The 60,358-nt window shown below is 57.1% G+C and overlaps 1 protein-coding gene across 3 annotated transcripts; it reads right to left on the bottom strand.

The window, feature by feature from the left end:
- Positions 1-5,122: 5,122 nt before the first annotated feature.
- On the bottom strand, positions 5,123-31,739 carry UPB1 (beta-ureidopropionase 1). Of its 3 annotated transcripts, none has more exons than XM_080649814.1 (10): positions 31,525-31,739; positions 27,511-27,682; positions 23,600-23,687; positions 17,992-18,086; positions 15,459-15,620; positions 12,970-13,139; positions 10,017-10,098; positions 9,237-9,279; positions 7,970-8,124; positions 5,123-6,413 (listed from the first exon to the last, which is right to left on the bottom strand). In XM_080649814.1, the coding sequence occupies exons 1-10, from the start codon at positions 31,626-31,628 to the stop codon at positions 6,330-6,332; spliced, it is 1,155 nt and encodes a 384-aa protein (XP_080505940.1). In that variant the 5' UTR covers positions 31,629-31,739; the 3' UTR covers positions 5,123-6,329. The 3 variants fall into 3 exon arrangements, with proteins under 3 accessions (XP_080505940.1, XP_080505939.1, XP_080505941.1); XM_080649813.1 differs by having other exon boundaries at positions 27,412-27,682; positions 31,525-31,664; XM_080649815.1 differs by lacking the exon at positions 15,459-15,620 and having other exon boundaries at positions 31,525-31,720.
- Positions 31,740-60,358: the final 28,619 nt, after the last annotated feature.

Below are 60,358 nucleotides of genomic sequence, written 5' to 3'. Positions count from 1 at the left end.
GGGACTCAGCCCTCGGATCCTCCACCTGACCGGCAGCTCCCTTACCTGCTAGCTGCTGGGTCCTTCTGGTCTCATTCGTAAGAATTCCACGGACAATGGCGGTGGCTGGGGCCCCGTGTCACCGGCTCCTTCAGGCTGCCCGGCGGGCAGGGCTGGAACAGGACGCGCTGCCACACTGGAGGCGGGTGGCCGTGTGCACTCACTCGGAGCCCTTCCCTTCCACGGCCGGACCCTCCCGCGCTCTACCCCCGCCTCGGCTGCTTTAGGAGAAGGGGTCAGGGATCAAGGGGGGCCCAATGCCACATGCACCTGAGTGTTCGGGGGGACGTTAGGGATGGGAGGGACTCAGACTGTCATGGCTCTGCTGGGTGAGTTCCCAAGTCACCATCCGCTCCATTCCGAAAGTGGGGGGGCACATTCCACCAACGGGGTATGGAGTTTCACGGCGGGGGGAACAAGCCAGGGACCTGCCCTTCGGCCCAGGTATTGTGTCTGCATCTGAGTGTGTCACAGACATGGGTGCTGTCCTCCCAGCCGGGGGCCAGAGGGGCTGCGCCCCGTCGGGAAGGCCCGCACCCGTTCCCAGGGCTCGTGGGTGTCCCCGCGTTTGCTCCCTGTGGGGAGGTCAGGGTTTAGCCCAGGGGTGGGCAAACTTTTTGACTCGAGGGCCACCATGGGTTCTTAAACTGGACCGGAGGGCCGGAACAAAAGCATGGATGGAGTGTTTGTGTGAACGAATATAAATTCAAAGTAAAGGAGCGGAGGGGAGAGCAAGAGAACCGGATAGAACAGCCGGATCCGGCCCGCGGGCCGTAGTTTGCCCACGGCTGGTTTAGCCCGTGTCCTTTCGCCCTGCGACGTCCCCAGCTTGCACTGCGTAGATGGCGTCGCCTTGGTGGCCGGTCCGAAGCCTCAGCCCCCCGATGCCGACAGCGGTGTGTGCACCCCTCCCGCAGTGGGGACGGACAGACCCGAGACACTCAGGGACTCGGGACTGGCCAGACCCACCGGGTGCAGCCTCCCCAGCAGCCACGGGGATCTGCTCCTCCCGGCCTCCCTCCGCCGCTCCCCAGGAGGCCTGGCACCCTCTTGGGGTCTCTGGGGGGCAGAGGCAGCATGGCCTCACCTGGGCATCCTGCCTGGTCCTCTCAGATCGGCTCACCCGCAGGCCGGCGCCCTCTGAGCGGGACCCACACCACAGGCGGCACCGGAGCCGCCCAGCCAGCTGGGGGCCACTCTTGCCCTTGGGGGCCCCACCATCCCTTGGCCCCGGGAAGCCATGCCCGTCTCCGTGGCTGATGCCTGAGCTACCGGGGCCTCTGGCAAAGGGCAGCGGACTGCACCGAGGTGCCCCCAGGGGTTCCGGATGTCCTGTTCCCTGACGGTCACCAGCTGTGCCCCTTGGGAGAGGCTTACCGCTGGGCTCTGGCTGCAGCTGAACACCTACCCGCGAAAGCCTGCCTCGTGCGAGGAAGATGGCGCATCGGGGCCCGGCCGGCGGGGTCGAGGGCCGACCTGGGAGCCAGGAGGTCAGGGTTCGATTCCCGGTCAGGGCACAGGCCTGGGTTGTGGGCTAGATCCCCATTGTGGGGCGTGCAGGAGGCAGCCGGTCCATGACTCTCTCTCATCACTGATGTTTCTCTCTCTCCCTATCCTCTCTGACATCAATAATTATATATATATATATAGAGAGAGAGAGAGAGAGAGAGAGAGAGAGAGAGAGAGAATGGTACACTGGAGATTGGAGAACAGCTGGCCGGGCTCAGGCAACACCTCACCCCCCCCCCCCCCCCGGAATACCTGGGCCTGGTTCACCGATGGGCCAACTAAATGGGAAGCTGTGGGTCCCCGGGTGGGGTGCTGTTCACCCTCAGCAGCTCCGCCCAGAACTGAAACCGGGTGTGAGTCTCTCGCTCAGCAGGTGGCGCTCGAGGGCAGCCTCGCAGCCCCGGCCAAGCCTCCCTCGGGAAACGGGGGCATGTCTTCACAGACTCCTGGGCTGCGGCCCATGGCCTCGTTTCGGGTTGCCGCTTAGAAAACCTCAGGCCAGCAGATGAAAGGCACCCCTCCTGGGGCCCGCGGGCGGCGGAAATCAACTGGTTGGCTCGTGTTCGATGCCCAGAGAGCCTGTTTTCTGCAGAGACCAAGTGGGACAGGCTGCTGACTGCACCCCTGCCCGCCCCCCCCCCCGCCCCCCGGATTGCCAGCTGGGTCCTTGTGCTGGGCCTGGGCGCCCCCACTGTGGGCCGAGCACACAGGAAAACACTGTTCCCGCAGGCGGCAGAGGCCAGCGCCTCGCACAGGGCGCGCCCCCCTCTGTGCCATCGCACCCTCACACCCTCACGGCGCCCCCCACTGCGGACACTCTTCCAGGTCACGTGCTTGCTGTTCCGGTCGTCAGCCAAGGCCCGGCCCGTCCCTGTGGCCCTGGAAGTGAATCCGCGTGCTGCCTTTGGCTTTCTGGCCATCGACGAGTGTGTAGCTCCCTGACAGTGGGCGGCAGTCGAGGTGTTGGGGTGCCCGCCCGCCCGCAGGCACCTGGGGTGGCTGGCGCTGCAATGCCTCCCCTGCAACCGGCTCCGGAAGGTTTCCGCTCCCTCCCTCGCTCCCGTCCGGCCCCCGCGCTTCTGTGCAGAGGGAGTCACTGCCGTCGCCGGGTCCGTGGGCTGGAATGCGGTACGGAGGTCACGGGGACCTGTTCTGGCACCTGGGGACGCCGACCTGACTGTTCCTGGGCGTTGGCTGCGTCCTCTTCCCGCAGAGCAGCTCCAGGCCGGCCTGGCTCGCAAGTCGTTCAAGTGACGGCGGCCCGGCCAAAAGAGGACCTGGAGATTCAGACGTGATTCCGGTCCAGCCACGTGTCCTCTTGTTGCACCGACAGGGAATCAGGCGTCCTCAAACTACGGCCCACGGGCCACATGCGGCCCGCCGAGGGCATTTATCCGGCCCGCCGGGGGCCGCTGCCTGTCCTGCTTAGCAGCCAACGCGTCCCGGGCCCGCAGTGCGCATAGGAATTTGTTCATAGTTTGTTTTTTTTTAAACTATAGTCCGGCCCTCCCACGGTCTGAGGGACAGTGAACTGGCCCCCTGTTTAAAAAGTTTGAGGACCCCTGTCTAAGCTCTTTATCCTTGTCTCTCCCTCTTAGCGCGCCCTGCTCGACCTTCCGCGCTTTGTCCTATGCGAATGGCGGCTTGGGGGTCGTGGAGGAAGTGCCGGCACCCTGGCTGCTGCGATTGCTGTGATGAACTATCCTCACCCCGGCCGTCCGTGACACCGAGGCTGGCTAACGTGGCAGCGTGCAAACAGAAGGGCGTCGCAGACTCTCCCCAGTCCTTAACGAGGTGTCCACGCTTTTTAACACAGCGAATCCCATTTTTTAAAAAATATATTTTATTGATTTTTTTACAGAGAGCAAGGGAGAAGGATAGAGAGTTAGAAACATCAATCAGCTGCCTCCCGCACACCTCCCGCTGGGGATGTGCCTGCAACCAAGGCACATGCCCTTGACCGGAATCGAACCCGGGACCCTTCCGTCCGCAGGCTGACGCTCTATCCACTGAGCCACACCGGTTAGGGCGCGAATCCCATGTCTTAAAACCCGTCCTAAAGAACACAACACACGTGACTACGTAGCCGTGAACATGTTATCGCAGCATCACCGTGATAGCATGGCTGGCGGAAGAAGGAAAGGAATGGACGACTCCATGTCCAATGAGGGGATAACTAGCAGCCCGTCGAACTAAGAGCTTACAGCTCTTTTTGAGTTTGTCTAGTAGGCCTTCCGTTTTTTACCAGAAGACCCTCCCTAAGAAAAAGGAACTCATCTCCATGTCAAACATCATGCAGCCGGGAAAAAGAGTTTAAAAACCATTAAAAAAAATAATAATAGCCATCCCAATGAGGGTGAGAGGGTATCTCACTGTAGTTTTGATTGGCATTTCTCTAATGACGAGAGGCCTAGTGCATGAAATTCGTGCACTGCGGGGAGGGGGTCCCTTAGCCCGGCCTGTTCCCCTCTCGCAGTCCAGGAGCCCTCGGGGGATGTCCGACTGATTGGCCTAAGCCATCAGTGGGACATCCTTAGCGCTTCCACAGAGCCTCTCCCGCCACCGCCACTGTGCTCGCCAGCCATGAGCCTGGTTCTGGCTGAGCATGTGCCCCCTGGTGGTCAATGCACGTCATAGCGACCGGTCGTTCCACTGTTCAATTTGCATATCAGCCTTTTATTATATAGGATTACTAATGTGTAGCTCTTCTGTGAAGGCCGTTGATCCATTCTGAGCTGACATTTGGGTGTGGAGGAAGGGAAGGGGCCAACGTCACTCTTTCGTGCATCGGGACCCAGTTTCCCCAGCACCCTGGCCAAGAGGACCACCCCTCCCCCACTGAACGGTCGTGGCGTCCTTGTCGAAAGTCACTTGACAGCATATGTGAGGGTTTGTCTCTGGGCTCTCGATTCCATCCCATGGGTACATGTGTCTGTCTTTATGCCAGGACCATGCGGTTTGTATTGCCATGGCTTTGTATTACGTTTTGAAATAAGGAAGTACGAGTCCCCCCAGCTTCCTTCTTTTTTTTTTTTTTTTAATTGAATTTTTACAGAGAGGAAGGGAGGGGGACAGAGAGTCAGAAACATCAATGAGAGAGAAACATCGATCCACTGCCTCCTGTGCACCCCCTACTGGGGATCCAGCCTGCAACCAAGGTACATGCCCTCGATCAGCATCGAACCCGGGACCTTTCAGTCCACGGCCCGACGCTCTATCCACCGAGCTAAACCGGTCAGGGCCCAACTTCATTCTTTTTTTTTTTTAATATATTTTATTGATTTTTTACAGAGAGGAAGGAAGAGGGATAGAGAGTTAGAAACATCGACGAGAGAGAAACATCGATCAGCTGCCTCTTGCACACCCCCTACTGGGGATGTGCCCGCAGCCAAGTTACGTGCCCTTGACCGGAATCGAATCTGGGACCTTTCAGTCCACAGGCTGACGCTCTATCCACCGAGCTAAACCGGTTTTGGCCCAACTTCATTCTTGTTCAAGATTGTTTTGGCTATTCAGGGTCCCTTGAGATGCCATGTGAATTTTAGGGTGTTTTTTTTTTTTTCTATTTCTGTAAAAAACGTCGTTGGTATTTGCTAGGGATTGCACTGAATCTACATTGCTTAGGGCAATACTGACATCTTAGCCACAGGGAGGCTTCCAATCCATGAACACGGGTGGTCTTTCCACTTATTTATAGCCTCCTCTGATTTCTCTCCGAAATATTTTATAGTTTTCATTGTCCACGTCTTTTACTTCCTTGGTTAATTCCTAAGTGTTTTATTCCTTTTGATGCTATTGTAAGTGAAAGTGTTTTCTTAATTTCCTTTTCAGATTGTTTCCTGTTAGTGTATAGAAATGCAAGTGGTTTTTGTGTGCTGACGTTGTATCCTGCTGTCTTGTAGAACTCATTTTATTAGTTCTGGTCCCACTTCCGACACTGGGATCTGTATCAACCGGGGTCCAACAAGAGAAGCAGAAACAGTAGACTATACATGGAGAGATTTATTGCAAGGCATTGACTTGGATCGTGATGGGGCTGGACAGAGAAGTCTGACATTGGGAGAGCCCGTTGCCTCAGGCAGAACTTTCTCGTCGGGGACTCTGCTCACAGGGCCTTTTGGTGACTGAACCGGGCTGCCAGGGTCATCCAGGGTAATCCCACTCGCTCAGTTCACTGGCTATGGTGACTGAACCGGGCTGCCAGGGTCATCTAGGGTAATCCCACTCGCTCAGTTCACTGGCTATGGTGACTGAACCGGGCCGCCAGGGCCATCCAGGGTAATCCCACTCGCTCAGTTCACTGGCTATGGTGACTGAACCGGGCCGCCAGGGCCATCCAGGGGCTCCGGGTCGGCCTCGCCCACTCCCGCTGGCACACACCTCCCTCGCTGACCCTGGAGTTGCTGATAGTCTAAACGGAGAAGTGGGGGACCTCGGGACGGGGCAGCCCATCTGTCTAGCTTCAAATCAACCTGCACAACCAGTGCCTGGGATATGTTTGCTCGGAGGTAAAAGTCACAGAACAGAAATCAACCGGATTAAAGCACACAGTTCCACGCATTTAGTCCCATCACCTCTATCCAGCCCCAGACACTGTCATCGCCTCAGAAGGAAAGCTCGTACCCAATAAGCAGGCACCCCTCATTCTACCCTCACCATCGGGACGTTTAAGGATCGATGTGGACAGCAACGTTATCAGGGCATCATCAAGAAGAACGGTCACACCTGCCGACCGGCTGCGGGCAGAGGTGCCCTCCAGGGCGGGCAGGGCTGAGGGCCAGCTACTCTTTCACGATGTGGGGGCGGTAGTTGGGTTTGACGGCTTCCGCCAGCTCCCGCGCGTACATGTCGTATCTGCCCGTCATCTGGAAGCAAAGCAGGTGCCTCAGAGGTGCCCGGTTTATGCGTGCCCTCGCACGCGCCACCACCTCCTGCCGCTAGAGGGCAGGCAGGGGACAGGCATGGCTCCCGAAGGCTGGTCTGCAGGACCGTCCGGGTCAGATTGTAAGACAGAGAGGCAACTCGCCTGACCTCCCGGCAGGGGGCACCGGACTCCGGGGCGATGCCAATGTGACTCACACCCCGGCCCCTCCTTCCTGTTCATCCAGAAGCTGTGACCTGCCCTGAGGCCAGAAGGGGGACGGCCCCGTGGCCCTGCAGACCCCAGGCGAGCAGCCCACAGCCCGGGGCACCAGCCAGTGGCGGAGGTGTCCGGGATGTGCACCGTGGTCTCCTGGCTCTGGATCTGGGGGTCCGTCCCTCCATATGGCACCTCATCGTGGACACAGATGGAGGCTGGGAGAGGGTGGGGTGGGCCTGGAAAGCCCACCCGGAGTGCTCACACCCCAGCATTCCCTCCCTTCCATGCCGCCCCCCGCCCCCAAAGCCTGGACCGGAAGGAGCTTGTGCCCATCACCCAGCCTGGGAAACCTGCTTTCAAAGAGTCACTAATGAGCAAACATTCTTCTGATGCTTGGTCCCAGCTTCTCATCGGCAGATGCCTCCCTTTGTCTGAACTTCCCAGGAGCAGAGGCAGGCCGGGCCGGGAGGCGGGCCGGGGGCAATGCCTTGTCTGTCTGCTGAGGATCTGAGACTCGGGGAAATGCCGGGGACCCAGGCCAGGCCAGCTGGACCCACAGCCCTGCTTCCTCCTGGACACGCTGGGCAGTCATTCAGGCATGACAATGGGACATTCACTTGCACGTATGATTTGCCTACAAGTGGGCGCTGAGTCGGCGAAAACACTGCCCGGCGCTGATTCAGCGATCTCTGTGTGCGCCCGTGGTGACGTGCCACCCTCCGCGGGGGCCCAGCCCATGGCTGCCACTACCCCCTGCCAGGCGGGGGGGCACCTACGCGCCTCTCCTGATTCCTGGGGTCCAGAGCTGCTCAGGGCATGCACGTGAAGCCCCTCATTTTACACACGGAAGCACGAGGCCCAGGAATAGGGGGGGCTGCTGCGGCGACTGAGCGAGGACGTGGCCACGCCCGGCCTGGACTCCCTTTCTCTCCGCGACCCGCTTCCCTCCCTGTCCAGGCCTGGACCGTGGGGCCTGGCCACGGCAGAGCCAGACGCACGCATTCATCTTGTGTTAGTGCCAGTGCCTGGGAGGGAAAGGGATCGGAGGAGCCCGTCCATTCTATTCCCCGGCAAAGCAGACGGAGATTCATTCGTTCGCGGGCGCCCAGGATCTACATCAGACGAGAGGGGGTTTGCCGAGGTCTGCTGCCTGGGCACCATTTCAGCCGGGGGTTGCTCCATGTGAACAGCCGGCTGGGCAGGCCAGGGCCTGCAGGAGGCGGGGACCAGCCCTGGGCTCCACGCAGAGCCCCCCGCGGGCTGTCCCCCAGGGCCACCCCGCAGCTGCGGTGCTCAGCCCGAGAGGAGGACGGGGGCTCAAGCGGGGGACTCGGGACCCACCTTGAAGTTCCAGACGTCGTTCACCTGCCGGCACAGGTTGAGGTTGAGCTCGGCCACCAGCAGCCCGTCCCGGGTGCGGGAGAGGCCGGGCGTGCGGCTGCTGTCTGGGGCGGCCACGTAGCTGGAGCCGTAGAAGTAGCCGAAGTCCTTGTGAGCTGGGAAGGGGCACGGAGCGCGTGAGCCCCGCGGGCAGGCAGCGGGCAGGCCTGTGGAGGGACGCCCGGCCCAGGGACGCACGCCCTCCCCAGCTCTGCCAACGGAGAGCCCCAGGCCCTGCCTCTCCCCCCACTCCCCGCCGTGGCCCTGAGGGTCCAGCCCGCGGCTGCAAAGCCACCCTCTCAGCCCTCCCCTCTGCCTCCGGGACCGTGTCCCCTCTGTGTCCCCTGGAAGAGTGTCGGCTCTTGGCTCCCACCCTCAGCCGCCCACAGCCCACGGAGCCGCCCACAGCCCACGGAGCCGCCCACAGCCCACGGAGCCGCCCACAGCCCACGGAGCCGCCCACAGCCCACGGAGCCGCCCACAGCCCACGGAGCAGAGGGCTCTCTGTGCGGCCGCTTCCCGTGGTGGCCCCGCCAGCTGCCACCTGTGCCCTCGCTCCCCGCCCTGGCCCCCAGGAAAGTGGGCTGACAGCGGCCCCACAGGCCTACCAGGAGGAGGGCAGGGCCCCGCAGGGACCAGGGCAGAGCAGGCGCCCAGGGGCCCTCATCCCCTGTCTCTCCCCCTCCCCACCCCCCGCCTCTCCCATTCCCCGGCTGCAGGGAGGCAGCGGGGCTGGGAGACTGAGTCGGGGCCTGGGGGATGCTCCGGGGGCCCTTCGGGAGGGCTTTCCTGGAAACTAACCCACTGGGCCACCTCGGGCTTCCCGGGCACAACCTGAGCCTCCCAGGGGACCCTCCTCAGTGAGCGGGGCCTCTCCCCCACATTCCTGGCCAGGCAGATGGGGCCGGGAGGAGGGGTTCCTAGCCGAGATACGGTGTGGATTCCAGGACCCCAAGGCCAACCTGGCCAGTGACTGGGTGCCTGCTCGGCTCAGGGCTGGGGTGGGCAGACTGGGACAGAGGAGAGGAAGTGGGGTCTGCGCACCCCAGTCCCAAGGGAGGGAAGGATGGAGTCCAATCCCACCCTCTGATCCCCACCCGGGGAAGGAGCGGTCACAAGCCCAGGACAGCCTGCCCATCCCCGGCACACACCGCCCCGCCGTGGGGAGGGAGAAGTGAGGCCCCCCCCACCTGCAGCCACGGGGAGGGGAGGCTGGGGCAGAGCGTACCTTTCTTCCCGTCTCCAGAGGTAAACTCGTGGGGGAAGTACTCCTGGGGGACAGAAGCGCAGTGAGCGGCCCGTAGGTGGCACCCCGGCTCTGCTCACCGCACAGGCGGCTGGCAGACTGGCCGGTGCTCAGGGGCCATCAGCAGGGCTGATCACACGTCCCGCTGAGGCCCGGGGCTGGGCGGGACGCAGACCAGGCCGCCCGCAGCAGGAACCCGGCAGCCAGGCCCCGGAGGTGCCACTCTGCTGGGGGACCCCGCGGAGGCCCCGGCGTGGGGCTGAGGTGGGCGTAATGAAGCCCCGTCCTGGGGCTGGGAGGCGGCGAGCGGCTGTCCGCCCTGTTTCCCGTCTTTTCCCCAAAGCCTAGGGGCACCCACTCGGCAGGGTATGGAATCACCCGGTTCCTTCATGTTGTCAGATCAGAGCCCTTTCCTGTGGGAACCTGGGTGCTCTCACACCGACGGGTGTTCTGGGGAGCGTGCGCCCCGATGGGGAGCACGAGGCGGGTGACTGTGACGGATGCGCTGTGCGTGGCAGCCCAGGTCACCCCGGGCGTGGGGCCCGCGGGGAATCCACGCCACCAGGTCCTCAGTGCACACAGGGCGAGCGCCCTGCAAAATGGTTTCCGCCAAAACCAAGCCGGCAGACCCAGAGGAGAGACGTGCTGATGTCTCTACGGGTAACAGGGCAGACAGCACCCCTTCCCCGCAGGGTGCCCGCCGCCTGTGGCTCCGTCCCCTCCTCGCACCCCTGCAGGCCCGGGTGTCACCCCGGCCCTTACCTTGCCCACGCGGTTGATGGCGCAGGTGAAGCAGTGGTTGGCGATGGCCGCGTTCCTGGCCTCGATGGGCCACATGGACTCACTGTGAGAGAAGAACGAGAGGAATGGGTGCCGCTTCCCCCCACATGGCTGCCCGGCCTTTGGGAGAGGGGGGGCACGGGGCGGGGGGACAGCCAGGGAGACTGGCCGTGCCTGTGGGTGGCCCCGTGCTCAGCCCCAGGCAGGAGCAGCCCTGGGTCAGACCCCGCCCTGAGCCTCAGCTTCCCTCCCTGAAAACCCTCGAAGGGAGACAGACAGTAGAGACCGAATGACCGTGCAGGCGAAGCTTCCAGAGGGGGCGGCGTGGCAGGATCCACACCTGCTACTTCTCCGCGCTCCCCGCCTCCCCGCGGAGAGGAGCCCCCCCCCAGGCTGGGCAGAGCCTCACCTGGAAACGGCCCCTGCGAAGGCCCTGCCCCCCACCCCCACCCCGCTGTGTCACTGGCAAAGCAGCCCCGCAGGGAGGGACCCCGAGGGAGGGAGCGTGGGCCAGGGGGAGGGGTGGGTCCTGCAGCAGGTGTCCCCGCCCCTTTCCGGGGTCCCCTTTCCCGGGGCCTTTCCGGTTTCCTCTTCCGAACCCCGAGTCTCTAAGAAGAGGCTCCCTGCTCTCTCAGTGGCCCAGGAAGGAGGCAGCCTCCGTGCAGCTGAGCTGGGGGCTGCCCTCAGTCCAGCACCTGCACGGGGCGGGGACGTGGCCCCAACCGGAGACCCGTCCTCCTCCGGCCACCAACTACAGTGTGCCACGGGGCTCAGGGGCCTGCTGGCCGCTGATTCTCTTTTTTTAAATATATTTTTATTGATTTCAGAGAAGAAGGGAGAGGGGGAGAGAGATAGAAACACCAGTGATGAGAGAGAATCATGGACCGGCTGCCTCCTGCACGCCCCACACTGGGGATGGAGCCCACAACCTGGGCCTGTGCCCTTGATGGGAATCGAACCGTGACCTCCTGGTTCCTGGGTCGACGCTCCACCCCTGAGCCCCGCCGGCCGCTGAGTATGTCCTGTCTGGGGAGCATCACCGAGGCTCAGGAGTGACAGGCAGAATGCCCGCCCGGAAAGACGGGGCGACTGGAGCGGAACGCCCGGAACCTTCTTTCCCGTCAGCTCGCACCTGGTTTAACCAGGGAGGAGGTGGAGGGGGCGGGCGCTGTCACCAGCCTCGAGCTCAGGAGGATTCACGCGTCTGGCGAACAACAATCACGGGCTTGATTGAGGGTCCTCATTTGGCTGCTCTCCCGCAGCTGCGAAGCGGAGCTGACAAAACTTTCAAGAAAGGATTTTTACAGAAACACGCCCGTAAGTGACATTTGCAGGGACGGAATAGACAGTCACAGGGCGAGCGGCATAAAACATCTCCCTTGCTATTCTCCAGGGAGGGTGCGCTGCGTGGGACTCAAACCCACAGCTGGCGGCAAACTTGGGCTCCCAGAACAAGCGAGGGAAAGGAAGCGGGGGGTGCGTGAGAGCCCAGCACGTGCGGGAGTCACACGGAGCCCAGCGGGCCGTGGGGACATCTGCCGCATTCCCAGCGCGGCCCCGCGAGCCCCTAAAAATACCCAGAGGGGGAGGAGGCGGAACGCGGGGGGGGGGGCGGCAGCTTCCTGAGGAACCCACGTACGTGGCCGGGCTTCGACCACGCGGGCCGCGTGTGACCGTCAGGGCGACTCAGTGCATCAGAAAAGCACGTCAAGCCCTGGCCGGCGTGGCTCAGTGGATAGAGCGTCGGCCTGCGGACTGAAGGGTCCCGGGTTCGATTCCGGTCAAGGGCACGTATTTTCGGTTGCAGGCTCCTCCCCGGCCTGGGCCCTGGTCGTGGCGCATGCAAGAGGCAACCCATCGATGTGTCTCTCACGTCGAAGTTTCTCTCTGTCCTTCCCTCTCCCTTCCTCGCTCTACAATCCATGGAAAATACCCTCAGGTGAGGATGAACACCAACAACAAAGAAAACGCTTTGCAGTTAGAAACAAGGTTCAGAGCCGGGGCGGGCGTTAAGGGCCCTCCGCTCCGACTCCCTCACTTGCTTGGTGCCCAGGTGCCGGCCCTTCGTGCAGTGGGTGCTGCAGGCAAGAGGCTAGGCTTCTGCGGGGCCCCCGCCCCCCGCACAGGGGCTGTGGCGGGGGAGCTGACGCTGGCCAGACACCCCCTGCTGTGGCACGCGGGAAGGTCTGTGACTCCTGACGGCTGGGGGGCGAGTGGGATCCCTCTCATCTCCTCTCCGGCTAGAATCACCCAAAGCACCTCACCAAGCAGCCCCGAGGGGGAGGGCAACGGGCAGGCGGCATTGGTGTGTTCTGTTTCACGGAAAAGCTGGTTGAACATAAACACGCAGCCCCAGGCTCAGATTTGTTAGGCGCCTGCCTGTTCCCCAAACCACCTCCAGGACCCTCCTGGATGCCCGCTGCCCGGGAACCTGAGCGCCCCAGAGCCTCCCAGATGCCCGCTGCCCGCTGCCCGGGAACCTGAGCGCCCCAGAGCCTCCCAGATGCCCGCTGCCCGGGAACCTGAGCGCCCCAGAGCCTCCCAGATGCCCGCTGCCCGGGAACCTGAGCGCCCCAGAGCCTCCCAGATGCCCACTGCCCGCTGCCCGGGAACCTGAGCGCCCCAGAGCCTCCCCGATGCCCGCTGCCCGCTGCCCGGGAACCTGAGAGCCCCAGAGCCTCCCCGCTGCCCGCTGCCCAGGAACCGGAGCGCCCCAGAGCCTCCCCGCTGCCCGCTGCCCGGGAACCTGAGCGCCCCAGAGCCTCCCCGCTGCCCGCTGCCCGCTGCCCGGGAACCTGAGCGCCCCAGAGCCTCCCCGATGCCCGCTGCCCGCTGCCCCGGAACCCGATCGCCCCAGAGCCTCCCCGCTGCCCGCTGCCCGGGAACCTGAGCGCCCCAGAGCCTCCCAGATGCCCGCTGCCCGCTGCCCGGGAACCTGAGCGCCCCGATGGTGGCCGAGGGGTTGAAGATGATGTCGGCCCCGTTGACGCTGTACAGGAGCCAGTTGAGGGGGTGGTGCCGCCCGTAGCAGATGTTCACCGCGATCCTCCCGAACGGCGTCTGGAACACGGGGTGGCCCAGGTTCCCCTCCATGTAGTAAGTGGACTGGAAGACAAAGGGCCGTGGGTTGATCTTTTTCCTCTTGGAGGGAGGGAGAGAGAGAGAGAGACATCCATCGCGGCCTCCTGCACGCACCCTGGCCGGGGATCGAGCCCACGGCCTGCGCGTGTGCCCTGACTGGGAATCCAACCGGCGACCTCCGGGTCCATGGGACGATGCTCCAACCAGCCGAGCCACACCAGCCAGGGCCAGGGCCGGATGCGGAAGCCTCTGAGCTGGAGGTTTCGCTGTCCTCAGACTTGGCAGAGAAGAAAATATGGCCCGTTCCCCAAAAGTGACCCTCGGGGTGTGGCTCTCCTTTAAGTTCGAAATTTCCATGTCCTCCAAAACAAAGAGAACCCCCAGACGTAAGAGCTACGAGCCAACCCCAGGGGACATCCCCGTGGCTCGCGCATTTACCCGCAGTTTCTTTTGTGACGTCAGAAAACCCCCCACAGCAACTTCCTCAGCGTCTCGAGGTTCAGATGGGTTGGGTTCCGGTCACGGTACAAGGAAAGGCTGAGGTCTGGTCAGGGTTAACCTGAGCCGGTCACTGTCCTCACCGGTCACATGTCCCTACAAAGGTTAGAGCCCGGCCGGCGTGGCCCAGGGGTTGAGCGACAACCTAGGAACCAGGAGGTCCCGGTTCGATTCCCGGTCAGGGCACATGCCCGGGTGGCGGGCTCCATCCCCAGTGGGGGGCGTGCAGGAGGCAGCCGATCAGTGATTCTCTCTCATCATGGATGTTTCTCTCTCTCCCTCTCCCTTCCTCTCTGACATCAATACAAATATATTTTAAAAAAATAAAGAAGGTTAGAGCTGAAGGGACCAGAGCTCATCAAGAGCACCCCTGCCCGCCCGGGGGGTGGAGGGGAAGGCGGGAGCCTCCGTGGGCACGTGACCTGCCAGCTCACGAAGGCCACTCTGAGCCTGGAACTCCCCCCCTGCGAGGGCTCGTCCCCGCCAAGTGCCTGGGCACCCTGCAGGCTGAGGGGTCCCTACAGGCAGACAGGCGGAGGCCGTCCTGCCGTCCCTCCCCCTCCCTTGGGTGCTGGCCCTGGGACACTGTCATGGACGGCGCTGAGGGGGGCAGGGGTGGGCGGGGGTCCTAAGCCGACCTGTCCCGGAGCATTTCGCTCCCTCCCATTCATTTCAACACGCAGCAGGGGCAGCGGCCGGGGTGTGCCCACGGGTGGACGCCGACGCAGATCCTGGTGCATGAGACAAGCCCTTCCTATCTTCCGAGCTAACGATTAATCCAGGGTAAACAGGCGAGGGCACATCTCCCGGCCCCGTCCAGCTGTCACTGAGCAACACCGAGCTTCCCTCTCCCCCGGGGACCTCGCTGGCTCTGCGGGTCCTTCCTCCTCTGCCTGACCAGCCGAGAGCGGCCGGACCCCCACAGTCAGGGAGGGTCACGGTGGACTGGGGCTGCCACAGCCCGAACAGCGGCTCAGACTTCAGATCTTGGGTTCTAGGTGGAGTTCATGCCCCTCCTTCGTAGGCCCACCCTCTCCATCCTACCAACCCACAGATTAGCATTAACCAATCGAAACAGCTCCCGCAACTGAGCCCGATGGCAGCTCCGCCTGACACGCGTGCAGAGATGCACACAGCCGCCCAGTGTCACCAGCACGTGGCAGTGGCTCACTCGGTTCCCACGTGAGCACAGACAAGACCCCGCCCTCCACACAAGGGCAGACCGAGAAAGGCAGGGAGCTCACGCCTGCGAGCGGCCGCAGGGATTGGCTCCCGTCTGTGCATGACCGCTTTTGGTTTAATTTACATACTACTGCCTTCGGAGGAGAATTTCAGGAACCAGATCAGGTGGTATTCAAAAAAAGAAAAAGCCCCCTGACTGGTTTGACTCAGTGGATAGAGCGTCGGCCTGTGGACTGACAGGTCCCAGGTTCGATTCCGGTCAAGGGCATGTACCTGGGTTGTGGGCACGTCCCCAGTGGGAGGTGTGCAGGAGGCAGCTGATCAGTGTTTCTCTCTCATCGATGTTTCTAACTCTCTATTTCTCTCCCTTCCTCTCTGTAAAATATCAATAAAATATATATTTTTAAAAAATAATAAAATAAAAAGCCTCTGTGCTAAAGGTGCTTTGGACTCTCCCAGGAGTCCCCCCGCCCCCGAGTCCTATGCACTCAGGTGATGCAGGGCTATATGCCCCACCCCCACCCCCCCGAGCCCTGCAGCCCCACTGTGCGCTGGCGTCACATGATGTGACACGACCTGGCACAGAACTTCCGGACAGAAAGACCCCCTGAGCTGGACGAGGGAAAAGCGAGCAGGCGGGGCTGGCCGTCGGGGGCGGCTCACCTCGTTGAAGTCGCCCACTCTGGGGATGTGGTTCTTCCTGGTCTTGCCCAGGACCGCGCCCGAGTTGGAGATGACGACAGCCGTGTTCCACAGCACGTCCCCGTGCTCTCCGTCCCGCTCCAGGATCGGGGAGACCACCACCATGTTGTGCTTCTTTGCCAGCTGGGAAAATGAGAGACGGGGCCGAGTCCGACTTTCCAGTCAACGGCCGTGGGTTCCCACTGAAGAATTCAGGGCTTCTTCCAGATAACTGGCCTCCGCTCGGAGCCAGCGCTTGGCGTGGGGAGGACGGAATGCCAGGGCGGCCCTGAGGCCCGAGCTCAGGGACACGGGCGCGATCGCTGTCCTTGTGCGCGGCTGGGGGGAATGTGAAATGGTGCGCCCTCGTGCAAACAGGATGGCGGTGCCTCAGACGTTAAAAGTATGGCATTACCACACGGTCCAGCAATTGCACTTCTGGGTGGAGACCCAAAAGCATGGAAAGTAGAGTCTCGAAGATCTGTTCGCACCCCACGGTTCACGGCAGCATGGTTCACCACAGCCAAAAGGTGGAGGCGACCCTGTGCCCACCTGTGGGTGAAGGCTATGGCCACACCATGGAGGACTATTCAGTCTTAAAAAGGAAGGGAATTCTGACACACGCTACAACATGGATGAACCCTGATGACATCAAGCTAAGTGAAATAAGCCCGCCGCAAAAGGGCGAACACGCACCGTGTGGGCCCACTCCTGTGCAGGATCTACAGTCGTCAGACTCAGACGTGGAAAGTGAAACCGCAGCTACCAGCCGCTGCGGGTGGAGGGGAGTGTTCATTGGGAACCGAGTTTCAGATTGACGAGATGGGGGAGTTCTGGAGATTTATGCACAGCACGATGAGTGTATATGTTGAGCTGGACACTTACACAGGATTCAGATGGTAAATTCCATGTTATGTGTTTTTAATACAATAAAAAATAAAAGAAGGATAATCACCTTACTTCATGTAGATCTTCATAGAAAGGCTCTCTGATACTGAATTCCTTTGTCTCAAATAAGAGCATCGTCAGGACCTGGTGACCGGTGGGATGAACAGCCCCAGCCAATCATTTATCTTCCAACTCTAACTAGCCAATCATTTATCTTCAACTCTAACTAGCCTATCATTTGTCTTCAACTCTAACTGGCCAATCATTTGTCTTCAACTCTAACTAGCCTGTCATTACCTCTGGCCTTAAAGACAGAAGAGAGGGAAAACACGGGGGGGGGGGGGGGGGGGGACGGGGAGCGATGCCATGAGCCATATACCAGTGGCTGTGAGTCCCCAGGCCCCTCTGGATGCAGACAGGTGTCCCCTGGTGCCATTTCTCATTCCCACTCTTCCTTTCCTCTTCCTCTAGCCCTGGCGCAGGCGTGCCATCTGCAGTCACCTCCTGACCAGCCTGGCACTCTTCCCTCCCCCAGCATAGAATCAGCCACATGGTGGGTGAGAGATCCCCCCCCCCACTAGAACACTGGTGTTTGGAATTACAACGAAGTACTGACAGAATCACCATGATTACAGTTCTGCTCAGAAAACCCTCAAAATACGTAGACACTCTGAAATGGGCTGTGGAGGAAGGAAAGGAGTCCCCTTCAGTTGAGAATGAAAGGCATTTGGCCCCTCCTCGTGGGGATGAGCTCCTGTCTGTAACTTCTTTGCATCGTAAGGGTGCTTTGGGGAGCAGTTTCACGAAGACCCCGTTGCCAGAGCATAAAATTCATTCTTTCGACAACAGGGGGGTGGGGGCATGCGTGGGGAGGGGTTTGGGATGGGAATGGGGGGATGAGGACAAATAGGTGATACCTTAATCAATAAAGAAATTAATTAAAATAATTCATTCTTTCACAGCGTGCCCCTCAGTGGTCTCGGTGCACGCGCAGAGTCGTGCGGCCGCCACCACAAGCTAAGGGCAGCACATTGTCATGACCTCGAGTGGAAACCCGAGACGCATTAGCGGTCGCTCCCCGCCCCCTCCCTGTCCAGCCCCTGGCAACCACTAATCTGCTTCCTGCCTCTGTGATTTGCTTCTTCTGGACATTTCACATAAATGAGACCCTACAACACGTCTTATGAGGTTTTAATCAAGAAAAATGAAAGCCAGCTTCTACGCGGAGGAAGACGGGCCACCCAGGCAGACAGCAGGCGGACGTGCCCAGTGCTGGGCAAGGGCCCACTTTGTCCCTGGCCCCCGAGTGCCAGCTCGGCCACCTGCTGCTACAGAGCCTGCCACGGGGTCCCCCGGGCCACCCGCCCTCCCCTGGCTGAGGCTCCCTTCCCTGAAAAAGCCATTAGGGGCTCTTCTGGCTCCGAAACCGTGATTTTAAGCGAAAGTACAACTTTTGAAAAAGGGCAGTAAACAGCCTTATCTAATCTGATCTGGCACCACAAGCAGCCGGCAGGTATGCTTCCTGTGGGGCCACGCCCAGCAGCGGGGGGGGGGGGGGGGGAAGGCCCTCGCTCTGCGCCTGGCACGTGTCTGGCAGCTGCTGCCAGGGGAGCAGGTGACGGCCTACCTTCTGGCAGAAGCTGGTGGTGGGCCCGTCCTCGGCTGACTCGGCAAACTCCGTCCACGGGAGCTTCTCTCGCGTGCAGAACGCAAAGGGCATGGCTGCAGGAGGAGAGGCTGGCATCAACCCGCGCTCAGGGCCCCTGCGGGGAGCGCCTTGGCCTGGCAGCGGGGTCCCCACAAGAGCACCCCACAAGAGCACTCGGCCCTGAGTGCCTCGGGCTGGCTTCCAAGTCCCCCCGCCTTCCCCCGCCACCCCTGCCCCCAGCTCTGGACAAAGGACAGACCCTAAGCTTTCAGGCTTCAGAGCAAAATGAGGAGGCCAGGGGCCTCACCTATAGTCTTAACAACTGCAGCACAGACTGAACAGACACCCACCCTCCCGGGCACAGCAGCACTGGTCACAAGAGCGGAGAGGGGGGGGCACCCAAAGGCCCACAGAGGGAGGAATACTGGGTGCACCGGTTAATGATGCGAATTTTTTCCAATCGATGAGGTTACACATATGCTGACATAGATGTGATTTGATATGCAGGCTATTTTGTTGTATTGACAACAAGCTTCAAAACTTCATGTCAAATTTTCTGAAGGTGTTAACATCATACATATTTTTACGTTTAAAAATGTTGAATTTCATGCCAAAAAAAGAGCATTTGCGGGAAGTTTTAGTTCATTACTTTATTTTGAAGAGAAGTGCCGCTGAAAGTGATCGTATACTTCGGGAAGCGTAGGGTGAACATGCTCCATCTCAAGACACTTGTGAACGCTGGTTTAAACGCTTTAAAAGGGATGATTTCGATGGGAAAGACAAAGAACGTCCAGGTCAACCGAAAAAGTTGGAAGACCAGCAAGGACAAGCATTATTGGATGAAGATGCGGGTCAAACTCAAAAACAACTTGCAGCAAAGATTACACGTTGCTCAGCAAACAATTTCCGACCGTTTACAAGCAATGGGAAAGATTTTAAAGGAAGGAAAATGGGTGCCACATCAACTGAACAAAAGACAAATGGAAAACCGAAAAGTCATCAGTAAAACGTTGCTTCAACGGCACGAAAGAAAGTCTTTTTGGCATCGAATTGTGACTGGCAATGAAAAGTGGATTTATTTTGAGAATCCCAAATGCACAAAATCACGGGTTGATCCAGGTCAACCTCATCGCTACTGACAACAAATAATCAATTTGAACCACGCTTTGATCGTAAAACAACCACAATGGGCCAGAAGACACAGCAAAGTAATTCTGCTTCATGATGACACACCATCACACACTTCAAAACCAGTTAAAGACACGTGAAAAGATCTTGCCTGGGAAGTATTAACCCGCCCGCCGTGTTCACCAGACCTTGCTCCTTCAGATAATCACTTGTTCCGATGGATGGCACACGCCCTTTCTGACCGGCACTTCAAAACGTACGAAGAAGTGGAAAATGGGGTCTCTGAATGGTCTGCCTCAAAACAAGAGAAGTTCTACTGGGACAGTATCCACAAATAACCTGAAAGATGGGGGAAATGTGTAGCTAGCAATGGACATTACTCTGAAACACTTGTGATGTTTCTCTTGAAATTATGGCGTTTTCTTTGATTACAAAATCCACATTTTTAACCAGTTAATAGCTAATCCGCCCTTTTAACCGGTATCTGCACTTTTAACTGGTTAAAGCTAACTCGCATACCGGTAAAAAATGCGGATACCGGTCCACGGAGAAGGAAGAGAATAGTTAGCACCCCCATTCCTTCCAGTCCCAGGAAGCCTGGGATGAAGATGGTGTCAAGTGCAAAGAGGCCACCGGTGGCGCCACCCCCTCTCAGCAGCCAGGGGTGGTGGCCAGGGAGGTGCCTAAGTGGGCACCAGGCTCTGCCAGCAGCAGCCCGGTGGGGGCCTTGGCAGCAGGCTCACGGCTCCCCAGGCTCCTCTTCGGCGAAGAGAGATGAACTGTCTGGAGGAAGCCAACAGAAGAGCTGTTGACAGCAAACCCCGTCCTTAATGAGCATTCCTTCTCAGCTTTCAGAGCATTAGGGGAGACTCGGCGCCCCAAGAGAATAGCACCTCCCGCCCCGATTTCATTTCAGACGGACGAGCGCTCCCAATTTCTCCGTCTCCACTCTTCCCATTTTAATGGCTTCGTTTCCTGTTTACACACCCACCGCCATGTCAACAAACTTTCCAAAGAAGGATGTGGGACGGAGGTGGGGCGGGGGGGGGGGGGGGCTGGCTGCCAAGTCCCAAGTACAGTTTCCAATTCGAGGGGAAGGGGGCTCCCCGTTCATTGAACCAACACTCCCAGAGTCAGGCGTTGAGCCTAGAGCTGGCCCTGCCCGCCGGAGCTGCCAGTCTCGATAGAGCAGCTGAAGTATAACCTGGGGGGGCTGCAGGACGCCACAGAATGCCCCGTTCGGTGCCGGGGAGTCCCCAGGGCCCCTCGAGGAGGAGGTGCCTGTGCGAGGCCGTGATGGATGAGTGGCAGTTTTCCAGATCCAAGAGAGGGGAAGAGAGTTGGTTAAATCATCCAATGACGATTGTTTAGTGTCTGTCATACACCGGGATTGTTCGAGCCACTGAAGAGAAAAACGGGGTGGGGGAATGAAGACACAAAACGTGGCCCATTGCCGAAACCGGTTTGGCTCAGTGGATAGAGCGTCGGCCTGCGGACTGAAAGGTCCCAGGTTCGATTCCGGTCAAGGGCATGTACCTTGGTTGCGGGCACATCCCCAGTGGGAGGTGTGCAAGAGGCAGCTGATTGATGTTTCTCTCTCATTGATGTTTCTAACTCTCTATCTCTCTCCCTTCCTCTCCGGAAAAAAAGCAATAAAATATATTAAAAAAAACCAAAAAAAACAAAAAACGTGGCCCGTCGTACAATGACAAAACCGAACGACACCCAGACTGGAGCTTGCAGCCTAAGGGAAGAGTCAGGAAAATCGGAAGTGACGTAACCAGAAACTTGAGAGAAACGCCTGGGTACAGACGGCAGACTGGACTCGCACCGTGATCCTTTCCTGAAACCCCACCCGCACGGCAGAACAGGGATTTTTACGTGAAGGTAGAAGCCACCAAGGATGGGGCACTGAGGGAGGGACAGGAGCCACAACATCTAGGAGGCTGGAGAGGATACCTCAGAGGACAGGAAACGGAGTCCCTCCGGCCTCGGAAGAGCCCAGGAGGCACCCCCCCCCTCCACCACAGGCCCTCGCAAGCTCAGGAGCCAGAGGCGCCGCGTAGCTCTGAAGGTCGGGAGGCAGGGAGGGGTGACAAACCCGAAGGATTGGTTGCAAGTCTGTTTAAGAAGCAGTTGGAGGCCCAGATCCACCCTCTACTTAGTAGAGGCTTAGTAGAGTCTACCAGAAGAGGCTGGGACGCGCCCCGCCTGCCCTGCAGAAGGCCACGGGCTCATTCTCCAGAGAGAGTTAGGCAGAGGGTCGCTGGCCCTGGGGAAACCAGGACAGAGAACGGCACAGTGTCCAAAACAGAGGGATTAAGTAAACATCAGTGTTCTGGACCCCTGTTCTCCCTCTCTTCTTGGCAGGAGATCAGAGGGATCTTCTCCGGAGCATCTGACCGGTCTGAAGGGAATGACCTGGAGACAATACCGTGGGGGATTGCATAACCAAGAGCGAAACTGGGTCATCCTACCATGAAGCTCGATGAAGAAACCCCCCCCCCCTGCAAACTCAGAGATTGCAATCGGCTTGTTCACCCCCAAGTCTTAAAATAGAACCCATCAGGGGGGAAAAGAGACCAAAAGGAGTAAGAAGGGACTATGTAGGAAGAAAAAAAAATAATTCTTAATATCTTCAGAGATAAGAGAAGATATTGCAATTACAAAATAAAAACAGGACGTGATAAAAAAGGAACTTTCAGATAAAAAAAAAACTCTGATAAGCTCAAAATATGAGAGCATAAACCAAAGACTGAATAGCAGGCTGAATGACAAATTAGATAAAATCTACCAGAGAATTGAGGGGGGAAAAAAGAGAGGTAAAATAAACAAACAAATAAATAAATAAATATTTAAAAAATAGGAATTGAGCCCAGAGTTCCAATATCCTAATAGCAGGATATCCGGAAGAAAGCAGAGAAAAAAAGAGGGGGGGCGGAAATCACTAATGAAACAATGTAAGAAAATTTCCTAGATCTGAAGGACCCAAATTTCTAGACTGGAAATAACCCATGGACTGCTTAGAACAGTGGATTAAAATAGATACAACAGCACATCATTATGCAATTTCAGAGAATTAGAGAGAAAGAGGAGCCCCTACAACCTTCTAGAGAAAACTATCTGATGCCGGAAGACAATGGAGCAAGGTGTTTAAACTTCTGAAGGAAAATGATTGCTGACCTAGAATTCTATACCCAACCAAACTATCAACCAAGTCACAAGAGAAAGGTCCCCAGAAGGTTACCTCCCATGTGCTCTTTCTCAGGGAACTACAGTTGACCCTGAAAACATAGGGGTTAGAGGCACCAACCCCCCCCCCAGCAGTTGAAAATCTGCGTATAACTTTCGATTCCCCCAAAACGTAATGACTGATAGTCTATTGTTGACCAGAAGCTTTACCAATAACATAAACAGCCGATTCGCACGTATTTTGTGTGCTATATATATTATATACTGTATTTTTACAATAACGTAAGCTAGAGAGAAAGAAAATGTTAAGAAAATACATATTTACAGGACTGTACTGTGCTGTATTTATTGATACTGTAAGTTTAGGTTGTCTGTTTGGATGAAAAAAAAAAAATCCATGTATAAGTGAACCTCACAGTTCAAATCTACGTTATTCAAGGATCGACTGTACTCCACCTAAATGAAGGAGCAAACCAAGAAAGAGGAAGGTGTGGGACGGGAGAATACAAGAGCAAGAATATAAGTCCCAAGAGCAAGGCAAAGGGACTCCCCAGGATGACAGTGATGGGGAACCCCAGGATGACCCTGGCCAGCAGAGGGGACACCCAGCTCAGACCCGAGAGAGTCAGAAGGCCGTGGGACACGTGCCTTCCAGGAGATGAGGCCAACAGACAGCTTTAGGAAACTGGCAGCGAGTTGGGGTAGAGTTTGTGGCAAGTCCCAGGGAAACAGAGAGCTGTCAGGGAAAGAGACCCAGGCGCCAAGGAGCGCAGCTGGAGGTGATTACAGACGTCACTGTGCCGGCTCCTGGGACCTGGGCAGTGCGAAGGCGGAGGGGCCCTGGCCAGTTCAGCTCAGTGGACAGAGCATCGACCTGCAGACCGAAGGGTTCCAGGTTCTCTGGTCAGGGGCACGTACCTCCGTTGCCGGCTCCTCCCTGGCCCTCTCTCTTAAAAAAAAAAAAAAAAAATCCGGTGGAAAAATACCCTCGGTGAGGCTTAACAAAAGGAGGAAGTGAAAACAGATTCAGAAGGATTTGGGAGGAAGAACTGATAGGACCAGGTGACAGACTGGGGCGTGTGAGAGGGAGGGAGAGAGGCTGGGCTTCCTGGGTTTCTGGTTTTGTTGACAAAGAAACTTTCTAGGGGTGAGAAAAGAAAGGAGACTTTAAAAACAGTGGAGCAGACGCTATCAACAGGGAGGTAATGCAGCATTGCCTGAGGGCGGCTGAGACCCCCCCCTCCCGCCCCCCACCAGAGAGACTTACTCCACGCCTCCTGGAAACAGATGATATTGACCCCGCACATTGCAGCTACCTCCACGATGGACTCTATGCGTCTGTGAAGGGCGGAGACCTGGCGATTTAAAAATGAGGGTTAGGGGAGCATGTGAGATCTCGCTTCCAAACAGTATTGTCAGTTTGGATCAAATAAACTCACAAATTCTCTACAAATGTGGACGTTTCTTACATTGGCATTTGCTGGCAGGATACATACATATATATATATATGTTTTTTAAATTTCAGAGAGGAAAGGAGAGGGAGAGAGAGAGAAACATCAATGCTGAGAATAACTGATAGGCTGCCTCCTACACACCTCCTCCTGGGGATCGAGCCCGCAACCCGGGCACATGCCCTAGACTGGAATCGAACCTGGGACCCTTCAGTCTGCAGGCCGACGCTCTATCCACGGAGCCACATCGGCTAGGGTTGCTGGCAGGATTTTAAAGAAGCCCACCCAGGACCACCCTGCAGGCCCAGACCCGGTGCCCGGTACCAGCACGGGCCCCTTGCACCCCACCCTGCATCAAACTGGGTGAACTTGGGAAGGACATCAAATAAAGACACTCTCCAACCTGGTTGGAAGGGACCTTATCAGGCACCTGCCCTGAATGGACCCCTAACCTTGCCTCTGCCTCCAGGGGCATCGAAGTCCCCTCCAGGACAGGAAGCTGTGGGCAGCAGAGGCAGACCGCTCCCCCAAGGCGCTGACGAGGCCTGTGCGCACACCTCTGGATTGAGGTTGAACTCAGAAACTATTTTGTTTGATTGTCTTTCTCTGCCAGCTACCGATCATTAGCCATCATACTTACATTTGTTCTTCGGGTTTTTCTATAGAATCCAACTGTTTAGGATTGCTGAACGTGTGTGTAAAAGATAACGGCTAACACTCCTGCTATGGCTTACGTAAATGTTATATTAGATGCAAAATACAGAAAGATGAGATAGACAGCAAAACTCGGATCGTGATGTACCTGCCCTTGCCCTGATGGGGAAAATTCGGCCTCAACTCACATTTCGTGGTGACAGGATCGCCCGCCCCGTCCCCAAATGTCAGCAAGAGGATGTTGATACTGAGACTTCCTAGGAATGAGACTTCCTAGGGCTGTGACGGCACTATCCCAGCCAGAGCTGGGTCGTCGGTGCCTTCTTCCGACTGACTTACGACCAAAAGGGGGAATTGGGGACAAAAAGGGGCTCTGTGGGAAGTGACTTCACAGGGTGATCTGATCACAAATTCCTAAGGAGGCGGGTCATGTCGGCAGCCGCTCCTCAGGCCTACACCTTCCTCGGCAGAAGGCTGTCTTTGTGGTAAGCAAGCCCTACACCCTGCCCTGGTCCCCGGGCGCCCATCTTTGAGAGGGCTCTCCCTCTGACCGCTCAGAAGTGGAACAGCCCTCCGTAGAGCGTGGAAACCTGGGGTCGACCCTGCCGTCCGGCTCCTGCCTTGCTTCCCCCCACCTTCTCACGTGACCCCCCTTACATTCCCTCCTTAGTTTCCAATGCCCCAAATAAACTGCAGACTGTTCTTCTCGGGGCAAGATTTGCGATTTTGCTTCCTGGCAATGTTGTCAGTTTGGGCTCAAGGAAATTTATAAAAATTCTCTAAAAATAAATGAAACCCGGGGATTAGAGCACATGAGTTCTATGGGTGGAGACCCTTTTAGAACGCACCCCAGCCCACAGGGAACCACAACCCCCACCCCCCACCTGGGTCAGCTGCTGGCGGGCGAGCAGGGCGGGGAGGTTCCGACAGCACATTCTGTCATCAGGTCCAAAATCTACATGAAAAGGGGGAGCTGCAGAGGCTCTGGGGTCCCTCACACCCTCGCTACGGCCTTTCTCAGCCTCAGTGTCCCTGACTGGAGAATGGGGAGCACGCTGCCTGCCTCGTGGGGTTGCCGGAAGGATGCACTGCTATGAGGATGGTGGTTACTGCAAGAATAGGGGGTGGGGGGAACGCCCAGTGGGCCTACCACACTCAGGACATCCCCTGGTTTAACTGTTCCCTCGCCCCAGGACACAGTCCACTCCCAACCCCCACCCCCCCGCCATACACATTCCAGGCTTCAGGAAAGCCTTATCCTGCCACTTCTAAACTTTATTTATTTGTTTGTTATCCTCACCCAAGGACATTTTCCATTGGCTTTTAGGGAGAGGGGAAGAGAGATGGAAACAGATATCCATGTGAGAGAAACACATCGATTGGTTGCCTCCTGCATGCGCCCTGACCAGGGCCCGGGCCGGGGAGGAGCCTGCACGCACCCTAACCAGGATCCCGACCAAGGTATGTGCCCTTGACTGGAATCGAACCTGGGAACTTTCGGGGTCCGCAGGCTGAAGCTCTATCCACTGAACCACACCGGCCAGGGCCTCGGCTTCTATTCTCCTGTGTGTCGCTCATCGTTGAATGGCTCGCCTTTCTCAGCTGTGTCCTTGGCCAGGGATGTGCTCTCCCCTCCCCTCCGCCCCCCTCCCTGGATGAGCTGTCCGTGTCTCCCGCCGCGGGGAGCGTCTCCTGGGAGTCCCGAGGTGCCCCTGCGTGCCCCGGCCTACGTGTGCCCCTGCGGTGGAGCTGTTCCCATGGCGCCGTCACATTCCTCCACCGGCTGTCACTCCCATGACCCCAGGAGGAGTGTCCCCCACCTTCCCTGTGTCCTCAGCACCATGGCTGGCTCCTGGGAGACGTGCAGCGGGGTTTGCTCGGAGAAAGGGACCCGGGAAGCCGCTGAACACCCCGAGAGCACGAACTCTTCACGGTGTTCTCTCCCCTGCCAGGCTCGCACCCCGGCCCCACGGATGTTTGCTGGGGCTCACAGCGTGCAGAGCGGGATGCTAGGCTGGCCCAGCACCCCTGCCCCGACCACCTGACACCCTGGGACCGTTAAGGAGAGATGTTGACAATCAGCTCATCTGAAAATCAGAAACCTTTCCATCCAACCAACGCAGAGGAAGGCCCGGCCGGCGTGGCTCAGTGGTTAAGCATCAACCTAGGAACCAGGAGGTCAGGGTTCTATTCCGGGTCAGGGCACAGGCCCGGGCTGCGGGCTCGATCCCCAGCGTGGGGCGTGCAGGAGGCAGCTGGTCCATGATTCTCTCTCCTCATTGGTGTTTCTGTCTCTCTCCCGCTCCCTTCCTCTCTGACATCAATAAAGATATATGAATAACAATAATAAAGAGCAGAAGAAGAACCGAAGTGAGGACAATGCAGAAACCCGACCTGGAGTCCAGTTGATGCCCGGTGTCTCGAGAACCCCTAGGGATTCCCGAGCACGCGGCAGCCGGAGGACGCCTCTGCAGAGAGGGCTGGGCGGAGTGAGCAGCTGGAGGAAAGCTGCGAAGACGTGTACACAGCGCGCCGCCCGCGTCCGGGACAGCAGGTTTCTTTAGGGAAACACAGGTGCTGTCCCGCTGGCAGTCCTTGTAAGCTCATAGCAAACACCTATCACATTCCCGCAACCCCGCGGGCACCATCAGCTGACAGACACCTGGGTACAGTGAGTCCTGGACAAGGCAGAGGAACTCGGGGACAGAAGGGCAGGTCCTGACTGGTGGGAGGCTGTGAGGCGGAGTTCCGTGGAGAGTGCGAACCAGCCACAAGGGCTCCATCCCCGGGGGAAAATGGAGCCAGAGATCCACGGCAGAAGAGGAAGCAGAGGTGGAGGTGGAAAGGTAGAGGTGAGAAGCGAGGGGAGGCAGAGAAAGGGGAGGAGGCAGAAGATAAAGAAGAGCAAGAGGGAGACACAGGCAGGCGGGGAGGGGGGCGGTCAGGACAGAGGAGTCTGGGCACTCGAGGTACCTGCTGGCCGAGACCAAGCGGCCGGCAGGGGGCTGTGGGTGTGTCCAAAGCCCAGAGCGGCCCGGCCCGTGTGTGTATTTCGGGGCGAAAGCACCGCACCTGCTTGGCCACGGGGGCATCGGCGGGCAGGGGGATTCTGTTCTGCACAAGCCCCACGCGCACGGTCCGCGGGCCCCGCAGCTGCTCCTCGGCCGCCTCAAAGGCGTATCCCTGCAGCTCGAAGTCCCCTTCGGCGGCGGATTCGAAAGCCCTGCCGGGCAGGTCGAGCTTCCTAAATGGGCAGAGAAGAGGGGAGGTGATTGGCATGCGCGCTGAATTAAAATGCCCCGACCCCAGTCATTCATCAGGCAGGGAAGAGGTCACGTGTCCTGGCGGGAAGGCGCACAGATCCCGGGCGGGCAGCGTGGCTCAGGGGTGGAGCATCGACCTGTGAACCAGGAGGTCAGGGTTCGATTCCCGGTCAGGGCCCAGGCCCGGGTTGCAGGCCTGATCTCCAGTGGGGGGGCGTGCAGGAGGCAGCCGGTCCATGATTCTCTCTCGTTGATGTTTCTATTCCTCTCTCCCTCTCCCTTCCTCTCTGACATCAATAAAAATATATATTTAAAGGAAAAAGAAGGCATACAGAGCAGTCCAATAGCAGGGCGCACATGCGGGGAGCTGGGGTGGGGCCTGGAGGAGGGGGAGGGCCTGGACCCGGCACTGCGTGTGGACTTAGGCTGATGGTCACTGGGGACATTCCAGCAGGTGGCAGAGGTCAGACCTGGCCAAGGGAGGGGTGTGGGGGCGGGGAGGGGAGCGGCAGGGAGACTGGTCAGGAGCTGGGGTTTTGGAGTGGCTGAAATCAGGGTGGAGATGAGTCTCAGCAATCAGCACAGGAGCGGGGAAATGGAGTCCCCAAAATGCGTGTGGACTAGAATCAGAGGCTCTGCTGAGCCTGGTGGGGGGGGGGGGGGTGCGCCGTGATAAGAGAGGGGGCTATTGAGAACCGGGCTCAGGGAATAGCTGGGTGGAGAGGCCGGGACTGAGAGCGGGACAGAGGGCCCTGTGGCCCTTCACACCGAGGACTGCAAGTCTCCCGAGATCCCCACCGTCTGTCTGCTGCTGCTCCCGCGGGGAGGGGGGGCGGTGCGGGGGGCTGGGGGCAGGGGGCGGGAGGCGGTCCCACGCTCAGTGCTGGATGGATGGGCCTGGCGCGGGCCCACGTGTCCAGGCTAAAGGCCCGAGCGCTCCCTGGTCTGTGGTTTATTAACAAAGGCCCGTGGGTGATTGCCAAAGCCTCCCCCGGGAGCGACCGTGGGCCCCGTGGCAAGCACCTGCGGCTCGCGGGTGGCCCCGGCTGGGGCGGCCTTGCCAGCTAGGGACGCGGTGGTTATGAAATACCCCGGGAACACATCAAAAAACAACCTGACAGCCGTTATCTAATAATAATACTCCCCTCCCACCTGAAGTCACTTTCTTCAAGAGGGTTCTTTCAAAATCACAGGCCTGTCAGCCAAGCCCCTGCCGCCCCTGCCAGGCAGTTCCCACATGACGGCCCTGACAGCTCCCGACACGGGCTCCGCCCCTGACAATCAGCTCCTCTCCTCCGGCAGCTGGGAGGGAACAGCGGAGCCCACACCTCGCCCCCTTCGCCGTGACTGCCTCGGAGACGGCCCTTCCCTCCGCAGGGCCTCCATCCCGAGGGCTCAGCCCCACGACCAGGCCCCGGGGTGGACGGAGAAGGAGAAGGCAGTGACCATCAGCCTAAGTCCACGCCAGGGAGCCGCACCCCGCCGTGGGGAGGCCCGGGCGGCCAGTCCTCGGCCTGCGGTCTCACGCCAGGAGGAGAGCAGGTGGAGGGGGTCTGGTCTCAGGTTTGCAGCCCGGCGATCACCATCACCTGGATGATGCCCCTCCGCCTCCGCCACCTTTCCCGACCCGCTGCCCACAGCTGCCCGCTCTCCCCCTCTTCCCACCACCACCCCCTGCCTCCTCGCCGTCTATGCTGAGTTGCGCCTCCAGCCCTCAGTCCCGGCAGACACTCTCTCTCCCGGGCCTGAGGCGATGCGGGCCAGGCCCCTCCACTTTCTTGGGGCTCTACCTGTCCTCAGCGTTCCCCTACAGCAAGACTTCCCCGCCCTGGGGTTATCCAGGGGGTTCATCGCCACGCCTTGGAGAACCCCTTCAACCTCGAGCCCCATTCCTTCAAAACAGGGGCTGTGCCCCCGAAGGTATGGCCTGGCGATGTGGTGGGGTGCAGATCAGCCACCACCGAGGAAGAGCAGAGACCAGCAAATGAACCCCAACCTCACACAAGGTGGGGGGGGGGGGAGGCGGGCAGGGGAGGACCTGTGCTGCCCACCCCTTCCCTTGGTCCCTATAATTGGGGGTCTGCCCCGCCACCCCACATCCTGCTACGAAGGCCCCCACCCCTCCTGGGCTCACCTCTAACTTCAAGGAGGAAAGCCCATCACGTCCTGTCCTGGCCCAGACACCTTCCAGGCCCTTCTCCTGGGCGCCTACCTCTCCACCCAGGGTCCAGGCACCATCACACAGGATGGGGCCCAGCTCCCGCCTCCACAGCAACCTCTCGCTTCTAGAACTTCACCTCTCCCCGCGTTGGAAATAATTAGCTGAGAGCTTTGTTACAAACGAAACACGTGCTCATGGGGGGGAATCGAACAGGGAAAAACGACATCAAATGAAAAATAAGCCCCCCCCCCCTGCTCCATCCTACCCCTCAGCCCCCGTCCTGAACTCCAGAGATGACCCACCCAATTTTTTTTGGAGCGGGGGGGGGGGGGGGCAACCAAAATTTTTGGTGGCCTTGTTTCAACAAGGCTGAAAAAGCCCCCCCCCCTAAAAAAACAAAAAAAAAACACCCACAGCCCTATTCTCATCCCTCGCACAGTAGCCTGAGGTGCCCCTTGTTTTAAGACTCATGGACACCTTTGGAGCCTCCCCGGTGGCGAGCCCTGACAGGTTTGTTTGGTGGGAAGTGGTATTCCAGCATGAGCACACTGCGGGGGGCCCTTGGAGGTCACCCGGTCCTGGCATCCTCTTTGGGTATGAAGCGGCCCTTCTGGCAAAGTTCTGGACCTCTCCCACCCCGAGGCAGCTGCTCTCCTTTATCATCCACCAGCAGTGAAAACGCCTTTGGACTGGAGGCCTGGCCTCCCTGCCCAAACGCCACAGCACGGGCAGCGGGAGAACCACTGATCCAAGCCACACCCTCACGCGGCTGGGGAGCTGATCAGGTTCCTGCCTTCACGGCACTGCCAAGGCCAGGGAGCCCACCAATTGGCAAGGAAGTGGAAGGGCAGGGAGCCAGAAGCTGCGTGGGGTCAGAGTTTGGATTTCACTGCAGAGAGTCATGGAAATCCCATATAGGCCTTTAAGCAAAGGAGCAATAGGCTATGATTTACATTTTCCGGTTGCTTTGAGAAAAGGGGACTGAAGAGAACCCGGGTGTGTGTGGGGGGGAGGGGCAGTGTCTTCTGCCTTGGTCAACCCAGGGTCCAGCAGGGCAATGCCCTCAGAAAGCCCAGGACGGGCTGCGAGTGGGAAAACATTTGCACTGAGCGTAGCCACCAACGCCCATGGCTTGCCAAGTGGGAAGGGTTTCTTGACCCCCCCAGGTTCAGCAGGCCTCTCCCTCCAGGGGACCACCAGAGGTCTCCCCAAGAAGCGGCTGGGGCTGGGCAATCAGGTGGGTGACCTGCCGGGGGCTCTGGCGGGAGGCTCTGACCAGCACAGACACCAGAGTACAGGCCCTGCGGAAGAGTCCTGATCACTGCAAGCGAGGAAGAAGAGTTAGGTGGCCACAGAGAAAGCCTCAGGGAGCAAAATACCCGTCCTTTCCCTTCCGGTTCCGGGCAACAGCGGGGAGCAGTGGCTTGGAAAGGTCACGCCAGCCTTGTCTGGCCCCTGAGCGGCCCAGAGCCGGCACATCTAAACTTCTTATGGTCTCTGCTTGCCTCTCGGGACTTCGTGACCGGCCCTGCAGACCCTGAAGCACGCTGCCTGGTCCCCGGGCCCACATTCCCCACACTCGCCGGCCCCAAGGTACATTCCCGCGGCCACCCCCCCCCCCCCCCCCCCCCCCCCCGGCTCCCCAGCCTCTGGGCTCCAGACCTGGTCTCCTTGCCATAGAGAAGGCGTTTCACCTCCCTCAAGTCTGCGGGCGGCAGGTGCTTCTCCAAGCACTGCTCCAGCGACTCCCACTCAGGCTCCGCCATGGCTGGAGATGTCCAGGCCCCAAATGCCTGCCCTTTACCCCCGGGCGGGGAGCAGAAGGAGGAGGAGATGGCCAAGTCCGCAGACGTGCCCTCCCCTCGACGCTTTACCCTTCTGCCCCCAGAGAGCTCCCTGAAGACACGCCCCTCCTCATACCTTCGCAGCGCGCAGCCAATCAACGCTCCAGAGCTTCCCTGGCGGCCCCGCCCCCTGCCCTTCGCACCTCCCTCGGCACACGCCGGACACGCCCCTCCACCGCGGGACACGCCCCCTGCCCTTCGCGCCTCCTCAGGCACGCGCCAGGCCACGCCCCCTGAGCCGCTCAGCCCGGGCGAGGCTCGCGCCCTGGCGCCTCAGTCGCTGCTGCGGTCCAGTCCCCTCGCCCTGGGGCTCTCGCTCGCCTTCCGGTTCCACCTCTCACCTGCCCCCGAGGTGTCGGGGCGGGACCGACCGCCGGGAGAGGAGGTGAGGCGGGCGGCGGCGCGGGTCTGAGGTAAAGGGCGGGCCGGGTTCCACTGCCTGTGGGCAGAGCCTCTCCCCGCCGCGACCGGAAAAGTTGGGCCCCGCGAACCCTTTGTGAATCCCTCGGGGAGAGCACGCATCGGCCCCTCTCTCTGTGCTCTGGGCGGCACCTGGGTCGGATCCACAGGTGGCTGCAGGGCTGTGGCCCTCAGGACGAGGTTGTTGAAGGAATCGGCTCCGACGGGGTCAGGGCAGAGTCCCTGGGTGGCGACCTTGGCGCTGAACTTGAGCAGAAGCGGGAACGGCCATCACCGGTCTCCCTTCACCTCTCCCTGCGGTGGGGGCAGGGGGGCAGGGCCTGCGCGCGGGGCCGCCGGGGCCAGGGTTGCACCCGCAGGAAACGCCAACTCCAGAGGACTTAGAAAGGCATATTCACGTGGTTATAGTTGCCCAATTCCTTTCCACTCTAAATAAGACACTTCGCTAGATCCTTCTGTGGCGATCGTTTTATTTTATTTTTAAAAAAATACATTTCTATTGATTTCAGAGAGGAAGGGAGAGGGAGAAACACCCATGATGAGTGTGTGTGTGTGTGGCAATCATTTTATTTTTTAAAATAAATTTTTTTATTGATTTCAGAGAGGAAGGGAGAGGGAGAGATGGAAACATCTATGATGAGAGAGAATCACCCATCGGCTGCCTCCTGCACTACCCTCATGGGGAATCAAGGCCGCAACCCCAGGGCAAGTGCCCCCGCCTGTAATCAAACCCGGGACCCTTCCGTCCGCAAGGCCTACTTCCGTCCGCAGGCCCACTTCCGTCCGCAGGCCCACTTCCGTCCACAGGCCCACTTCCGTCCGCAGGCCGGCGCTCTACCCACTGAGCCACACCGGCCAGGGCCCTTTTAAAAGACGTTAAGCTCCGCCCGTCTCGTTCTGAACTGTCCAGCCAAGTCCCAAAGGTGTGAACCGCATCAGCGCACACCGGAGCGAGGGACTCCTCCTCTTTGTGACCCGCGCTCTCTCTCCCCCTGTGGCAACACCGGGTGGTTGGCAGATAGGTGACGGCTTGGCACGTGCACCCCAACAGGAGCAGGAAGGATGGGGTCCTCACAGCCCCCAGGCCCGCGGCGCCCCCTGGGAAAGGCGGCAGGCAGCATGGAGGAATGGGCACCCCCTGCTGACACATAACTTTTTTTATTTGTTTTTTTTTTTAAATATATTTTATTGACTTTTTACAGAGAGGAAGGGAGAGGGATAGAGAGCTAGAAACATCAATGACAGAGAAACATCAATCAGCTGCCTCCTGCACACCCGGCACTGGGGATGTGCCCGCAACCAAGGTACATGCCCCTGACCGGAATCGAACCCGGGACCCTTCAGTCCGCAGGCCAACGCTCTATCCACTGAGCCAAACCGGCTTCGGCAGACACATGACGTTTTTAAAAAGATCCTAAGCGGAGGATACGAACCTTTACAGCTCTGGGTCTCTGTTCCTTGGCTTTCCTTGATGTTTGCAATCGCTTATTAAAAATTATTTTATTTAAAAAAAAAAAAAAGGGCCTTAGAAGCCAGGAGTCGGGGATCTGCCTTGTCGCCAGGGTTCTACCATGACCTGTTGTCCTCGTGGGAAAGGAGGGGAGGGGGGAGGAGGGGAGGAAGCTGGGAAGACAGTCAGTGCTTGGGGGTGATTTGGCTGTAACACGGCTCTGAGCATCTAGCCCAGGGGTCGGCAAACTGCGGCTCGCAAGCCACCTGCGGCTCTTTGGCCCCTTGAGTGTGGCTCTTCCACAAAATACCACGGCCCGGGCGAGTCTATTTTGGAGAAGTGGCGTTAGAAGAAGTTTACGTTTAAAAAATGTGGCTCTCCAAAGAAATGTCCATCGTTGTCCTGTTGATATTTGGCTCTGCTGACTAATGAGTTTGCCGACCACTGAGTCATAAAAATTCCTCTATTGCCCTGGCCGGTTTGGCTCAGTGGCTAGAGCGTCGGCCTGCGAACTGAAAGTTCCCGGGTTCGATTCTGGTCAAGGGCACATGCCTGGGTTGTGGGCTCGATCCCCAGTGGGGGTCTTGCGGGAGGCAGCAGATCCACCATGATTCTCTCTCATCGTGGATGTTTCTCTCTCTCTCTTCCTCTTCATTCCTCTCTGAAATCAATAAAAATATATTTAAATAAATAAATAAATAAATAAATAAATAAATATTCCTCTACGCGCTCCTCTGTAACGAAGGAGTTTCATGATAGAGGCCGGTTTCCCGGAAAGAGCTGTCCCCGTGTCTGTTTTTACGTTGCGTGTCCATGTTCCTCCTCCGGGGACGGATGTAAGGTGCGGTGGGCTCTGCCCATCGGCACGGGGAGGTCTGAGATCGGAGGCTCATCGTTGGGTGAGCAATGCTCGCAGGGGCCGCCGCCTGGAGGTGCCCCCTGTCCTCGTTTCTCTGAGGAGCCCGAGGGGCTGCTGGGGCCCTCGGTAGCATTGCACGGGGCGCCAAGGCCTCTTTGTTGTCCCGTTTAATCCTCCCAGGAATCCTGTGAACTCCGGGTAGAGGCTCTTAGACTCTGTCGCATTTCCAAATTAAACAGGACCCTTGCTGGAAATGAGGCTGCGGGAGCCAGTACGGTCAAGGGAGAAAAGATCTGAGCTGACCCAATTTCCGAGTCAACTTTCTAGAGGCCCCGTTTCTGGGTTAACTTGTTTCTCTGGCTTCCGGATGTTTCTTAGCTCGGAAGGCGCCGTTCCTCTTGCTTTGCCAGGGTTGATTTTATTGTCGTCGTTTTGTGATTACCCTTACGTAAGCTTAAATACCGCGCCTGGGAGCGTTTGGGAATGATGTAGGCAAGCTGACTGCGCGTGGATGTTGGAGTAGGGCGGGGCTTCATCCATCTTTCTTTGAAATGGTGGCACACGAGGTGTCTTTGTCTCCCTTTTAGCAGCTTCAACTTTTGGTCCCTTGGTTTTGCTTGGGGTCCCTTGCTTTCCCCTCATGACTAGCCCTGCGCATCCCTGCAAGGTCTCTCTGCTCCCGGTAAACGTTCATAATCCACCTTTTAAAAATAATCCATTTAAATGTTAGCTGACCAGCAGGAAAATGCACTGATCAACTCCATTTTCGTAGGGAACCATTCAAGATCCTACAGAAGGAACTTCTGATGGTGAAAGTGCCAGGCATGAAGACAGAAATATTTAGATGAGAACACCCCACCCTGTAGGTAACATCACTCAATAGCCTCATTACTAGTGCAAACCCTGAGAAGAAGGGGGAAAGTTTTTTTTTTTTTTTTAAAGAAAATCTACAATTCTTGATGAGTGAGTCGTGGCAATATGTTTCTTTGCCCAAATTCAATAAAACCAGTCTCCAAGTGTGGTTTTATTAACCAAGACTTTGCCTGGCATGTCATGTCTGCGAGGGGCATGCCTGGACTCTGGACGTCACCAGAAAGCTTGAAGGAATGAAGACGGACTCTGAAGCCGATGTGCGCCCCTTGGAGAAAGCCCGGCGCCTCGCTTGGGCGTATGGTTCATGGCAGTCTTCCCAGGTGTGGAACGGAGGTTGCTTTCCTGCGAGATTCAAGGAAGGAACCTCAGGCATTCTGGGAACCTCGAGAACACGAGGAACTCACCGACGTCTCTAGGTGCTGCGGGCAACCCTGATGCCACGAGGTGGCTTGGCTTCTTTGCCCCAAGGGGGATAATTAAAGCTGTCCGTGAGCTTCCGGCAAAGCAGATTTTAACAAGCCTATGTAGCCTGCCGGTGTGGCTCAGCGATTGAGCTTCGACCAGGAACCAAGAGTTGGCTGGTTGAATTGCCAGATTGCAGGCTCGATCCCCAGTAGGGAGAGTGCAGGAGGCAGCCCATCAGTGATGTCCTTCTCCCTCATGGATGTTTCCAGCTTTCTATCCCTCTCCCTTCCTCTCTCTCAAAATCAATAAAAACGTATTTTTAAAATAAATAAATAAATAGCCTATGTAAGCAATTGCTATTCTTATTATGTTTATGCAAATAATCAGGCCAATTGGAAACTAGACTTAATACAGTAAATAAATTGGTCTTAATTTGATGAAATTAAATTTTAATGAAAAGGAGGGTAATTTTAGGGGGAGAAATTGTGTTTCAATCTATACATATAAAAGCCTAAGTGACCATCCGACCTTTCGACTGTCCGACCGGTAGCTATGACACGCAGTGACCACCACCAGGGGGCAGATGCTCAACACAGGAGGTTGGCTCCAGGGCGTGTCTGGCCTGTCTCGCCCAGTCCCGCCCCGTTGGCCACCTTCTAAGTAACTTCCTTTTAACGTGCACGAATCTGTGCACTGGGTCTCTAGTAGACTATAATACAGTTGTGAATATAAGTCTTTAATTGTCTTCAAAGTTTTATTTTTCATCTATGAATTGAACTAAGTCCTGAATTTTTCTAATTTTCTTAAATATTTGACTTCAACCCTCCAAACTAATGTTTTCATTTTTCTCCCATCCTTTGATTTGGAATCAGTGAGAACTAAAATATTTTTTTCCTTCCACCAGACCATTTGTCATAATTCTTGCTGTTCTAGCTTTTGCCCTGATAATACTAAAATTTATAACACAGTTTGTCTCCACCAGGTTACAAGCTCTACTTGCACTCAAAGACCACCTCTAGGCACCATGGCCACCTCCCGTGCCCAGGCCTCATTGTCCTTCCGACAGAGAGCGAGGATCTCTTGGCTCTGAAGGAAAGCAGCTACAGAGAGCCCCCGAGCCCCTTTTCTTGGAAAGATTTCAGAGCCAAGATCCTTGAGGGGGGATGTGGTGGGCAGTTAGACACGAACAGAGTAAGGACGATAGGCCAGCTTCAGAAGGTCACCAAGGTGGAAAACCCCAGGGTGGGACCTCACCGCCAGGGTGACTTTCCGTCCCCTAGAACATGGCTGGTCGTGGGGTTTGGAGCCCCTGGCCTTTCCTCCCTAGAGATAACATCGAGGCCTCAGTTGTATTTCAGCTCCAGGCCCAGAAAAAGCAACAAAACCAGCCACGGCGGAGGCCAGGACCAGCTGCGTGGAATAATGACCCTGGCCCTGGTGCCGGCCACTCAATCAGTGGAGACCACAACCGTGACAGGACACACCTGGAAAACTGCTGCATCTTCTCCTGAGATCTTCCCCTGGGACCTCCCCTAAAATCTCCACCCTTAAACCCTTAGGGCCGAGGACCAAGTTTGCCCTCCCCCCCAGGAGCCTGTCCTCCCTCCCAGGAGCCTGTCCTCCCTCCCAGGACCCTGTCCTCCCTCCCAGGAGCCTGTCCTCCCTCCCAGGAGCCTGTCCTCCCTCCCAGGAGCCTGTCCTCCCTCCTAGTACGCTGTCCTCCCTCCCAGGAGCCTGTCCGCCCTCCCAGGACCCTGTCCTCCCTCCCAGGACCCTGTCCTCCCTCCCAGGACCCTGTCCTCCCTCCCAGGAGCCTGTCCTCCCTCCCAGGAGCCTGTCTGCCCTCCCAGGACCCTGTCCTCCCTCCCAGGAGCCTGTCCGCCCTCTCAGGAGCCTGTCCGCCCTCCCAGGAGCCTGTCCTCCCTCTCAGCACCCTGTCCTCCCTCCTAGTACCCTGTCCTCCCTCCCAGCACCCTGTCCTCCCTCCCAGGAGCCTGTCCTCCCTCCCAGGAGCCTGTCCTCCCTCTCAGGACCCTGTCCTCCCTCCCAGGAGCCTGTCCTCCCTCCCAGGAGCCTGTCCTCCCTCTCAGCACCCTGTCCTCCCTCCTAGTACCCTGTCCTCCCTCCCAGCACCCTGTCCTCCCTCCCAGGAGCCTGTCCTCCCTCCCAGGAGCCTGTCCTCCCTCCCAGCACCCTGTCCTCCCTCCCAGGAGCCTGTCCTCCCTCCCAGGAGCCTGTCCTCCCTCCCAGGAGCCTGTCCTCCCTCCCAGCACCCTGTCCTCCCTCCCAGGAGCCTGTCCTCCCTCCCAGGAGCCTGTCTGCCCTCCCAGGAGCCTGTCCTCCCTCTCAGGACCCTGTCCTCCCTCCCAGGAGCCTGTCCTCCCTCCCAGGAGCCTGTCCTCCCTCTCAGCACCCTGTCCTCCCTCCTAGTACACTGTCCTCCCTCCTAGGAGTCTGTCCTCCCTCCCAGGAGCCTATCCTCCCTCCCAGGAGCCTGTCCTCCCTCCCAGGAGCCTGTCCTCCCTCCCAGGACCCTGTCCTCCCTCCCAGGAGCTGCCCTCCCAGGAGCCTGTCCTCCCTCCCAGGAGCCTGTCCTCCCTCCCAGGATCCTGTCCTCCCTCCCAGGACCCTGTCCTCCCTCCCAGGATCCTGTCCTCCCTCCCAGGACCCTGTCCTCCCTCCCAGGATCCTGTCCTCCCTCCCAGGAGCTGCCCTCCCTCCCAGGAGCCTGTCCTCCCTCCCAGGACCCTGTCCTCCCTCCCAGGACCCTGTCCTCCCTCCCAGGAGCCTGTCCTCCCTCCCAGGAGCCTGTCCTCCCTCCCAGGACCCTGTCCTCCCTCCCAGGACCCTGTCCTCCCTCCCAGGAGCTGCCCTCCCAGGAGCCTGTCCTCCCTCCCAGGAGCCTGTCCTCCCTCCCAGGAGCCTGTCCTCCCTCCCAGGACCCTGTCCTCCCTCCCAGGAGCTGCCCTCCCAGGAGCCTGTCCCCCCTCCCAGGATCCTGTCCTCCCTCCCAGGACCCTGTCCTCCCTCCCAGGATCCTGTCCTCCCTCCCAGGACCCTGTCCTCCCTCCCAGGACCCTGTCCTCCCTCCCAGGAGCTGCCCTCCCAGGAGCCTGTCCTCCCTCCCAGGATCCTGTCCTCCCTCCCAGGACCCTGTCCTCCCTCCCAGGATCCTGTCCTCCCTCCCAGGATCCTGTCCTCCCTCCCAGGAGCCTGTCCTCCCTCCCAGGACCCTGTCCTCCCTCCCAGGATCCTGTCCTCCCCCCCAGGAGCATGCCCACACCTTTCCCTTTCCCTGGCCCCTCTCCTGCCGCCCACCCCGCATCCCCCCGCAAGCACATTACCATCGCCTTCCTCCTTCCCAAGCCCTAAGAGTGCTGTCTCTACCTCTATAACTTATTTCCTAAGTCCATTTCTCCTGGGACCTAGGTGGTTTACCAAATAAATGTTCTCTTATTTAAAAAAAAAAAAAAAAATCTAAGAAGATTTTTAAAAAGCAGAGCCCAGCAGCCATTTCTGCACAGGGGCCTCTCAGCAGACTGCACTTCCCGGATCGGCTCTCTGCTGGGCGGCTTGCCTGCCAATACACCGCCTGCTACCTGCACGGAGTCAGCCCTTTAAAGCTCTCCTAGAGCCCCCTTCCAGCCACTGGGACGGAGGCGTTCCCCGTGCAAGCAGATATCGGAAGGGGTCGTGTATAAGGGATTTATGTTTGTTCCACGGGGCCCCAAGGAGGGGAGCTGGAGTCAGTGGACAGAAGTCAGGCATACTTCAGCCCAAAGCAGCGATTTCCAACAAGCGATCGGAAGATGAATCGCGCTGCCTCTGCAGGCGGAGAGCTCTCAGTCCGGGCGTCCGAGTGCCATCCGAGTGGCCACTTGGTGGGAGTGTTGTAGAACAAAGTCCTCAACGGGTAGTTGAGCCAGTATATCGCTTTGCTGTGAACCCCCAAAACAGGGATGTTCCATCCAAAGAACCATGAGAGACCACAGGACAATACCAGACAGTTCGGCATATGAATAAGTGAAAGTCAAGAAATGGGATCTTACTGGAAAACCAGGTAATAGGAGGACTTCATCATTATTAATATGTTAGTGCATTTGGTTTGTTTAAAAAAAAATTTTTTTTAGTTTTAAAAATTGATTTTCAGAGAGAAAGGGAAGGAGAGAGAAACATCACACACACCCCAACCGGGGAACAAACCTGCAACCCGTTGGCCGTGTGCCCCGACTGGAAATCGAACCGTGACCTCCTGGTTCACAGGTCGGTGCTCAACCACTGATGTGCCAGATCCTGTGCCAGGCACAGGGGTCAAACGTGAATAAGTCCCGTGCTTGTTTTCATGATCATAATCATAATCATAACGGCTCCTAGTTCTCCAGCACCTGCTATGGGCCAGGCACTGTGCTAGGCCTGGAAGTGGCAGATGGGTAGGGGACAGCGATGTGTTGTGAAGGGGCAGGGGGGAAGGCTGGGTGGTTTGTATTACATACCTAAGGCTGCAGACCCAGCACACGCTCCGTGCTTGATAAACAGTGGCTGTGTTTACAATATTAGGTGATCCCATCACCAGGAGCGCCACACGGGTACAGAGGCGACAGAACAAACTTCTGAGCCAAAACGATGTGTGAAGGACACGGGCAGGTCAACCCACAAAGAAGGAGAAGCAAGACTGCAAGCAGAAAAAGGTGCCAGTCTGTCTGGAACACCCGCGTACGTAAGGGGCCACCCTGCGCCAGTGTGTGCAGATATGTGGAAGGTTCTAGAGACATGCGTGCTAAGAAATGACTCCAGCCACGAAACCCTTTGCCACATGCACGGGAGAAAAATGGTCGTGTGAAGTTGTAAAAACCAGAAGGATGAGACCAGCCTGGAAATTATCCAATTAAAGGAAGGAGGATGGCAGACGCGCTTAGTCACCTGAAGGGAGAGAGGAGGCCTTCCGAGCCGGGAGGCGATGATCACATCGCTTAAGTGGGCATTGATCAACGTGTTTGGCAGGACAAGTGGAAATGTTTTTTTCTTAAATAATTCAAACCTGCAGGCTTCCAACCCAGTTGAAGGTAGTATAAAGGTCTGCCCGATATATAAATATGCCTGGAGCCCCAGCGGCGAAGGAGGGGCATTTAAAGGAGGAGTCAGTAAAACTCGCTGTCTGTAGCTGAGAGCGATGAGTGAAGGCCCAGACGGTAAATACACAGTAGCCTGCAGCTGAACCCCTTGCATAAGGAGAAGGAAATACCATTTGCCTGCTGACCTGGAGGAGAGCAGACTTCAGCCATATAATGATGATGATATTATATAACAGAGAAATATGCTAATCAACCGGGATGCCGTAACGGGTCGACCGGACAGGAGGAGGTTGCGTGCGCAGCGTTGGGGGCGAGGCGACAGGGGCCTCCACGCGCCTGTGCCGGGGGGAGGGCCCGATCAGCAGCAGCCACGGCTGCTTCAAGGGCCGGAGAGGGAGGCAGGGCCGGACTGGCAGTGGCCGCGGCTGCTGTGGGGCCCAGGGAGCGAGGCAGGGCCGGGCGGGCGACTCGAGGGTGGGCGGTGCCATGCGATTCCAAATTGCACGCTGGGCTCCTAGTGATATTATAACCGAGGGAGTCAGGCTTGGTGATTTATTTATTTTTAATATATTTCTTTATTGATTTCAGAGAGGAAGGGAGAAGGAGAGAGAGATAGAAACATCAATGATGAGAGAGAATCACTGATCGGCTGCCTCCCGCATGCCCCCTACTGGGGATCAAGCCCGCAACCCAGGCATGTGCCCTTGGCCGGAATCGAACCTGGGATCCTTCAGTCCGCAGGCTGATGCTCTATCCACTGAGCCAAGCCATCTAGGGCCAGGCTTGGTGATTTAGAGACATGTTTACTTCTAACGTTCCATACTTGTCAAACCTATGGCATATTCCCATGGCTGGTTGTTCATTTTCCCCCTCAATATTTTCCTGGACGAGTCAATACAGGACGCGGTGGGGGAGACGCCTGAATGAAAAGGGTAGTAAGGTGATGGCCATGTGTGATAGGATCCTGTCGTCATCGTACCGTTAGGTAATTCTGTCACCCGTGGGGAAGCGGCGTGCTTACTCCATCAGGAGCCCCACGGCACCGCGTAGCCAGAGGTTGGTAAGGCCTCCGCCGCTGCGGATCAGTGTTGTGACCCTGAGCGAGTGACCTAGCTTCTCTGGGCCTGCTTTTGCGTAAGATGATGGTGCAGTGCTTGCTGGGATGGCTGCTTCAGGGAGGAAATGAAAAGCAGGTCTGTGAGCCCTGGCTGGTTTGGTTCATTGGATACAGCGTCCACCTGCGGACTGAAGGGCCCCTGGTTCGATTCCGGCCAAGGGCACATGCCCGGGTTGTGGGCTGCATCCCCAGTGTGGGGCGTGCAGGAGGCAGCCGATCAGTGATTCTCTCTCATCATGGATGTTTCCATCTCTCTCTCCCTCTCCCTCCCTCTCTGAAATCAATAAAAACATTTTAAAAAGAATAAGAAAAGCAGGGCTGTGGCATAATTCGCAGTGTAGTACCCACTCCGGGCAGGGGCACGCCTTCCCCGCAGTGATGCTGCCCCTCAGAGTGTTTGGAAAGCCTCCCTCGGAGATGCTTTGTCTGGCCCAACCTCTGCAAGCACCTCAGTGCTGGTCCTCACACCCACATCGTGGACTTTTGCGGTTTCTTTAAGGTAGATTTTATTTTTGAAAAAGAGGGAGAGGGAGAGAAGTTAACTGAGAACTAAGTTAATGGGTGATCAGGTCAGAGATGCCAAACAAAGTGTGACGATCGAGTTAAGGTTCTAGATCAACCCCGAAAGCAACGCCAATAGAAGAGGCCCCGAAACGTGGTGAGCAAAGCAGCGCCCCTGGAATCAGTTCCGGTGAGACGCGTTCCGTGCGTCTAAACGTCGGCTTTGTGGCGTTGCACGTGCACCCCGTTTCTGTGGGAAGGGGGACACGGGGGGAATTGTTAGCGGAGACCAGCAGAGCGCGAGGCGCAAATAAAACCATGGAGACCCTGCAGAGGCCACGCGGCTCTCCCGAGGTAATGTAAATATTTAAACCTTCCTTCTCTAGACGCACCTCCAGCCTGGGCACGAACCACCGTAGAGCCTCCCTTGGAAAGCTCACTCTGTTGGGCCCATGGCATTCTCCCAGAACAGAGCAGTCCTCCTCTGTCCCCACCTCCGTACCTCTTCCAGTGACCAACACCCTTCATTCCGTTCCCAGACTGAGGAGCCTGCCTGTCTGGTTCACCTTCCTGACACTGAACCTGTGGCTGTCATGTCTGCTTTAGACACGTCTTGCATTTTCGGCCCCTTTTCTGCTCTTACTGCCTCCACCGGCATCACCTCCCTCGCTGGCCCGCGCGGGGATCGCTGTATTAGCCAGGAAGCCGCTGCCTCTGATGTCAATGCTGTTGTCTCCCGACAGAGCCTTTCTAGATGAATACTTTTAGACCAATGTTCCTACAATGACCCTTCCATCTTGGGTGTGTTATTTAAGGGCCCCGTGCCTCAGTTTCCTCATCTGTAAAATGGGGATGAGGACATGCATCTCACAGGAGTATGGCATTAACAGAGTGTGCATGTGGATATATTAAAAAGTCGTTTTCGTATTATTGTAGCTTTTGTATTATTAGCACACCGCTTTGTCATTCTAAGCAAACTCCTTTTTTCCTGACTTTTGAGGGCCTGTGTTTTCTGGCCCACCCGTCTCTCTAGGTTAGTCTCGTGCTCCCCAACATCAAAGGCCAGGCCCCTGTTTGTCCAGCAAATGCTCTCCTTTTTACTGTGCCAGGTCCATCCTGGAGCGTCCCACAAGGGCCTTCCGCCAGGCCCTCACCCACCCGCCCTCCTCGGAGGCCCTCCGGAGGTCTGTCCTCTGCGAGGCCAGCATCTCCACTCGCCTCACCGCTCTCTTTCTGAGCAGCTCTGGCATTTAGAGCTTGAGTCTCGGTTTGGGTATTTAATAGTTTCTTGTGTTTACTTAGTCCCTCCAAGGAGAATAGGAGCTCCTAGGAGACAAGGAGCCTGTTCTGTTTCTCTCACGTCCTCTCCCGCGCGTGTGCAGGCATACCTCGTTCCACCCTGCTTCCTCTCTGGTGTCTCACGGATGTGGCGTTTTTTACAAATTGAAAGCAAGACCCTCCATCGGCCTAACGATTACACCTCGCTTTTCTGTAACACTTGCTTTCCCGCGGTGGTCTGGAACTGAACCCACAGTATCTCCGAGGGATGCCAATAAGCGTTCATTTATTTATTTATTTTTTAATATATTTTTATTGATTTTTTTACAGAGAAGAAGGGAGAGGAATAGAGAGTTAGAAACATCGATCAGCTGCCTCCTGCACACCCTCTACTGGGGATGTGCCCACAACCGAGGTACATGCCCTTGGCCGGAATCGAACCTGGGACCCTTCACTCTGCAGGCCTACGCTCTATCCACTGAGCCAAACCAGTTAGGGCAATAAGTGTTCATTTAATAAGCTTTCTCACGCATGTTCTATGGACTAGCATAGGCAATGCAATACAATCTTATATAATAAAAGGCTGATATGCAAATTGATTGAAGAGCGGAACAACCAGTCGCTATGGCGCGCACTGACCACCAGGGGGAAGATGCTCAATGCAGGCGCTGCCCCTTGGTGGTCAGTCACTCCCCCAGGGGGAGCCCTGCTCAGCCACAAGCCGGGCTGGCGAGCGCAGCGGCGGTGGCAGGAGCCTCTCCCGCCTCTGCAGCAGCGCTCAGGATGTCCGACTGATGGCTTAGGCCCGCTGTCCGTCAGACACCCCTGAGGGCTCCCGGACTGCGAGAGGGCGCAGGCCCGGCTGATGACCTCCCAGAGTGCACGGACTTCATGCACCGGGCCTCTAGTAATGAATAAGGTGCCTCCATTCTAATGGGAAGCCAGGGGTGTAACCATTGGGATTTCGTATGGCCGCCGCTATTTAAGGTTTTAGAGTGGATGGTCCATACGCTCGGATCTGTTAATTAGGTAAATCGTGGCTCGGAGCCGAGGATGGGCAGGTGAGTGGCTGGAAGCAAGAGCTTCCGGTCTGTGGCATTAGCTGAGACATGTCAAAGGCCTGCACGAAGGCACTGGAAGTAGAGAGGGTACACTCAGCAGCCACCGCGGACAGAAATCCAAGGGATCTGTGACCTCTCGGATACAGACTGTGGAGTGCAACAGACAGGGACAGTCCAGATGATTTAGGCCTCTGGCTGGAGCACCGGCTTAATGCTGAAGCCACTTGGGAGGTAGGAGCCGTGAGGGGAGAAAACAGCAAATGTGGAGACTCCGATGCCCAGGGAGCCCCCAAAGAGTCCCTGTGAACACAGGGAAACTCGGGTCTGGGGCCTGAAGACTGGCATTTGGACCAGAGAGAGCAAGAGTTTGAAATCTTAGCAAACAGTGGTGGCCGAATCCCGGAGAGGGAGCGTCCCCCAGAGGCAGGATGCGGAAGGCTGAGAGGTAGAAAGAAACGCCCCGAGAAGTCAGCGGAGACGCAGAGAGGAGCGGGCCGCGGGGCAGAGGGCCGGCAGGAGGCCATGCCGCATCGGGCTCCGTGTACAGTAGGCATTGCATTCAGAGCTCGGGAGGACAGAAGTGAGCTAAGCTGGTCCTCGTGGGAACCAGCATATAGAGTCCAGAGGTCATTGAATTGGGAGAAGGAAGGGCCAACAGAGAGGGTGACTTGAATAAGCTTGGAATGACAGGAAGGAACAAGAATAGTTCATTGTTTGAGGATAAGATAGGGCTTTTTAAAAGGTATTTTCTTTTTATTGACTTTTAGAGAGAGAGTAAGGGAGGGGGGAGAGCAACATCGAATCCAACTGGCAACCTCTTGGCGCCTGGGACAACGCCCAACCAATGGAGCCACGCCGGCCAGGGCATAAGATAGGGCTTAAAAAAAAAAAAAAAGAAGTTTCTTCGAACATTAGTGCGGAAAGGGGGAAGGAGCCAGCAGAGAGCAGGAGTGTCTGTGTGTGCCAGGTGACCCACTGACCTTCACGCAGCCTCTCATCCACTCTCATCACCACGTGGAGGGAGGTATGCCGTTCCCTGGACTCACCTGGCTAACCAACGTGCCAGAGGGGCGAAGATTTGTTTCACTGCGAAGACCCCGTTCCTTCTGCCGCGTGTTACCGTTTCCATGTGTTTCCCGACCTCCTTGTAATGTGTCGGCTTAGATATAGGGGAGGGCGCGAAGGAATGGGGCCAAGGTCACTGTGCAGACACCACCTGGGGAGAAGTACGGACGCCCGCGCGCCCCTGGACGGAAGGCAGGAGGAGAGGACCGCCCTGCGCAGGGGAAGGCCTGCTGATGGGTACGCGGGAGCCGAGGGGCCACACCAAGCCTCGGTCGGTCATCTCCTAAGAGGGAGAGGCAAAGGAGGGTAGTGTGGGATTAAAAGCACTAATTGGATGATTGACCACAAGGAAGCACCGCTGAATAGCAGTGTTTGGTAAAAAACGGGGAAAATGGTTAAAAGAGTTCTCAATATCTTTTTTAGCTTTCACTTTCTTGGGCTTTAAAAAAAAAAAAAGAACAAGTGCCTGGGGGTAGGGGGCTGGGTACAGGCTAGAAGGGGTCAATGGGAAGGAAGGGGGACATACGTAATTCTTCCAACGATAAAGATTTTTTTAAGAAAAGGAAACATCATAAAAGAGCCAAGATTTTTTTTTTTTTTTTTTTTAAAGAAAGCCCTTAAAGAGGGTAAGGAGGAATGGGAGAATCAGTATATTGTAGAACTAGATGAGAGTGTTCTTATGTTTCTATCCGTTTAAGTTCCATTTCCTAAAGAATAAGGGACGAGAGTCGAAGAACTGCAGCTCCTTAAGAGAAGGCAGCGGAGAGAGCCGGGCCCCGGGGAGGACGCCCCGATTCCGGCTCCGTCACGAGGCCGCTCCCATCAGCGCATGCGTCTGTTTTCTCAGCTGCAAACCTGGGGGCTGATCGGCGGTAGCTGACGTGCCTCTGCGCTCAGAGTATCTGTGCTGGCCCGGCGTCGGGGTCCTGGGTAACACCGAAGTCAGGGACACGCGCTCCGCAGTCAGCATGCTGCGTTCAACCTCACACCTCCCGTCCACGCTGCGTGACTTGTGGGCACGTTGTTAGCCTCTCTGGGCCTCAGTTTCCCCATCTGTAAACGGGGGATACCAGTAGTAAACACTCCCCTGGGTGGTTATGAAGATTCAGTGAAAACACACACACACAGACCTTCTCATTGAAAGTGCCGGCAGCAGTGAGCACTGGATAAACAGAAGCTGTAATAACGAGCGGTTGTAGACGCGGTTCTTCCCATGCCCTTTGCCCCCGCGGAGAGCACCCGGCTCTGCACCTACGCGTGATCGCAGCGCCCAGAGGTAAATGGAATTAACCAATTAGCGCTCGCCAGGTCCCCCTTTTGGGAAAGGAATGGGAGGAATTTTCAAAGATCTGAGTGGTCAGGACCTCTGGGTTATGATTCAGCCACAGTCGACTGTCAAATTTTCCCACAGCTCAGTGGAAAGTCACTGAAGACTCCGCGCAAACAGTGCCCCCCCCCCCCCCCGCCCCAGCGTTTCCCTGTAAGGACGCGCCGCTGGCTCAGAGAGCTGGTCGGCAGCGGGGAGCGGGCCTGAGCAGGCCTGGCAGATGGGCCCGCCCAGGTGCTCGGTGCCCGCTGCACCCACCGGGGCGCAGGTCTCACCCTGCAAGAGCCTGTGGCCAACCCGCTGCGGGACGGCAGAGAAGAAAAGTTGGGGGTCTGCGTGTTCTCCCAGGCAGGGACGCTGAGGCAGTGACTGCTGCAGGTTAGATCAGAGTCCAGAATCTCAAGCCTGCCTCCTCCATGCCTTCCTCTGCGGGCAGGTTAACCCATGGCGGACCAGTAGTTTTATTGCCAGCTTTGCCCAGTGGCCAGATCGGTTCCTATTGAACGAGTACAAAAAACGTTTTACAAAGTATCAGACTTTAAAAAGACATTGGCTTGTAAGAACATGTCATAAATAACTTCAAAATGCAATGGGTGTTTAATTTTAAGGCGTGCCTTTAACATCTATGTGAAACACTGTGTAATATGAAAACACGAGAATGCTCGTGATCCGCCCACAATGTGTTAAGATTACAGACACCCTTCTAGCTGGTTTGGCTCAGTGGATAGGACATCGGCCTGTGGACTGAAAGGTCCCGGGTTCGATTCCAGTCAAGGGCACATGCCCGGGTTGTGGGCTCCATCCCCAGCAGGGGGCGTGCAGGAGGTAGCCGATCAGTGATTCTCTCTCATCATTGATGTTTCTAACTCTCTCTCCCTCTCCTTCTCGGAAATCAATAAAAATATGTATTAAAAAAAACAGATTACGCACGCCGCCCTGATAGCACGCGTCCGTGACAATCACTGAGGTCTTTAGGTTTTCTCAGATGACCCCAGCGGAAGTCTCCTCTGGTAACAAACTGGCCGCAGCTGCAACAGAGGTGGGACCATCCACACAGGTGCTGGCGTTGTCACATATTTTGAAATCTTCTCATGTCACTTCCCCAAGTTTGCGTGCAAGATCCCTTTCGCGGATCTCCCTTTCCCCCTTCGTAGCCTCGCCGGGAAGCTTGCCGCCTGCCCTAGGCAGGATGCTCCGCCCGCTGTTGGAGATCTGGGCCACAGCTCTGTCTGTTTCCTTTCAAGAGCAGACGTGGTGTGGCCCAGAGCCGGTCTGGGTGTCCCCCTGCACCGAGTCTTTACTGCAGAGAGCGCCTCATACGAGAACAGACCTCACAATCTAGGCCTCTTGTCCAGGAGCAAACTCCCTTCTCGCTGACCCGGAACTGGACGCTGGGTGCCACTCGTCAGACAGGGCACATCCTACCAGCAGCTCGGTGGTGCTGGCACCTGCACGCTGACCGTTTCTGCCCTTGGCCTCACTCCTCCTCCGTGTACTTCCCTGCCTTCAGGCAGATCAATGGGGTCCCGGCCCTTCGCAGCAGCATCTACTCCATGATAACTTGAAATGTGAGATGCTATCCGACGTTTTGTAGATAAAGAGATGGAGGCCCAGCACAGGTAACTGGCTTGCCCAAGTGCGAGCAGAGGTCAGACCCAGAATGCTGACTTCTCCGAATCCTGCTCCGCCCTCTCTCTGTCAGCCCAGTAAGCACCTTCTTTTTTTTTTTTTTTAATATATTTTATTGATATTTTACAGAGAGGAGGGGAGAGAGAGAGCGTTAGAAACATCGACGAGAGAGAAACATCGATCAGCTGCCTCCTGCACACTCCCCACCGGGGATGCGCCCACAACCAAGGCACATGCCCTTGACTGGAATCGAACCCGGGATCCTTGAGTCCGCAGGCCGACGCTCTATCCACTGAGCCAAACCGGTCAGGGCTAAGCACCTTCTTTTAAAGGAAAGGTTCGGGCCCTGCCCGGGTAGCCCAGTTGGTTAGAGCATCGTCCCAAAACGCCAGAGGTGTGGGTTCCATCCCCAGCAGGGCACTTACAAGAAGCAACCAAAGGTTGCAGGTTCGATTCCAGGTCAGGGCACTTACCGAGGTTGTGGGTTTGACTCCTGGTCGGGTCAAAGTTGCAAACAGTAGGCCAATCGATGTTTCTCTCACATTGATTTTTTTTTCTCTCTCCCTTCCTCTCTTTAAAAGATCAATGAAAACGTATCTTTGGGTGAGGATTAAAAAATAATGGTAATAATAATAATAATAAAGGAAAGGTTAGGAGGAGTGGAGGGGATGAGACTGTCAATGAAGAAAGGGGAGGGCTGAGGGAAGGTTGAAACCCGGGCAGGGAGAGGGCTCTGTGAGGCAGAGGCGCAGGGGACGGCGGGCACCTGGCTGTGGGCAGAGAGAAGGTGCCACAGGGTGAGGAAAGGCATGGGAGAGCTGAGAGCACACCACTAACTTGGCCTCTTTGACAACCTCACCCGGCCACACAGATCTGAGCGCACCTCCCCCTCCCCCCACCTCCCCCCCAGAACTGATTATTTCCACAGCTGCGACTTAATGCTGCTTATCTCTTCTCCAGGAGATTCCTTGGAATGAAACCAATGGGAGACCGGGGGCTGGGAGAGTCTCATCGGAGCAGATGGGCCCGCAGCCGCCAGCGAGCTTGTTGCCTTTGGCCGAGAGCAGTCCGGGGCCCGGACGTCCTGTGAGTACGCCCCAGCCGGCCCAGCCTCGGGCTGCCCTGCGGCTGGCCTGCTTCTCCCCGAAGGACCCCTTGTGCCCCCACATCTGCCCACCCCGCTGGCTGGTACTGAAAATCACGTTCGCGGGGAGCTCTTCAACCTAAAACCCGGCTGCCCGCGAGCGGCCCGGGAGGGCGGCCGCTTGGTGTGTATTTGGCGGTGCTCTGCATGGCGGGCCCGGAGGCGCGGCTTCTGGTCCCTGCCCGACCGCGAACGGTCCCTGGGACCTTCGGCGGATGGTCCCTCCCTGGGCCCCAGTTTCCTCAGCTGTAAGGCTGTTCAGAGCAACAACAGCTGTCATTAAGGAAGGGCTCGCTAGGATGCACCGGCCGTCATTTCACCGAACCCTCCCAGCAGGCCTGTGGGGTGGGTGCTATGACCCTGTTTTATAGAGAAGGAAACGGAAGCCTGGGATTCTCATACCCGAACCCCAGCCCCGCCCAGCCCTGACCAGCACCCTCCTCTTCGTCCTCTGAGCTGCCCCTAAAGGGACACCCAGAGCTTACTTCTCTCTGCCCCGCCAGCTCCGCCAGGGGGTGGCTTTTGTCCTGTTGTCGTTCGTCACTGGTGTTGTTCGTTTGCTGAGCTCTCAGGGATTGATGGTGCCGGGCACGTGGTAGGCACTCAGACAGTGGTTGAGTTAAAAGAAAAAAAGAATGAGTGGCCCTGGCCTGTGTGGCTCAGCTGGCCGTGCACCGGAGGTCACTGGTGTGATTCCAGGCCAGAGCCCATTCCCAGGCTGCGGGTTTGATCCCCAGCAGGAGGAGGCAACCAATCATTGTTTCTCTGTCTCCCCCTTCCTCTCTCTCTAAAATCAATAAAAACATATTTAAAAAAAAATAAATGGCCCTAGCCGGTGTGGCTCAGTGGATAGAGCGTCGGCCTGTGGACTGAAGGGTCGCGGATTCGATTCCAGTCAAGGGCACATGCCCAGGTTGTGGGCTTAATCCCCAGTGGAAGGTGTGCAGGAGGCAGCCGATCCATGATTCTCTCTCATCATGGATGTTTCTATCTCTCTCTCTCCCTCACCCTTCCGCTCTGAAATCAATAAAATATATTTTAAAAAATGAATGAATGAATTCTTGGCAGGAGTGTCAATTGGCGTAAACTCTAGGGGAGCCAGTTTAGCAATAGTAATATTTGATATGCATCACCCTTTTGGTCCTGCCATCCAGAACTAGGAGTTTACCCTGTATTTGTGCATATACCTGAGGCCTACGTGCGAGGGTGTTCACGGCAATGCTGTTTGCTATGCAGACTGGAAACAACGGTCCATCAGTCGGGGAGCTCCTTAAATGCATTGCGATAGGTCCCCACGGTGAACTCTACACAGGAGCAGAAAACAAGGAAGGGGATCTGCACGTGCTGATGTGCAAGGACCCGGGGTATGTTGTCAAGGGAAAAGAAGCCATCCAAACAGAATATGTCTTCCTCCGTTTGTAGCCAAAGGAAAATATATAATAGATTTAAAAATACACTGGTTTAGGCCTGGGCTGTTCCTAGAAGGAGAGACAAGAAACAAGGAGTTGCCTCTGGGAAGAGGGACAGAGGTTCTGGGTTGGGGTAGAGACTATGCTCTGCCGGTGTACTCACCCCTCCCAGCAATTTTATTGAGATACGCTCCATGGAACATAAAATACTCACCCCGCCCAGCAATTTTATTGAGATACTCTCCATAGAACATAACATTTTCTCATTTAAAGTGCACCATCCAGCCTCTCCTGGCTCCCAGGCTAGCCAGCATTCTACCTGTCTTTCTTTGTGGTGGTGATGATGGTTATGGTGTTGATGGTGATGGTGGTGATGGTGGTGATGATGGTGATGGTGATGGTAATGGTGGTGATGATGGTGATGTAATGGTGGTGATGATGGTGATATGGTGATGGTGGAGATGATGTGATGGTAATGGTGGTGATAATGGTGATGGTGGAGATGATGTGATGGTGATGGTGGTGATGGTGGTGCTGATAGTGGTGATGGTGGTGATGGTGATGGTGGAGGTGATGTGATGGTGATGGTGGTGGTGGTGATGGTGGTGATGATAGTGATGGTGGTGATGATGGTGATGATAGTGATGGTGGTGATGGTGGTGGTGATGATAGTGATGATAGTGATGGTGGTGATGATGGTGATGGCGGTGATATGGTGATGGTGGAGATGATGTGATGGTAATGGTGATGATGGTGGTGGTGGTGGTAGTGGTGGTGGTGATGATAATGGTGATGGTGGTGGTGATGGTGGTGATGGTGGTGATGATGGTGACGGTAATGGTGGTGATGGTGGTGATGGTGAGGGTGATGGTGGTGATGGTAATGGTGGTAATGGTGATGATGATGGTGAGGGTGATGGTAATGATGGTGATGGTGATGGTGATGGTAATGGTGATGGTGGTGATGGTGATGGTGGTGATGGTGATGATGATGAAGGTGATGGTGGTGATGGTGATGAGGGTGATGGTGGTGATGATGGTGATGGTAATGATGGTGATGATGGTAATGGTGATGGTGGTGATGGTGATGGTGGTGATGGTGATGGTGGTGATGGTGATGGTGATGGTGGTAGTGGTGATGGTGATGGTGATGGTGGTGGCGATGGCGATGGCGATGGCGATGGTGGTGATGGTGATGGTGATGGTGGTGATGGTGATGGTGGTAGTGGTGATGGTGATGGTGATGGTGATGGTGGTGGCGATGGCGATGGCAATGGCGATGGTGATGGTGGTGATGGTCAGCATTGGAACTGGAACATCTTGCACTCTAGTCCGATCCTTTCATTTCACAAGTTGGAAACAGAGGCCTCGAGAAGAGAAGGACTCCCCGGAGGTCCCACAAGAAGGTGCGGCAGAGCCCGGCCTAGAACCCGGACCCCCTGGCTCCCGAGTGAGCGCTCTTCTCGGCGAAGACATAGAAAACACAAAGCTTGGGCCTCGCGCCAAGCCCCTGCAGGAGGTCACATAGCGGGCGGCTCTCAGAGGCCCCCGTCTATTCTTAGCCTGAACTTCCAGTGACTCCGGTCTGCAGCAGCCCGTCCCCCTTCCTCTGCATTCGGTTTGTGTGAGTGTGGGTGTTTTCATAAATGGTGCTACGTGTAGGAAACGGGCTTCGGCGCGGTCCTGCTCGAGGCCCCGGAAAGAACAAACACGAAAGGGGCCTGAGAAAACAATCGGCTTCCCTCCTCCGAGGTGACCCGGCGCCCCAGAGCCGCCCGCCGCGGCCTCGCAGCTCCCGCAGCTGCTGCGCTCCTGTCCTCGCAGAGGGAACGGCAGGAGGAGCCCGCAGGGAGGACGGGCGCTCGTGCTGGCCGCCTCTGCCCCGCGGAGCGACAAGAAATGAGCTCTGCCCAGCCCTGTCCCTGTTCCAACTCACGCCCGTCAGCCCCCAGACATGCCCGAAAAGCCCCTTTCTGACCCCGAGTTCTACCTCTCAGCACCTCTCTCTCCACTTCGGGAATTAGTGTTGAAAAATGAAGCGAGAAGAGCGGTCTAGGTCAAGTTCAAAGGAGACAGAGCTGCTCAGGGCAGGCCACGCCCAGGAACGCCGGGGAGCGATCTGAAGCAGCCTTGCCTGCGCCTCACCTGCTGCTCACAGATTCCCCGCTGTGGGTGGGGCTGTCTATTGCTGTGCAACCGATGACCTCAGAACTCGGTGGCTTGCCCTGACCGGTGTGGCTCAGTGGATAGAGCGTCGGCCTGCGGACTGAAAGGTCCCAGGTTCGATTCCGGTCAGGGGCATGTACCTTGGTTGCCGGCACATCCCCAGTGGGAGGTGTGCAGGAGGCAGCTGATCGATGTTTCTCTCCCATCGATGTTTCTAGCTCTCTATCCCTCTCCCTTCCTCTCTGTAAAAAATCAATAAAATATATTAAAAAAAAAAAAAAACTCGGTGGCTTAAGACAATAACCCCTATCACCGCACCGTTTCTGTGTTCAGACTGTTTCTGTGTTCAGACTCCGGGCGGAGCTCACCTGAGCACTTCGGGCTCAAGGTCTCTCAGGAGGTCGCAGCCGAGCTCCCAGTCCTGAGGCTCAATGGGGACCCCCGGGGAGGCCGATGTCCGGCTCCTCTGACGTGGCCGCTGGCAGGCCTTAGTCCAGCGTGACCAGGCCCGTCCACAGAGCGGCTGCAGGACGCAGAGCTGGCTTCTCCCGGGGCGAGAGGTGTAAGAGGGCAAGAGCGGCCTCTGTCCCCTAATCTCCGAGCGATACCGCACCGCCTGTGCTGATCTCTTCATGAGCAGCGAGTCCCGAGGTTCAGCCTACACCCCCGCCCGGTGTGAGCACCGAGAGGCTGAGAGGGTGGGGGCCATCTCAGAGGCCACCCCCACACCGGCGGGGTGGGCAGCACTTACAGAGAGAGGCCTAGACACATTCCGGAGAGAGAACGCTGGTGTGAAAGCTCAGGCGTTGGAAAGGGCTGGCGGGGTGATTTGGGCGGAGGAGTGCACAAGGTACCCGGAGGGGCGGACCGGACCCAAACTGAACTGGAATCGCAAATGCCGGGCCAAAGCGTTTTATTGATTGATTGATTTTATTTTGTCCATCCTCACCCGAGGATATGTTTTAATTCCTTAGAGAGAGAGAGAGAAGGAGAGAAACATCGATCGGTTGCCTCCCGTGTGCACCCCAACTGGACTGGGGATTGAACCCGAAACCGGCGTGTGTGCCTTGACGGGGAATCGAACCCGCCACCTTTTGGTGTTCGGGACGATGCTCCCACCAACTGAGCCACACCGTCCAGGCCCATGCTCACGTTTTAAATTCTCATTTTAACTGGTATCCAAGTTCTATAGGCGCATAATTTCAAAAGTCAGCTTTTACAGCTCTACAAGGTTTATTAAGACAAAGTGTGGCCTCAGCCTCCCTCTACCCCCCACTCCCCCCCTCACACCCAGCTCCCCTGCCCTGAAGGGACCGTTTCAACTTGTTTAAGGAATTCTTTTACCTCTCTATAAATAACGTGTTTGTGTTGCTGCTTCCTGCCTCCGTCCAGGCGTTATCTGTTGACTTCCCACCGTGGGAGATGAAGGCTCTGCACCTTGCCCTTGTCTGCCGTCACCCCCTCTGCACACACCACACCTCCCGGGCCCCCTTCTTCCCAATGCCGTTAGATGTCATTTCCGGGAGATGCACCCTTCGTGCCCTTGGTATTATGAGCACGTCAATGCCACTTACAATGAAGCCATAGAGCCAGCTATGATGGCTTTTTCCGTTCCGGCATCTTTGTCTTGATTATCTTGTTTTCCCGTACGCTTAGGTTTCTAAGATCTTACCACCAGTGAACCCTAAACACTGCCAGCTGCCAGATCCCCTCGCGGCGCGTTCGTGGGAAACTTTCTCGGCGCCCTCTCTCCTGCTGCGGGGTGCCGCTGCACGGCTGCCTCCTGGGACCCCCTCTGCCCATCTTCCAGCGAATCCCTCTGCCTCCCCCCCCCCACCCCGGGGTTGGATCGCCTGTTTCTGGACCCTGTGTCTTCTTGAGGTCATATGTTTTTTTGTTTTTTTTAAAAATATATTTTATTGATTTTTTACAGAGAAGAAGGAAGAGGGATAGAGAGTTAGAAACATCGATGAGAGAGAAACATCGATCAGCTGCCTCCTGCACACCTCCCACTGGGGATGTGCCTGCAACCAAGGTACATGCCCTTGACCGGAATCGAACCCGGGACCCTTCAGTCCGCAGGCCGACGCTCTATCCACTGAGCCAAACCGGTTTCGGCTATTTATTTATTTCTGATGTCATAGTTTTTCTTTCCAAGAGCCCCCACGGGAGACTTAACCCTGGGAAAGAAGACAGAGCCCTCCTAGTGGAGTTTCAGCTACAGTGACATGTTTAATCCACGCCTTTACCCCGTGGCTCTCCGTACCTTGGTTATTTAACAGTCCCTGCTCCCTAGTTGTAGCAGATCCTTTCAGCTTTCATGAAGGATCCGATCAGCTAACATCTGTGCCCCTCACAAGCAGACGGCGACATCTGGGTGGAACTTTAGGACCAACTGGTTCATCTCGATCACCTGACGGAGAGAAGCCCTGATCCTCAGAAGCGTTCCTGCCAGAATTCCCCGGGGTGGGGGTGGGTCCCTGGCAGGCGCCCTGTGCTCGTGTAGCTCTCCTTTCCAAAAAGCGTTACTGAGGCGTGCGAGCCTGACACACCGTAAATAAACTGCACCTGCGTAAAATGTCCACTTTGGTATATTCCGACTCATACATACACTCCTGAAACTACCGTCATGATCAAGATATTTATCCACCCCCCCAGGTACCCCCAAGGACCTTTGTCATTCCTCTCTCCTGCCTCCCCCAACCCTGCCTGGGCAACCACGGATCTGCTTTCTGTCACTGTAGATGAATTTGCATCTGCTAGATACACAGGGAGTCATGAGATGCGATCTTTGGGGGGAGGGGGCTGGCTTTCTTTCACATACAGTTTTAGGGGGTCCTTCGCAGCCCACACCTGACTGTCTCGGTGGGAAGGCTTCTGTGTCCCCCTCTATCCTTTCTCCCCTCCCTTCCGGCCCCAGGGCTGCTGCCTGCGATGTCTAGTCTCCTCTCCGTCAGACCCAGCTCCGAGGACGGGTCCCGTTTATTCCGGTCCCTCCGAGGCGCCTGCTACGCTTTTATGTGTGGAGGTGTAGTGCTGGGCCGAGGACAAACACGCACGCTGGCGTGTGCCGCGTACGTAACAGCTCTCGGGGTGCACCCAGCATGAGCAAACACGTTTGGAAGAGGCTGTTGGACCAGGGCTCCCCCGAACCTCGAGAAGCGCACGCTGTGTCCCAGCGTCGTCCTCGGGGCGGCCTGAGCTCGCCTGCAGACAGGCCGGATGAATTGAAATCCCCTTTGGTCCCATTCAGATGTTGGGTTTCCTGAAATGTCAGCCACTGAGGAGCTAAGAAAAGAACTAATATCTTGCTGGCTTTCCTTCCTTTTGGTCTATTTGGCAGAGAAGCAATCCTGTGTAGATAAAAGGTCACTCAGGAGGGCAGGGTTTCCCTTGTTAGTCCTCCTGTCCCCGTTCCAGGCAAGAAGAGGCTCCGTCAGAGGTGGCTCCAGGCGGCCGGACCCGAGTCCCCGAGGCTCACGGGCAGAGGAGCCTGGCCCAGCAGCCGGTTCCGGAGATGCTCGCCTGTCTCGCGTCCCCTCTGACTCATTTTCACATTTACCCTTTAATTCTCCCTAATTAATTCACATTTAATCCTTACAGCGCCGTGAGGAGGGATAATGGGAAACATGGCTGTTGTGGGTAACACCGCAGTAACTGTGGGGGCACCGTGTCTTGTGGCGGTCCTGCTTTCTTTTCCCCTGGGCTTACACCCAGAAGCGGAAGTGCTGGATTGCATGCAGATCTACTTTTAATTTTTTGAGAAACTTCCATCCCTCTGCCCCACTCTCTGGCCACCACCACCCCTCCCCTATGGTTTTTTTACTATGAAGTGTTCCTATAATATTCTCTCATTTATGAATATGAATAACATTGATTATCTACTATTAAGCCATCCTTGCATTCCTGGGATAAATCCTAATGGGTCATGATTGATGTTATTTCTATACATTGCTGAACATGGTTTGCTAATATTGAGCATTTTGTATTTCTACTCATGAAAAATATTAACCTCCGCCCTAGCTGGCTTGGCTCAGTGGATAGAGTGTCAGCCTGCGGACTGAAGGATCCCAGGTTCGATTCCGGCTAAGGGCACATGCCTGGGTTGTGGGTTTGATCCCCAGTAGGGGGCATGCAGGAGGCAGCCGATCAATGATTCTCTCTCATCATTGATGTTTCTATCTCTCTCTCCTTCTCCTTTCTTCTCTGAAATCAATAAAGAAATATATATTTTTAATGAAAGAAAAATATTAACCTCCAATGTTTCTTTCTCATGCTCTCCTTAGAGTGTACACAGACGTAAATAGGCCATTTTTATATGAATTAAAATCATAAAAATTAGGGAAACAAAGAGCACCCCGGTTGGTCTCATCACCTGATCGCGGAGAAAACTGGAATTCAGAAAAAAGCAAGCAGCCCTTTAAAACCACAGAGAGTTAGAATCAGAGCTGGGACTAACGCACTTTGCAGAGCACTTATAAGTCTCCATCACTTTCCCACGCACGATCTCCTGTTACCGCGACAACAGCCGTGCGGGGCGGGCACTGCCCCTCGCCCCTCACTGATGGACGGGCTACCTGAGGGCCAGAGAGAGAACGTCGTCAACTGTGTGACTCTGCGGCAGGGCGGGGACTGGCGGCCAGGCTTCTGACTCCTGGACCCGAGCCCTCGCCCCCAATTTTTTTGTTCTAGGCCCGACCCCAGGGACAGATCCCTTTATTAGCCTGAAAGGAAGGGGACCCTTCGACCTGCATGCAGAATCCTTACTTTACAAATTGCCCAGCAGTATTGTCACAGGCACGTCCCACAGGGGGCCCCTCTGCGGATCCCCCTCGGTGGACAGGGCCGAGGGCTTCATGGCCCTAAGGGTGGTCTTAGGGGAGGGACCCCTCAAGGCCAGGCTTTCTGAGAACGTCCCCTGAGGAAGACATGGGCCCAAGGCCCTTCGATGGAATCTTTGCTACCAGGTCCCTAACGGCCTGTCTTGAACATCCCCGGTGGAATTGGGGAGGGGGGCCCCAGTTTCCCTTCCATCCCCCTTCCCCACCCTCTGGCCACCACCGCCCCTCCCCCACACCTCTCAGCGAGCCAGCAAGCGGCTTCCTGCCCCAGCGCCCATGTTTTCTCCTGCTATTTGTGTCCGCTCCCAGCAGCTGGCCCCGCCTGGCAGCCCGCTCGCTCGGAGGTTATCCGATTATCCCATTAGCCCACACGTCCTTCCTTCCTCCAGGGTCATTAGCGCCCAGCGCCCTCTTCCCCTCTCCCTCCACGGCCGCTCCTTCCCCAGCCGGCTCGGGGCTGGGTCAGGCCCCGGCACAGGGCCTCAGAGGACACCAGCGCTGGCAGGCCACTGGCGCCACCCATCTGCTTCCTCACTTACAGGAGGGAAACTCACCGCCGTCCCCAAAGTCACACGCCCCCTTCACCCCAGCAAAGCACGCAAACCCAGGTCTCCGGACCTCAGGCCGTGATCTCTGGAGCCACGTCTGCTTCCCGGCACGTAGCCCCGCAATGAAGGAGGCACTAGCCCCCCTCGGCGCCCTGGGGCCTGGAGGTTGAGACCGAAGCGGTGGTTCAGGGAGGGAGCTGGCACACACACTGGTGAGCACCAGCACAGCGCCCGGAGGAAGTGGACCTCCGCGGAAGAAGAGATGCTACTGGAAGTCAGAGGACCCACTCCCGGGCGGGGCAGGCACCCGGCGCTAAGGGAACTGGCACAGCCCACTCCCGGCCCGGGGCAGGCACCCGGCGCTAAGGGAACTGGCACGGCCCACTCCCGGCCCGGGGCAGGCACCCAGCGCTAAGGGAACTGGCACGGCCCACTCCCGGGCCCGGAGCAGGCACCCAGCGCTAAGGGAACTGGCACGGCCCACTCCCGGCCCGGGGCAGGCACCCAGCGCTAAGGGAACTGGCTCGAGGGAGCAGAGGCCTCCTGGCGGAGGGGGCTCTCCAGGGGTCACTGAGGAGTGGGAAGTGTTTCAAGTCTTGGCGACTCAGAGGAGCAGCAGCCAGGCTGAGGCCTCCCGGGAGGGACAGGCGGGGAGTGGGGTGAGGAGCGGTCAGGGGAGCGAGGAGGGACGCGGTGGGCGGAGACAGGGCTGGCGAGCAAAGCCGTGGCCCTGAAGCCATGCCAATGAGTGGGGCTCAGCGAGTAATAGTGATTATTAACAATTAATTGTTAACAGTAATCAGGGCCCGCGGACTGCTCCGGCGCAGGGAGGGAGGTGACTGGAGGCGTGCTCTGTGGCGAGGAACCGGAATGGATGGATCGTGGTGAAAAGAGGCCAGGGCGCCCGGCCGGCGTGGCTCGGCGGGTTGGGCGTAGTTCATGCACCGAAGGGTCGCCGGCTTGCTTCTTGGTCAGGGCACATGCCCAGGTTGGGGTTCAGTCCCCGGTTGGGGTACCTATGGAAGGCAATTGATCGATGTTTCTCCCTCACATCGATTGTTTCTCTCTCTCTCCCTTCCTCTCCCTCTAAAATCAATAAAAACGAACGAGAGAGCCCGAGGCAGAGGGCAGGGAGGTCCGTTTGGAGCTCATCCAGGTGGCTGCGAGGTGACGAGGCCTCAGCTAACGCCATGACTTCGGGGCATTCCGGGGGGCGGAGGGGGGGCAGAAGGTGGATCAGACTCAGAAGACGTTCGAAAAGAAGACAGCGGGATGCGGCAGACTGAACTTGGGAAGATAAGGAACGCTGCCCCACTCCCAGGATGAGGGAAGCGAGGCGTGGCCGTGGGAAGCACGGTGCGAAGGGGGAGGTGGGCGAGGGCCCTCTCACCCCCCCCCGCCCCCCGCATTGGAAAGAGCGTTTTGTACAGTCAGTAACTTTGCCCTCATCCCAGCCCCTGTGGTTCCTCTCCCCATGACCCATCCCAT

The sequence above is a fragment of the Plecotus auritus genome (assembly GCF_963455305.1).
Source record: "Plecotus auritus genome assembly, chromosome: 13".
NCBI lineage: Eukaryota > Metazoa > Chordata > Mammalia > Chiroptera > Vespertilionidae > Plecotus > Plecotus auritus.
The sequence above is the reverse complement of the archived record's forward strand: the minus strand, read 5'-3'. Positions and strand labels throughout refer to the sequence as shown.

What these genes read in the sequence shown, in the direction of transcription:
- UPB1 (XM_080649813.1), bottom strand. Translation starts at nt 31,628, where the DNA reads ATGGCGGAGCCTGAGTGGGAGTCGCTGGAGCAGTGCTTGGAGAAGCAC. An exon ending in GAGTGGGCGACTTCAACGAG is followed by an intron (nt 13,140 to 15,458) that starts GTGAGCCGCCCC and finishes TTTGTCTTCCAG; the next exon opens with TCCACTTACTACATGGAGGG. An exon ending in GCCACCATCGGGGCGCTCAG is followed by an intron (nt 10,099 to 12,969) that starts GTTCCCGGGCAG and finishes CTTCTCTCACAG; the next exon opens with TGAGTCCATGTGGCCCATCG.